Below are 69,591 nucleotides of genomic sequence, written 5' to 3' on the forward strand. Positions count from 1 at the left end.
CTCCCCCTCGATCTGTAAATAAACATTTCACCTGTTTATCATGCACATTTTTCAACCAAGCACAGAATTCCTTGAACCTAGGAAATGCTTCTGATTTCTGCTTGAGATTGAACACATGAATATATCTGGGATATGAATCAATGAGAACCATAAGGTACCTGGCTCCACCCAAAGAGTGTGTTAGTGGACCAACGAGATCAGCATGCACTACCTGGTATGGTTCTGTAGCTTGTCTACTAGACACTTTACCTTTTGCAGCCATTTTGACCTTGTTTGCTGCGCATGCCTTGCACTTCATGTGGTACCTGCAGGGTTTAATTGTCATACCTTCAACTAAGGCAGGCATTTTGGAACTGCCTTGAAGTTTAAATGACCAAATTTCCTGTGATAATCATGGATACATCCTGCATGCAACACCTTGTTAGTATCTGCAATACAAGTTTCATCCTGCACAACATCAACAGAATCATCATAATGCAATACAAACAAATGATCAATATAATCAGCATGCAATACAAAGTCATCTTTCTTGGTGATGGTGCACTTCCTCTTCTTGAAGGAAACGTCTATGTCCTGTTCAGTCAGCTGCGAGACGCTCAATAGGTTGTGTACAGTATCTGGAACAAAAAGAATGTTGCGTATTGATGCATCCAAGCTGTGAAGAATAACCGTTCCATAGCCTTGAGTGGAGATCGTGTGGTCATCCGCTTGGTGAATTGCACCTTCCTGTGGAGTAAAGGACACGAACAGGTGTTTGTCTTTGCAGATGTGCCTCCCGAGTCGATGATGAAGAAAGATCTAGACGTCTTCTGGACCTTTGGAGTGAAGCGTGAGACCATTGCCTTGTGTTGCGTCGTCCTGGACTTCTGACCTTTGCCTTTGCCTTTTCCATGTGTTGAGCTTTCGCTGCGCTGCTCTGTTGCCTTGGCCTTGGGATGTTTGCAATCCCTCTTCATGTGGCCTAGACGTCCACACAAGTAGCATTTCACTGCCTTCAAAGCTTTGGTGCCATCTAGTGTCCTTCGGAATCGCCCTCTAACAAATAATTAATGACCTGAGCCTTTGATAAGGCTCCAAGGCACGTTCCCCCATTCAGCAGAGTTTCCAAAGCAGCAGAAGTGATGAGATTTATGGCTACATCACTATGCTTTATTTCTTACTACACAGACAGCAAAGAAATATACATCCTCTCTCTATGAAAGCAGAGAGCAACTGGAACAAAGGAAACAGGAAACCAGTAAACATCACATCCGTCTCCCTTCTCCCGTGAGACTTCCAATAGCCTGGACTGTCTCTGGAATGTAAACAGAGCCTTGTGACTCTAAGCAGCTGCTCAGTGGCAAACAGAAACTAACAGTCACTCCCTGCTGGGATATTCATGGTAACTACTCAATAGTCGTTATATTGACCCTACTCAATAAATATGACTAACTAGGGTATAGGGACGCGGGTAGTGCTGTGGTCTAAACCACTGAGCCTCTTGGGCTTGCCAATCAGAAGGTCGGCGGTTCGAATCCCCGTGATGGGGTGAGCTCCCGTTGCTCGGTCCCAGCTCCTGCCAACCTAGTACTTCAAAAGCACACCAAAAAGTGCAAGTAGGTATTGCTCCAGCGGGAAGGTAAACAGTGTTTCCGTGCACTGCTCTGGTTTCGGTGTTCCATTGCGCCAGAAGCGGCTTAGTCATGCTGGCCACATGACCCAGAAAAACTGTCTGCAGACAGTTTTTTTTGCTCCCTCAGCCTGTAAAGCGAGATGAGCGCCACAACCCCAGAGTTGTCTGCGACTGAACTGTCAGGGGTCCTTTACCTTTACCTTTTTAACTAGGGTATATGAATTTCAGTGTGTCTGCTGTCAAGAAAACTTAGTTGAATGAAAGCTAATGTTTTTAATTGTTTTTAGAAGTCTTAAAAAAGTCTTGAAAATTATTAATGACCTGGTTGCCACCTGGGGCTCCTTCAGAAGGAGCAGGATATAAATTGAATAAATAATAATAAATACATAATGTGTGCTTGGGACCTGAGATCTTTGTACCCATTTTTCATACCTGGCTGCAGTGCCTGATAAATCACTGAAATTGATATACCCTAGTTAAAAAGGTAAAGGTAAAAGACCCCTGACAGTTAGGTCCAGTCAAGGGCAACTATGGGGTTGCGGCGCTCATCTCGCTTTCAGGCCGAGGGAGCCGGTGCTTGTCCACAGACAGCTTTCCGGGTCATGTGGCCAGCAAGGCTAAACTGCTTCTGGCGCACGGAAACACCATTTACCTCCTGCCACAGCAGTACCTATTTATCTACTTTCACTGGCGTGCTTTCGAACTGCTAGGTTGGCAGGAGTTGGGACAGAGCAACGGGAGCTCACTCTGTTGCAGGGATTTGAACCGCCGACCTTCTGATTGGCAAGCCCAAGAGGCTCAGTGGTTTAGACCACAGCGCCACCCGCGTCCCTTTTCCCTCCAAGGTAGGCAGTGACTGATAAAGTACTTCTAGCCTTTCAGAAAAGTTGTTGTTTATTAAATTTGTATACCACCCTTCATCCATAGATCTCAAGGCTGTTCAAAACATAAAAATACAATATAAGAACATAAAATACTTAATAAAAACAATACAAACTAATACTCCCTCCCTCAAACACACGCTTACTCAGCCAAAAAGGCCTGGTTGAAGAGGAACATTTTTGCCTGGGAATTTAGAATATGAGATGCAGCTGACCAGAGAGACTTTGAGTGCATAGAGACATGCCTCACGGCTGTGCAGGGTTGGGCGATGTCAACTTTTCAACATTGTGGTGTTGAAAAATGGAGGGAAGAACAAGCTGTGTTGGGACCAGCCCTGCAAGGTGCTGGAGTGAAACTGCTGAGGCCCTTCATCCAGGTAGCATAATTACATCTTACTTGAACATATATAATGTGGTTAGTTTGGGGGATTCAGTGGTTAAAGTAGCCAGGCCAGCTTTTGGGTGAGTCAGTGGGCCTGGGCATGGTATAACAAAGGAAGTGGCTTTGTACCAGAGGACAAATGGGTGGGCCCTGGGCCCCCTCCCTCACCTGGCTGCTAGTGAGAAGGGCAATAGCCAGCGTTGTGTGAGAGAGCTGGGCTAGAAGCAGGCGGCTGGCAGAAGCCAGGGCGTCAGAGCTGTACCCGATTCCTGCTTGGAATCCAAGGCTGTGGTCGTGGGAGAAGCAAGACCCTTTCGGGGTGCTGATGCTGTGAGCACCTCCATTGTAGACTCAGGTTGTATATATGTGTAGATAAACCATCTCTCCTAAAGACATAACAATTGCTGCTGTCCATCATTCCAAGGAAACCGAACATGGGTAAGTGCCTGAAACCCCTGGAGTCCCACACCCTTCGGAGACTGGGGTAGTGAAGCACAAAAGAGGGTGTGTCTACTTGAATTTGCTTCAATTCATGCAAATTAGTATCAAATAAATTGTTGTAATAATTTTAAGGTGCACACGCTTAGTGGGCCACACTCCACAGAAAACCAGTAATAATAATAAGTTATTATTTATACCCCACACATCTCGCCGGGCCTCCCCAGCCCCTCTGGGTGGCTTCCAACAGGGTATTAAAAACACAATAAAACGTGAAACATTCCCTAAACAGGGCTGCCTTCAGGCGTCTTCTAAAAGTCAGAGAGCTGTTTACAGTATTCCCTTGACATCTGATGGGAGGGTGTTCCACAGGGCGGGTGCCATTACCAAGAAAGCCCTCTGCCTGTTTCCCTGTAACCTCACTTTTCGCAGGGAGGAAACCGCCAAAAAGCCCTCGGCACTGGGCCTCAGTGTCCAGGCTGAATGACGGGGGTGGAGACACTCCTTCAGGTCTACTGGACTGAGGCAGTTTAGGTGTGCTGGTCCAGGGGGGAGGTTACTGTTATTGGTTTCAGAACTCACAGGGTTAAGGAGTTCTGGTGACGTCTCTTTCCTGAGGCGTGGTTAGAAACACATACGGGAGTGGTTTGACGCTACGTGTTTCAGTCTGGTTTCGCTTTTGCGGAGGGAGGACGCAAGATGTGTGCGTTGTCACCGGGACAGATTTAAGATCTGGTTTACTTCATGATTAAAGGCTAACAAGATAAGGAACGCTTTGTGTCAGTTCTGAATTATTCACCCACATGCTGCAATTGCTTCACCGCTGTGTTTATCTCTGCTACCGGCAAGAGGGAGAGGCAGGAAGGATCTTTGGATCAGCACGGACAGACAACAGAGCTGCGCAAAGGGAAGCGTGCTGGACTCCATGTTTGTTTTTCTTGGAACTCATGGCAACACTGACCTCTCCGTTGCCATAGGTTATGGGTGCTTGCCAACGCTTTGAAGCATTGCAGGAACGTCTCACATGTGGGGGAAGCCAGCAGGAAAGTTGCTGGGGCCAGCCGGAGCTGTCTTTGAGGCTGGAAGGAGCTCGCTGGGAGGAGAAGCCGATCTGCCAGAGGCCGGAGGAAGCTGATGCTGTCGTGAGTACGCTTACCCCGGGGGAGAAGGAGATGGCTCAGTCCCAGGAACATGGCTTTGAGCTTAAGCTGCCATGTGCGAAGTTAACAACCCAAACGTGGTTGGAGTGGAGTTATTTAGCAGAGTTGTCCTTAGTTGGAGCCAAGCTCTGGGAATTGGTGAAGCCGATGTCTTCGTCAGCTGGGGCAGTTGGAAGCCAACGTGAAGCTGAGCAGCGTGTTCTGGTTTTCTGGCTGAGAATGTAAGTGCTGATTTAAGGCCTATAGTTCTGGATGCAAGGAAGCCGACGGTCGCTTGGCTAGCTCTCCAGGAAGTGTGCAACGCTGGGGGCGGAAGCAAGGGCCGGGAGATGGCTGCATCAGAACAGGAGAGGCAAGATGGAGCTTACCACCTTTGTGGAAGCCAGTGCACAGCTGGGAAAGGCTGTGGGACCCCTGAGGGGGGCAAAGGGACTATTACCACTACTGCTGCTGTTGCTGCCAGTTTTGCAGAGTCTAAAAGCTGCGTGGGTGATGCAACGTGTCTGCGTGAGGAGCTTGGAGAGAGGCAAGCTGCTGGGGGCCCTTTACCTACCACTGGGGGTGCAGGAAAGCGTCCTGGGAGCCCTGGGAGCAGTGGGGGGGCAGTGAGCAGTAAAAGAACAGAAAAGCCTCTTTTTCCAAAGGCTGCCAAGAGTTGTTTGCGTCGTGAGTCGAAGCCTGGGAAACAGGACAGAGCTAAATGCTTCAAGGTCAGACATCTGCTGCAGAGGGAGATAAGGCCTGCAGAGTTGTCTGGGAACTCTGAGATAAGTCCAGTCTTCAGAGCAACGCAGGATGTTGCGGTTTCGGACGCTGCCAAGGACAGAGGCGGCAGCGGGACGTTTGTTGCTGCTATGGCAACTTTGAAAAACAATGCCAGCAGGAACACAGATGTGAAGTGGGTGTTGGATTCGGGTGCCAGTCATCACCTCATTGGGACGCCATCTGCTGGGGAGCTGCGGAATTGCAGGGCTGTTTTAACTGGAACTGCTGTCACATTAGCTGACGGGACAAAACGAAAAGTTTCTAATGCTGCAAATGTATATGTTTCTGTTTTGCAGGCGGAGCTGGAGTGTTTCATTGTACCAGGGATGAAGTGTTGCCTGTTATCGATACCTGCTTTGGCGAAGCAGGGGTACAAAATTTGTTTTGAAAATAACACCTGTTCTATTTCCAGAGGGGGGAAGCTGCTTGTCAACGTGGAAGGCAAGGGCAATCTCTTTGTTCTGGAGACACCTCTGGAGGGTGGGGGGAATGCAGGAAAAGCACAGGCGCAGTGTGCTAGTGTTCCCAGTCATGATTCATGTGTTCATGTATGGCACAAGAGAATGTCTCATGCTTGTCTGGAAGATGTTAAGAGGCTGCCAGGCTGCACCAAAGGTTGTAAAATCACACCATGTGAGGGATCCCTAGTGTGCAGGGCATGCAGCAAGGTTCAAAGGTGCGGGTTTCCCGGGGTAAAGAGGGTAACCACAAAACCTTTTGAGTTGGTTCACACAGACCTTACAGGACCCATGAAGTGTGAGAGTCTGGGTGGGGCCAGGTTTCTGCTAACGATGGCAGATGATTTTTCTCAGAATTTATGGTGTTTCTCTCTCAGGTCACAGAGGGAGGCAGCGCAACTGATCCAGGATTGGGTTGCGGAGGTGGAACTAAGGTTCTCCACCAAGGTGCAAGAGTTCAGGAGCGACCGTGGGTCACAATTCACTGGGTCTGCTCTGAAGGAATTCTTCAAGGAAAAGGGAATTCGTCACCAGGTGACGGGTGCAAAGTCTCCTCAAGAGAGAGGCATGGCAGAGCACAGGAGTGAAGCACTGGCTGAAGCTGTCAGGGTTTTACTGTGTGACTCTGGGTTGCCTCAGAGCTTTTGGAGTGAAGCTTGGAAATTTGCCAGCTTTGTTTTTAACAGGTCCTACAATCATGATGTAGGTGACACACCGTATTTTCTGTTGCACAAGAGGAAGTCACAGGTGCATTTCTTCCGTTCGTTTGGGTCTAGGGCTTCAGTGCCGATACCAACAGCGCAACGGAAGGAGGGTGGTCCTAGGTGCCAGGACATGATCTTCTGTGGGTATGATCCTGCAACAAATGGGTGGAAGTTTGCATACCCAGAGGGTGATCAGACCAAGCTGCTGGTCAGCAAGCATGCTGAGTTCTTTGAGCAGGGTGGTTGGTCACAGCCTAGGTATGGTTCTGATTTTCTCTCAGAATGTCTGTCCGATTCTGAGGGGGAGAAAAGGGAGGAAGAAAGGGAGGAAGGAGAGTCAGAGGCGGAGCCTGTTGCTGATGACCAGGTTGCTGATGATGGTCAAGCACAGGGGTGGGTTTCTCCACAGGTTAAGATGGAACCCAAAAGTGAGCCTTCATCTCCTGTTAGCCAAGTGCAGGAGGCCCGAAGACGCAGCAAGTCAGAGGGGGAGTCCTCTGTGCTGGGAGACACACTTGCTGACCCCAGTGGGTCAGGAGGAGCGCCCGAGGTTGTACTCCGGCGGTCAACTCGGACCAAAAAGGGGATTCCACCGGAAAGGTTTCAGGTCACCAATGCGTGGGTTGGTTTCGCACAGTGTGATTCTGGGAGTGTGGAAGGGATTCAACAATTGCCTGGGATAGATGCCAGTGGGAGGCAAAAGGCAATGGGAGGTGAGTTGAACTCAAAGAGGTCTGTAAATAGGGGTTCACAGTTTCCCTCAGGGTTCGAGACGAGAGGGGGTGTTATTGGTTTCAGAACTCACAGGGTTAAGGAGTTCTGGTGACGTCTCTTTCCTGAGGCGTGGTTAGAAACACATACGGGAGTGGTTTGACGCTACGTGTTTCAGTCTGGTTTCGCTTTTGCGGAGAGAGGACGCAAGATGTGTGCGTTGTCACCGGGACAGATTTAAGATCTGGTTTACTTCATGATTAAAGGCTAACAAGATAAGGAACGCTTTGTGTCAGTTCTGAATTATTCACCCACATGCTGCAATTGCTTCACCGCTGTGTTTATCTCTGCTACCGGCAAGAGGGAGAGGCAGGAAGGATTTTTGGATCAGCATGGACAGACAGCAGAGCTGCGCAAAGGGAAGCGTGCTGGACTCCATGTTTGTTTTTCTTGGAACTCATGGCAACTCTGACCTCTCCGTTGCCATAGTTACCGTGGGGCGAGGTCCAGGACCTGAGTCGAGGGTCGGCAGACAGTTCTCCACGAGCGAAGCGGGGTCCACAGCGAGGAGCCGGGCAAGGACAGGAACAGGACTGGGTGCTGGCCGAAACAGCTCTTCAATGACGTTGCTCCCGCAACCTGGGACCGGGCTGACTGGCCTTTATCTTCTCTGAGGCCGGGGGCAGTCCCGGCCCCCAGGTGACCCGCCTCTCCTGGCCTTAAGGCGAGCACTCCTCCTGGGAGAAACCAGTTCCCTCCGCCTCTCTGTCCTGAGCCTCTGCAGCTCAGGAGAGGCCGGTGGGTTACTGGACCCAGGGGGAGACTCATTTTCCCCTGACAGGGCTGGGAGAGGCGCACCTGTAGGCAATGTGTCCTCAATCACCTCCGGAGCCAGAGTGGATTCACCTGGTGCCTGCTCCTGAGGTGCAGGCGCTTCAGAATCAAGGCCCTGCCCCAGCTCAGCCAGCCCTGGAGGCGGGGACTCCTGTGCAGGCTGGGATTCCTCCGGTTCAGCCTCTGAATCGGATTCCCAGGCCATCACATTAGGGCTTTAAAGGTCAGCACCAACACTTTGAATTGTGCTCGGAAACGTACTGGGAGCCAATGCAGATCTCTCAGGACCAGTGTTATATGGTCCTGGCGGCCACTCCCAGTCACCAGCCTAGCTGCCACATTCTGGATTAGTTGTAGTTTCTGGGTCACCTTCAAAGGTAGCCCCACGTAGAGTGCACTGTAGTAGTCCAAGCGGGAGATAACCAGGGCATGCACCACTCTGGCACGACAGTCCGTGGGCAGGTAGGGTCTCAGCCTGCGTACCAAATGAGTCTGGTAGACAGTTGCCCTGGACAGAGATTTGACCTGTGCCTCCATGGACAGCTGTGAGTCCAAAATGAGTCCCAGGCTGCGCACCTGGTCCTTCAGGGGCACGGTTACCCCATTCAGGACCAGGGAGTCCTCCACACCAGCCCGCCCTCTGTCCCCCCAAAACAGTACTTCTGTCTTTTCAGGATTCAACCTCAATCTGTTAGCTGCCATCCACCAACCGCCTCCAGACACACAGGACCTTCACCGCCTTCACTGATTCTGATTTGAAAGAGAGGTGGAGCTGGGTATCATCCGCATACTGATGAACACCAAGCCCAAACCCCCTGATGATCTCTCCCAGCGGCTTCATGTAGATGTTAAAAAGCATGGGGGAAGAGGACAAAACCCTGAGGCACCCCACAAGTGAGGGCCCAGGGGTCTGAACACTCATCCCCCAACACCACTTTCTGGGCACGGCCCTGGAGGAAGGAGCGGAACCACTGCAAAACACTGCCCCCAGCTCCCAACCCCTCCAGATGCTCCAGAAGGATGTCATGGTCGATGGTATCAAAAGCTGCTGAGAGATCCAGCGGAACAAGGAAACAGCTTTTACCCTTGTCCCTAGCCCGCCGGAGATCATCAACCAGTGTGACCAAGGCAGTCTTATGTGGATTAAGCTTCAGTTTGTTGGCTCTCATCCAGTCCATTACCATTTAATTTTTAAGATGGCAAAAATGGCAAATTTAGGATGATCTTGGCATTCATGTGGGAGGAGGCAGTTCTCTGGGGAAACTGATCTCCCAGCTGTTGTCAGACTACAACTCCCAGAATCTTTAGCAATGCTGACTGGGGCTGATGGGAGTTGGAGTTGAGGCTGATTTTCTACCCCTGGTGTTCATCATTTTGACAGAAAAGGAAGCTGTACTATGAATATTTAAAGTCATTTTCAGGCTTATTTAAAGGACAGAATGAATAGCTAGCTGAGCTTTCCTTCTGGTCCACCTGGGGGCAATTATTCAACACCACCTTCTTCATGAAGTTTGTTCACCATGATTTCTGAATCCCACTACAAATCTCAGCATCAGGCAAGCCATTCCCCCTCATGTTCTTGGCCCCAGGTATAATAATAGTGCTGACCTACCTTACAGGGCTGTTTCTAAGAATTAATGTGGAAAAGCCTGTGAAGAACCTTTGAGGACTTTGGTAGGCAGTTGTGCCTACCATAGTGTATAATAGCATGTAGCTACCTCCCAATGATAATCCTTACAAAAGCCCTGTAAGGTAACGTTTATTAAATGTTCAGCCTGTTAACTGATTGCCATGTAAAGCGTCTCCAAGCAACTTACAAAACTTTTAAAAAGCATAAAGCACAGCATAAAAGTATGTGGTTTTTTTCAGGTGGTTCACAATTTAGCGGAACCACCTGCAACATCGGGGCCCAATACGGGCCACATGTTCTCCTGCAATGATTTTGCAAAGTTTTTTGCAGATAAAATCGCTCAGATTCGGGAAGAGGTAGACTCCACCGTGGGAGCAGGGCGGGAGAGTGCTAGAGTTCTGTCTAGTCAAGTTGCGTGGGATCAATTCCAACCTGTTACCTCCGAGGATGTGGACAGGCTGCTTCGACGAGTGGAGCCAACCACCTGTCTCCTGGATCCTTGCCCATCCTGGCTTATAAAAGCTAGCCGGGAAGGACTGGGCGATGGGCTTCGTGGGGTGGTGAATGCTTCCCTCTGTGAGGGAGCCTTCCCAGACCTGCTGAAAGAGGCGGTTATTAAACCGCTTCTTAAAAACCATCTTTAGATGCGGCCACGATGGCCAATTATCGCCCAGTCTCAAATCTTCCATTCTTGGGCAAGGTGATTGAGCGAGTGGTTGCTGAACAACTCCAGGCACGCCTGGAAGAAGCGGACCATTTGGATCCCTTCCAGTCGGGATTCAGGCCTCACCATGGGACTGAAACTGCCTTGGTCGCACTGGTTGATGATCTCCGGCGGACTAGGGACAAAGGTGAGAGCTGTTTAATAGTTCTGCTGGATCTCTCAGCGGCATTTGATACCATCGACCATAACATCCTACTGGACCGTCTTGAGGGGCTGGGAGCTGGGGGCACTGTTTATATATACAGTGGTTCCGCTCCTTCCTCCTGGGCCGTGTTCAGAAAGTGGTGTTGGGGGATGAGTGTTCAGACCCCTGGGCCCTCACTTGTGGGGTGCCTCAGGGTTCTGTCCTCTCCCCCATGCTTTTCAACATTTACATGCAGCCACTGGGAGCGATCATCAGGAGGTTTGGGCTGGGTGTTCATCGGTATGCGGATGATACCCAGCTCTACCTCTCTTTCAAATCAGAACCAGTGAAGGCGGTGAAGGTCCTGTGTGAGTGTCTGGAGGCGGTTGGAGGATGGATGGCGGCTAAAAGATTGAGGTTGAATCCTGACAAGACAGAAGTACTGTTTTGGGGGGACAGGAGGCGGGCAGGTGTGGAGGATTCCCTGGTCCTGAATGGGGTAACTGTGCCCCTGAAGGACCAGGTGCGCAGCCTGGGAGTCATTTTGGACTCACAGCTGTCCATGGAGGCACAGGTCAAATCTGTATCCAGGGCAGCTGTTTACCAGCTCCATCTGGTACGTAGGCTGAGACCCTATCTGCCTGCGGACTGTCTCGCCAGAGTGGTGCATGCTCTGGTTATCTCCCGCTTGGACTACTGCAATGCGCTCTGCGTGGGGCTACCTTTGAAGGTGACCTGGAAACTACAACTAATCCAGAATGCGGCAGCTAGACTGGTGACTGGGAGCGGCCGCCAAGACCATATAACACCAGTCTTGAAAGACCTACATTGGCTCCCAGTACGTTTCCAAGCACAATTCAAAGTGTTGGTGCTGACCTTTAAAGCCCTAAATGGCCTTGGTCCAGTATATCTGAAGGAGCGTCTCCACCCCCATCGTTCTGCCCGGACACTGAGGTCCAGCTCCGAGGGCCTTCTGGCGGTTCCCTCACTGCGAGAGGCCAAGTTACAGGGAACCAGGCAGAGGGTCTTCTCGGTGGTGGCGCCCGCCCTGTGGAACGCCCTCCCATCAGATGTCAAAGCGATAAACAACTACCTGACATTCAGAAGACATCAGGGAAGTTTTTAATATGTGACATTTTAGTGTATTCTTCATCTTTGTTGGAAGCCGCCCAGAGTGGCTGGGGAAACCCAGCCAGATGGGCGGGGTACAAATAATAAATTATTATTATTATTATTATTATTATTATTATTATTATTATTATTATTAGGGGGGGATCCATATATTACAATAAAAAGCATACAAAATCTGCAAATCATGCTCTGTAAAACTGAAGAAAAACTTGGGTAGCAAAACAGCTTGGACCCGTTTACTCATGAGATTTCCTTACCCCACCTGTGCCCACTCGCTTTGTACAGTGGAATTGGTGCTGCTACAGCTGCCAAACAACACCCGTCTTTCAATTGCTTAGTGTGGCAATGCCAACACTGTGGAACTCCTGGCCTATTGAATTCAAGCAGGAGCCTTCACTGTACTCTCTTTCGTGCTTGCCAAGCCTACCCGGATGCTTACAAAGTAGAAGTAATTTTAATCTGTTTTAGTATTTTAACTTCTGTATACTTTTTAAGGATTGGTTGTGGTTTTTTCTTGATTTTACTTTTTTTGTAAATGGCTTTGGGGTTAAAGAAAATGAAAATAAGCCTTGCCCTCTTGTTTAAGCTTCTTCTTCCAACAACAACAACAACTGTAGTTGTTATTATTATATTTGTACCCCACTCATCTGAATGAGTTGCCTTAGCCCCTCTGGGTTGTTCCCGAGAAATAAGAAAAAGCATAATCAAACATCAAACATTAAAAAGCTTCCCTATACAGGACTGCCTTCAAATGTTTTGGCATATGACAGGAGGGCGTTCCCAGGGAGGGTGCCGTTACCGAGAAGGCCCTCTGCCTGGTTCCCTGTAACCTCACTTCTTGCAGAGAAGGTTCTCAGAGCCGGATCCTGTGTCCAGGCTAAACGACGGGGGTGGAGATGCTCCTTCAAGTGTACTGGGTTGAGGCCATTTAGGGCTTTACAGGTCAACACCCACACTTTGAATTGTGCTCAGAAACGTACTGGGAGCCAGTGCAGATCCTCCGGAACCCGTGTTATATGGTCGCAGCGGCTGCTCCCAGTCACCAGTGTAGCTGCCACATTCTGGATTAGTTGTGGTTTCCAAGTCACCTTCAAAGTTAGCTCCATGAACATCATGTGGCAGTAGTGCAAGTGGGAGATAACCAGAACATGTACCACTCTGGCAAGACAGTGCATAGGAAGGTAGGGTTGCAGCTGGTGTACCAAATGGAACTAGTAGACAACTGCTCTGGATACAAAATTGACCTGCATCTCCATGGACAGCTGTGCATCTAAAATGACCCTCAGATTGTGACCTGGTCCTTCAGAGGCACAGTTACTCCATTCAGGACCAGGGAATTTCCCACACCGGCCCTCCTCCGTCCCCCAATACTTCTGTCTTGTCGGGATTCCACCTCAATATATTGACTGCCATCCATCGCCCAATTGTCTCCAGACACCCACACAGGACGTTCACCGCCTTCACTGGTTCTGATTTATATGAGAGGTAGAGCTGGGTATCCTCATACTGATGAACACCCAGCTCCAACCCCCAGATTATCTCTGTCCACGGCTTCATATAAATTATTCTGGGCAACCTTCTGAGCTCCACATGCCAGTGGTAGGTGGGGTGAGGCAAAAATGAGTAGGGCAGCTAATGTAAATGTTACCTCTGTGCAGCAGGCCAGTTTCCATATCCACACACGCCCTTCCATATCCTTCATCTAGGCAAGCAAGAAGTATTATCAGAGTGAAAGAACGCATTCCTGCCAGGCAAAAACTCTCAGGGAGGATGTGAAACATGGTTTGTGGAGGGTTGTGGCCAGGGGAGAGTCCTGAGGGCCAGGCAGGGAAGCCTGGAGGGCCACATCTGGCTTAGGGGGCCTGTGGTTTCACCATTCCTGGGCTAATGATCCTTAAGGTCCCTACCAACTTTATGATTCTATGAATGCAGGAGTGATAATAGGAAAGCTGAGCACTGATGGGTGGGGCAGGGGAGGCACCCCATCACCAGAGGCTGTTTGGCTCAAGAAATGTGTCAAAAACGCAACCCACACAGGCGTCACCATTTTCAAGCAGCCACTCTGCTTTAATGTTAGGGTGTCGTTTTTCAAGAAAAGTCTCTGTCCGAGTGAGAAGAAGCTGTGACCCCACTCCAAAATAACAACCAGAACAACCCACCCTACCATCTCTGTTAGCACCCTGGGTATTCCTAAAGGTTGGTAGTGCTGGATCAATGCAAGCCAATTCCACAGGGAAGGGAGAGGAGAGTACACAACTAAAGCAAAATGCAATAGGAAAGGCATTCTCAAACTCAGCTTGGCCTGACCAGAGGGTGTGTGCATGTGTTAGGAGGAGGCAGTATCCCAGAAGTGCATCAAACCATGCCCTGATCTGCAGCGGAGGCCCAGGGAGTCACAGCAGGCTGCCTTCCTTGGCTGCGGGAGCTGGGCAGGGCCAATCCGGCAGAAATGCTCCTTCCGCCTACTCTGCCATCCAAAGCTTGAAAGTCCTGTCATAAGAGCATGTGGCGATCAGCTGCCCGTCCAGGGAGATGTCCAAGCCCATGACTTTGCCCTCGTGTCCTGCCAAGGTTTTCAGCGGGGATGAGCCTGGGTGCGTCCAGACCTTGGCTGTGTTGTCGTAAGATCCAGTAAGCAGGAAGTTGCCATGATTTGCTGGGTGGCGGAAAGAGAAAAATAACAGGAAGTGGGGAGGAGGACTAAGGAGGTAATATAGAGATTTACCACTTACAGCAGGGGTGAGGAACTACAACTCCCATCGTCCATGACCATTAGCTATGCTGGCTGGGGCTGATGGGAGTCCAACAACTTCCAGAGTGCTACCAGTTTCCCCAAAACCTTACCCAAAAGCCAACCATAAGCAGGGAACGGGGGATGCAGGAAGAGGGAGGGTGAGTGACAGAGCATACAGGCTATTCTCAAGAGCCAGTGTATTTGGGGAGGGTGGGGAGCGGTATATATCCAAGTCTTGGGAATCTATGTTGCACATGGAAACCACAGACAAGGTACTTTTCAACCCATTATATATCCTCAGTTTCTGGGAAAAGGCATTAGCAGCTACAGAGACTTACGTTCAAACTTCACTCTGGTCACCAGGTTCTGATGGGCAGGGATGGTGTAGATGCACTTTCTCTGGCGGAGATCCCACACTTTACAGGTGTTGTCGCCGCTTTCAGTGGCAATGTGGTACCTATGAGAAGTACGGAAGAGGAGGAATTCGGGTTTGCGTGCAAGGGGGTTGTTCCCAGTTTCAGCCCTATTCATAATCCTACATGATTATGAAAAAGCTTTAATAAAATATATTGGAGGAGGGGGGAAGGCTATGTACCCATCATACATTTAAAGCACACGGCTTCTGCCAAAGAATCCTGGGAACTGTAGTTTACTAAGGGCATAGGGAATTATAAGCTCTGTGAGGGGGAAACTAAAATTCCCAGGGTGATTTGGGGTGGGAAATGTGCTTTGAATGTATAGTGTGCATGCAGACCAAATTAGTTCCATTAATTTCAATTAATCTACTCCAAGCAGAAGTTAGTTGTCTGTGTGTCAATATTAAGACCTGCACCCCAAGAGGGGAAGGCAAATTGGTTCTTACCCGTTAGGGGAAAAGTTGATCCCATAGATCTCCTTGAGATGACCCTCCAAAAACATGATACAACGCCCTGTGCGCAGATCCCACACGCGGCCAAATGCATCAAGGCCACTGAAAGGAAGAGAAAAACGTCAAACAATCTCTTTCTCACACAACCCCCTTCCCATGCTTCCACTCTGAATAAGAGGCATCACTTAAAGCCATCTTTGGATCTTCTTTCCTCTTTAGTTGTCACCTAGGCTGGATGCCTCTTAACATCACTAAACAGGAGCCAAAGGAGCTTCTGCGAACCACAGTTGTTAAATTGGAGCAAAGCCTTTCTGCAATGCAGCTCGGATTGCCTCCCATGTTACTACCACCTCCTGTCTGCAGTTCCAAGGTTTTGCAAGCAGGACCCAGATCTGACCTACCTGGCAAATCACATGTAGGAAAGTCTAATTAGCACACTTTGTTTGCATAGATTTAGAATATTTATTATGCACTTAAATCAAAAAGTTATCTAAGAGGAGTACAAAAACTGAACGTGAAACATAGCTAAAATCTACAGAACAATTAAAAAGCAAATATACCTAAAAGCCATTGGCATTATAAACACGCATAAAAATAAGTAGAACTTTAAAAACAAAGTAACTAAATTATGCACTTGGGTAGGCTTTTCAAGCCAAAAAAAAAAAAAAAAGGATTCAGCAGGTGCCTACAACTATATAGCTTGCTTAATGTCAATAGGCAGGGAGTTCCAAAGCATAGTTACATGACAATGAAGGATCGACTCAATTACAAACAAGCTAAAGCAAGAGCTGCCCAGATCAGAATTTGCAAATTAAGAACAATGATGGGGCAAATCTTAATATTGCCCTAAAAAGTTGAAACTTTTATTTTAATGAGCAGTATAAACTCAGGAATACAGTCAAGCTATTAGGAACAAAGGAAGTTTCCTAGAAATGAGTCAGAACATTGGTCCATCTAATTCAGTAGTGTCTACACTGACTGGCAGCTGCTCTCCAGGATTATAGATAGGAAGATAACCATTGGGGATTGAAGCTGTGACTTTCTCCACGCAGAGCAGACGCTCTTATCGAAGCTATGGCCCCTCCCTCATTAGAATTTCCACCCTGTGACTTTTTAGCTCCAGGAGTGAAGACTTGAGTGGGATCTTCTGAAGGTAGAATCCCAACCAGTTCTCTCTCTTTTCTGGCATTTTAGAACTAGCAAGAATGAGCATCATTACTGACTGGCTGATACTTGCTCAGTGACACCCCCAGGGAGGGTTAGGACTTGCACATGCATGTAGATTTACCCAGTGGCAGAAAGGGAGCCGTCAACATGGAAGGTGATGTCGTAAACTCCTTTGCTGTGCCCCTCCTGGTGCAAGATTTCCTCCTGAGCCTCCAGGTCCCACAGGCGCCAAGAGTGGTCATAGCTGCAGGGGGGGAGGTGGAGAAGAGACAAAGACTCAAGTGAATATCTCACAAGGCCCCAACAGGTCCCCCCCCCCCCGAAGTTCAAGCAGGTGGCTGGATTGTCTATCCTGATCTCCACTACAAGCTAAGACCATGGAATTAATCTAATCTGCCCCTGGCCCCCACAAACTTAGACGATCAGCCAACTGATACAGGGATATGTGTAGCATTTAGGACACATAATTCAATTCTCTGCTCAGTATTGGGATCTTCAACTGCAGCTTCCTCCCATTCTGACCTCTCACTTTCCAGTCTTGTGTAATGAGTGCTGGGCTGAGTGGAAAGAAGTAACATATCACAAGGGGATGACAACAACTGTTTTTCTATCGAGGGCAGAATTATTTCGAAGGTAACCCATGGTGGTGGCATTGCCAGTGGTGGTGAGACTACTAACAATGGAAGGAACTCTCTTTTCTTCCTTTTCTTTCTGCTGCTCTCTGCTCTTCCTCTTTCTCCATCACATCATTTCCCTATTTATTCACCTCCTTGCTACCCACAAGAAATTAGACCAGGTGCCATGTGTGGCCCTTTGGGCAGCACCCCCTCCTCTGACTTACCAGGTGGTGCCCAGAAACCTGCCAGAGGGATGCCATGCCACCCGGGCTACTCTCGCTGTGTGTCCCTCGATGTCAGCCACTGGTTCATCACTGAAAGAAACACAACATCTCACGGCAAATTCTTGATGATGCTGACTGTCCCATAAGAGAGACTAAAATAAAGAGGGAGCAATACAGAATAGGAGAAAGGGAAAGGTGCGATGGGTGGATCCAGCTGGCTGGCTGGAGGACAGAGGGGGGGGGGGTGTGTACAGAAACTAATCTGCTGTGTGAAGGTAAAATTTACAGTAGTTACTCCACCCACCACTGGTAAGTGACCCCCCTGAAGGGTGCCCAGAAGAGAAAAATGTTTCAGTTGTTATTGAAAGATTCACAGACTAGCTTGGCTTTATCCAATGACTTTATTAACAGCTTAGTCATAGTATACTACTGTATAAGATTTGTACACTGCTTGCTGCCTTTCAAGCCTAAAATATGTTGTGACGGGGCTTTGCAAAACTAGTTCACAAGTAAACAAACAATGCTGTCTCTGACTGGCTGCAAAAATACACAGGCAGCTTGGGATGCTTCATGTAGGCTACTCCCCATTGTTCCCAGGGCTGCAAAGTACAAATATTAAAGTAATCAAAGGGCATTCGAAACAGAAGGGAAAACCCTGCCTGCCCAAGCAGAGCAGTTGTGGCTCAGTGGTAGACACACTCTGCAGGCAAAAGAATCCCAGATTCAATCCCTGGTGTCTCCAAGTACGGCTGGGAAATCCTCCCACCTGAAACTGTGGAGAGCCACTGCCTGTTAGAGCAGACAACAGTGGCCTTGAGAGGCAATTAGTCTGGCTTGCTATAAAGCAGCTTCCTATGGGGTTGTATTCAATTCAGTTCATTTCAGAGTAGACCCAGTGAAATTAATGCATGTCCATGCATTTCAATGGGTCTACAACCCTGTGTTCCAAAAGAAAGCAACTGGATAGTGAACCAGTAACCTCATTGGCAGGAGGAAGTCCTAATACTTCCTCAAGTATAAGAGCTACTAGACCAGCTCCACTTACTGTAGCTGCTCTCTTCAGTTTGATTGAGCCCCCTTGTTGCTGGAATGATCCAGTCCTGTACACGCAACCCTGACTTTCTTAAACAAAAGGTGAAGGAACTCAGGGAACTCCAGAAGGAAGCCTAGCCCAGTGGGGTTTGAATTTGACATCAATATAACAAGCCACAGAATGGCCCCAGAACAACATGTTTTAAAGCTCTTCTACTTGTTCCTTTTGCGGCCGTGTCTTTACCTGCCCCATGTTATACAAGATGTCAGGGGTGGGGCAGGTGTGGCTTGGCAAAAATGGCCCCATGGGCCATATCAGGTTCCCTGCCAGGCCCAGTCAGGCCCATGGGCCACAGGTCCCTTACTGTTGCATAAGAGGGTCTCGAGTTCAACAGGTGGGAAAAAATCTATCACTAAATATGAGTTTGAGCAAAAGATTCCTGCATTGCAGGGGGTTGGATTCAATGACCCTTGTGGTCCCTTCCAACTTGACAATTCTATGATTCTATGATTCTATGACCTCACAGGCACCCAAGACTGAGAGAAGGAGTGCGAATTTACCACCACTGATGCTTCGGCCCACAGCAACAGTATCTGACAGAAATAAACCTCTTCCCTGAGGCCCAATTAAAGAATCTGCTCTCTCTCTGTTTCCTTGGATAACGCACTGACAGAATCAACTGCCTTCCCCAAGAGTCACAGTGCCTTGACTGTTGGAACAAATGCAGCCTATCTGGGGACATAGCAAGACAAGAGGTGTAAAAAGTAAGACAAGTATGACATGGGGGAGAAGTGGGAACCCCCCACCTCACAGTTTGGGCCAGGGGGCACAACCAATAAGCCAAGCAAACTCGTGTCTCTATAAAGGTTTAGAAACAGTAACACAGAAAAGAAGCCTCATTATAAGGAGAGAGGAGCACTGCTGGATCAGGCCCCCAAAAGCACCCACAGCAAAATAACTCTGGGAACTATAGTTCACCCTCACAGGACTATAATTCCCAGCACTTGTAACAAACTACAGCTCCCAGGATTCTTTGGGGGGAGCCATGTGCTTTAAAAGTATGGTGTGGTCATGCCCCTGCCTCAATCACTTGTGTTAGTGTTTTGTTTGTTGCAGAAGGAGGTTAAGCAGGAAGCCATTCTTTAATATTTTTCTCTACCACCCGCAGCAGCCAATAAAATAAGGAAGGGAAGGCAACTGATTTTCCTGGGCCCAGGCGTACCTTTCAAGACTCCAGAGTTTGACAGAGCCATCTGCTGCGCATGAAGCCAGGTTGACGTCCTTCTTGTCCAGGAAGATGGTTGCCTTTGGGTGAAAGACAATGGCTCCAACGTTGGTGTTGTGCCCTTGGGAACAGACGAGACAGACAGACAGTTTGAGAGCCAGCCAATTTTAAGCTTGCTTCCTCTGTCTGAGTCTGGGCCTCTTCCTATTGCTCCGAAGAGACTCTTTGACTGGGAATCACTCCAAATTTAGTTTTTGTGCTAAAGCCGGGGTGGGGAACCTTGGCCCTGTAAGCCAAATGTGGCTCTCAAGGCCTTCCACTTTGGTCCTTGGCACTCTCCCCACACTAATTCACTCTTTCCCCTCAGGCCACACACTTCACTCTCCCTGCTTCACGCCCTTCTTGAGTGTCTTCTGCTGCATGCCAATAGTGGGAGGGGCCAAAAGCAAAAGAAGGTGGAGCAACAAATGCAGCTTTTCCCTTTGTATAGTAGGCTACCTGCCTTCACACTCCCATTTCTAGTCTCCTTCCAGGCCTGATCAGAATTCAAGGCCACATTCCACCCAAGTAAAAACACTAAAGGAGGGTGCCAAGCAGGGTTGGTGCAGTTTGAAGAGAGCCCCAAGGGCCAGAGAGGCTGTGAGGGCCACATGTGGCCCACGGGTCTGACGTTCCCATGCTCTGAATTAGTCAGCAGCTAAGCAGTGGACCTATAGGATATGACTCCCAACACTGATTATTAGAGTCAAGGCTGTCTTCCAGAAAGGAATGCCATCTCACCCAAGCCCAAGGGGGACAAACAAATAAAGGAAGAAGTTTGCACAGCACCACTCTCAAAATTCATAGCCTCCCACCCATGTAGCCTTATGCTCCTAATCAGCCATATACTGTAATTGCTCCAGTCATTTGAGGGAAGATAAGAGAAAAGCAGGCTGCTTTGGCAATGGGTGCGGTGGGAGTCAGATACTATACCTCGCAAAGTGCAGATGAGATTACAATCCGGCACTGACCACAGTTTACAGAGGCCACTCCTGGGAGAGAAAAGGCAGAAGGAAAACTGACTGGCATTTTATTTTATCTTAAAATGTTTTCTATCCCTTGTCTTTCTGTTTTACAAACAAAACCAATCAAACAAAAGCAATCAAGGAAGCTAAGAGAGTAAAAAAAAAACCAAACACATATAAAAACCAAGCAAAATTCAGTTGCAAGATAACAAGTCTAAAAACAAAACAGAAGATAGCAAGTCTAAAAACAACCTTCAACAAAATGATAAAATGCACCCACAGAACTATCACATTCTAAAAACTACTCCCACAATAGCCTTCCAGAACTTGCTAATTACAGGGCGTTGGACAAGATGACTTTCGGGATCCTTTCCAGCTCTACAATTTTATGATTTTATGACTGCTCCCAACAGCTCAGGCAGCCTCTCCTGTGCACTATAGGAGAACTTAGCAGGATTGGGAGGGACATAATGAAAAGCAGAACAAAGTTTACCAGCAAGCTGTAGCCAGGAGCTTGGAGTTGGGGCTGAAGTTGCAATAGGAGATAGGGCGGTCGTCTCCAATTTGGCTGCAGAAATTATTCAAAGACTGAAAGAAAAACAACAAAAAAAGATAATATTTTGCCACCAGAGGAAATGAAGGGCTCAATAAAATGAGATGGCGCTGAGATGGTAAAGAAAAGAGATGACGTTTCCTGCCCAGGCTGCTCCCCCACCTCACCCCCAGTAGTGTTTCCTACTGAGCTGAATTGTGGGACCCATTTAGTGCAATGTTATGTGCTCTGAACTGGCAGCTGAATTCCAAGCAACCAGCAGAGATCTTTCCTTGTCCAGGAGATGGAGATGCCAGGGAGTCAACCTGGGATCATCCACATGCAAAGCATTTGATCTACCATTGAATTATGCTGAGGAGGAGCAGAGGCACAGAAGCCTTCTGCAAGCTCATTTGAACCTCAGCATCTCGGGGGCCTTCTGGGCTGCAGCAGCCCAGTGCCCAGAACTTTTAAGTCATAGCAGAGATGGGTCCCACTTACCCTTAGAGATTTGTGCAGCTCCTGTTTCTGGGAAGTCCGTGTGGCCTCAGGGACCTCCTTGAGCAGCCGGGCTTCCTCCAATCGATTCATTGCCCTGTGAAGGGAACAAAAATTAATGCAACCAGGTCTTGCCCATATTCAACCCTTGCAGAGGCCTACAAGTTGTAATGGTGACAATTCTTCTGCCACGTGCCATCTGTCTTTTGAGGTGGGTTTGAAATCCCCCATTTCTCAACCATCACCACCACTCTAGTTAGGGACAATAGATATACAAGGCCTCATCAATGTTTGCGTTAGCATTTCTCAATCCCAGCCCCTTACCGAGGGAGGGAGTAGTTGGCGATCCACAGTCTGGCCGTCTTCAAGGTATTTGGTCCTTCGTGGTACCAGGTTTGCTGATACTAAGAGAAATGAAACATTAAAGGGGTGGGTATCTCTTGTGAGACTTGGGTACTATAGTGGGCACACATTTATAGCTAAGGGGAAAGGTCGGAGCTCAGTGGGAAAGTGTGAGCTCCCAGGGTTTGTGAAGACTCCCATTTGAAACCCCAGAGCTGCTGTCACTCATAACACACTTTAAAATTTATTACCTCCTCTTTTGATTTCTTGGACTTCTCATCTTCTTTTTGGGTCTTCTTCAATGCGTCTGTGCCAACCACAGACAGAATGTTACGTAGCCTGTTGAGAAATAAAGTGAAGATTAACTTGCCTTTGTTTATATGAGTCACATCAATGAACTGGAAAAGGAAGTGAGAGCAAGTCAATTTCATCCTCTCTCACCTCTCCCTCCTTTCTGCAGGGCCCTCTCCAAAAAGTGTGATGGGCTTCCCGAGGGCTCGTAAGCAGGCCTTGACCTCAGAGTCATCTGTGGAAACATTGATTTGCCTGGCACGCTTCCGGCGCTCAAACTCTGCCAGGACCTCTGCCTGGCGCTCGCTGATGTGCTCTTCCAAGTCAAAAACTTCACCTGATCATAGTAGAAAGCCAAAGGTTATAGGAAATACAACCCCAACAGGACCCTACAAAGCCTCAACACTTGACCCTCACTTCAAAAGTTTGCTTCATTCCAATGAAGCCACATTCAAAGAGCAACAATATGTGGTATATGCTGTGTCACCTCTCTCTGCTCCTTGAGTGTCCAGGTCAAAGCTTATGTTATCAGTGAGGCCTGTGGCTTAAGACTTTGACGGCTGCTGTTGCTGCTTGTGTGAGTGCTGGGAAGACCGCTCCCTCTCCTGCCAACTCCATCTGGCCTAGGGGGCGGGGCCTGCACTACCATTACAGTTTAGAGGACTGAGCAGCTACCGGCAGCAATGGACAAAATAGTTTTAAATGTTTTAATTGCTTTTAATTTGCAGCACCTTAAATGGGGGTTGTTGTTTTTTATAATATTATATTATTTCATTATCTGCAGCAAATGTTAAAGATGTTTATATATATTTTAAGTTGTTTTAAAGGTGTTTTTATTGTTTACTTTGTTGTACCACCGTGAATGGTGGTTTTTATCTATGTATTTTTGTTTGTTCCGTCTTGTTTTGGTTTTGGGGTTGGACATTTGAGTGGGGTGGGGACTGGTTTTGTTTGGGCATAATTGTTTTGGTTGTTTTGTTTTCTATTTTGTAAATGGAGGTTAGTATGAGGCTTGGGATTGCTACCGTGGAGGGGCGAGGGAGGTATGGCGGTGGGGGCAGATGTTATAGGCGAAGGGGATCGAGATACGGATATGCTCGTACCCCTTCCAATCTGCGCCCCATCCCGAGAGACAAGGGTAGGGTGAGCAAGGATTACTCACCTCCTTCACTGGTGTTGTGCAATGCCAGGTCTATAGGCAACAAAACCACTACCCTGCGAGATTTCTTTACCTCGCAGGGAGTCGACCTGGCTTGTGTGACGGAGACCTGGGTGCGCGAAGGGGTAACTGTTACCTTACGAGAGATTGCACCCCCGGGTTTCTCCGTCCTCCACCAGTCACGGACTGTGGGCCGCGGGGGAGGGGTGGCAGTATTAATCCGGGAAGATTGTTCTTTCAGGGCTCTACCACCGCCATCGATCCCCGGCATTGAATGTGTTGGTCTAGTGTGGGGCTCCGAGGAGAGCTTGGCTGTCTGGCTGGTGTACCGGCTACCTAACGCACCAGCAGCCACCCTGTCAGGCCTGCTGGAGGCGGTGGCCGGCTGGGCCTTGGAGTTCCCTAACCTATTGGTATTGGGAGACTTCAACTTCCATGCTGATGCCACTCCCTCCTCACTGGCTCTGGACCTGGTGTCTTCCATGGCGACAGTAGGGCTCTCCCAGTTTGTTTCGGGCCCCACACATCAAGCAGGCCACACGCTGGATTTGATCTTTGGCGCCGGTATAGATGTGATCATGTCTCCTTCGATGAAGGTGCCATGGTCTGATCACTATGCTCTGAAAGCCAGGATTGACTTTCCACCCCCACCCTGCTTAGGTGGCGAGCCGATTTGGGCTCGCCCGCAGAGGCTGATGGACCCGGATAGATTCCGTCAAGCCTTGCGGGACCTTGCTCCCCCGGCGACTCATTGACTGAGCTTGTTGAGGGCTGGAATACCCAGCTCCTGGCAGCCATCAATGAGATCACACCTAAGCGCCCTCTGCGACCCCGCAGAAACCGGGCTCCCTGGTTTACCGAGGAGCTTCGGAAAATGAAGCGGGACCTCAGACGGCTAGAGCGAGTATGGCGGGGTGCCCGTGACGGAGCCTCAAGAACATCTTATAGGGCTTTTATGAAAACCTATGAGATGGCAGTGAAGGCCGCTAAGAAGTCTTACTTCTCGGCCTCCATTGCATCCGCTAGCTCTCGCCCGGCGCAATTATTTAGTATAATTCGGTCTCTTAACGTCCCTTGAAGGACAGCCAAATTTAAATAACAATCTGACACACAGCTGTGAGGCATTTGCGAGCTTTTTTGCGGAGAAGGTCCTGTTGCTCCGCCATGACCTCCCTGCCAATTTGGATACAATAAAGGAACTGGAGGCCCCTCGACTGTGCTCGGGTCCAGTATTGGACCACTTTGACCGGATATCTCCAGCCGATGTGGACAGATTCCTCCAAGCTGGAAAGCCCACCACCTGTCCTCTTGACCCGTGCCCGTCATGGCTGATTAGAGCGTGTCCAGACGAGGTGCGGGGCCCCCTGGGGGATATCATCAATTTGTCCCAGGGGAACAAATTATTCCCAGGGGAACTGAAGGAGGCGGTGGTGCGTCCGCTCTTAAAGAAAACATCATTAGATCCCTCAGATCTATCCAATTACCGCCCAGTCTCGAATCTTCCATTCCTGGGTAAGGTGATTGAGAGAGCGGTTGCTGAACAGCTTGGTAGGTTTCTGGATGAAACATCTGCTCTGGATCCATTCCAGTCCGGCTTCCGGGCTGGTCATGGGACCGAGACGGCTCTGGTCGTCCTAACAGATGATCTCCACAGGCAGCTGGATCGAGGCAGGTCGGGGCTGCTGATTCTTCTAGATCTGTCAGCAGCCTTTGACATGGTCGATCACGAACTCCTGGACCACCGCCTTGCCGACGTGGGGATCCAGGGCACAGTCCTTCAATGGCTGCGCTCGTTTCTCTCTGGTCGGGGACAGAGGGTGGCGCTTGGGGGGGAATTGTCATCACGCCACTCCTTGGTGTGTGGAGTGCCTCAGGGTGCAATTCTCTCCCCGATGCTTTTTAACATCTTTATGCGCCCCCTCGCCCAGCTTGTCCGGAGTTTTGGGCTGGGTTGCCATCAGTATGCTGATGACACCCAACTCTATCTGTTGATGGATGGCCATCCTGACTCGGCCCCAGACACACTGACCAGATGTCTGGAAGCTGTGGCTGGATGGTTACGTGGGAGCCGGTTGAAGTTAAATCCTTCGAAGACAGAGGTCCTCTGGCTGGGGCGGGACGATATGGGATCGAGGGGGCAACTCCCATCTCTTGCGGGGGTGCAATTAGTGCCAGCACCGTCCGTTAAGAGTTTGGGTGTAATCTTCGATACCTCCCTCTCTATGGAGGCGCAGATTACAGCTATAACAAAGGCGGCATTTTTTCATCTCCGCCAAGCTAAGCAGTTGGCACCTTATCTCTCTCGTCCTGACCTAGCCACTGTGATCCATGCGACGGTCACCTCCAGACTGGATTATTGTAACTCGCTCTACGTGGGGCTGCCCTTGAGACTGACCCAGAAACTCCAGCGGGTGCAGAATGCCGCGGCGAGACTCCTTATGGGGTCTTCGCTGCGAGAGCACATTCATCCGGTACTATACCAGCTGCACTGGCTCCCGGTGGAGTACAGGATCAGGTTTAAGGTGCTGGTTTTAACCTTTAAAGCCCTATACGGCCTAGGACCCTCGTACCTACGGGACCGCCTCTCCTGGTATGCCCCACAGAGAAACCTACGGTCTGCAAATAATAACATCCTCAAGGTCCCAGGCCTCAGAGAGGTTAGGCTGGCCTCAACTAGAGCCAGGGCCTTCTCGGCTGCGGCTCCAAACTGGTGGAACGCTCTGTCCCAAGAGACTAGGGCCCTGCGGGACCTGACATCTTTCCGCAGGGCCTGCAAGACAGAGTTGTTCCGCCAGGCCTTTGGTCAGGGCACAGCCTGACTCCCTCCTCTGGCAACCTGCACAGAATTTTGCTTAATTGGTTGCCATCAATTCGATTTAATTAATTTTCATAATGAAATATTTTTAGATTGTGTGACTATTTGACTGATTATTTGATTGTTGTTAGCCGCCCTGAGACCGGCTTCGGCTGGGGAGGGTGGGATATAAATAAAATTTATTATTATTATTATCCCTCTTTTCAGCCAAAACTGGCTCCCCAAATGGCTTAAAATCAACATTCATACAAAGGCAAAATGTAATTAATGTTTTGCTGGGGGGGGGGGGTAAGAGAGCACAATCTCTTATGGCCACTGGAAGTACACATTTTTATATCCAGAGGGAACAAATAGGATCTGCAGATGCGCAGGAGCTAGCCAACAAGCATTTGTTCCCCTGAAACGAAACCTACCCACATTGATCTGCTGCCACCTGTGACACTCCTTCTCATCTAGTGTTTTGCTTTTTGCTACCCCTATCTAGATTTAAATTATAAAGACCTCAGGGCAGGGATTTGTCTCTTGCTTGCTTTCTCCTGTAAAGAACTACAGTGGTACCTCATGTTGCGAACCGTCCCCCTTACAAATTCTTCGGGTTACGCGCTCCACTAACCCGAAAGTAGATGCCCCTCATTGTGAACTTTGTCCCGGGATGCGAGCAGAAACCACGCTCCGGTGGTGCGGCAGCAGCGGGAGGTGCCATTAGCGGAAGCGCACTTCATGTTACGAGCGGTTTCCGGTTACGAACGGACCTCTGGAACGGGTTAGGTTTGTAACTGGAGGTACCACTGTATGTATAACTGATAGCATCCCTGGGATAAAGATAGCCTGGTCACATTTATCCATGGGCTGATTACTATAACGCACTGTACTTGGGGCTGCCTTTGAAGATTGCTTGGAAACTACAGTTAAAGCAAATAAATGGGACTGGTCATATGGAACCTATTTTGCCTGTCCTAAAGAGATACACTGGATTAAAGTTCATTGCCAAGCTCAAGCCAAAGTGCAGATTTTGACCTACAAAGCCCCAAATGGGTTGGGGCCAGGCTAGTTGAAAGATTACCTGTTCCCACATGAACCCACCCAAACATTAAGATATATTCTAGGTCCTACCACCCTTGGAAGTATGGTGGACAATGACACAGGCTTCTTAGTTGTGGCATTCTGTCAGCACCAAGTGAATGTCTTCTTTGTTTGCATGTGGTTTTATGTCAGCATCTCGTTTAATCTCATTATGCTGTGTAATGCTTTAGTGTGATTTGTTTTAAAGGACTTCCTGATTTAATTGTAATTTTAGTATTGAACTGAGAACTTCTCTGAGAGCATTTGCTGAAAATGGCCTGCTTGCAAGCATTCTAAACAAATTATCAGCCCCACTAAGCAGTTCTTCCCTCCATCCTTTTCCTTCCATCTCCCAGTCAGCTCACTACCATCTCTTACCACTGGTGATATTGATGTTGCCAGCCTCAATAGCTGCTTTGACTGCATCCTTGCCCATCAACCCAGACTCCCCTTTGAGGAGACGCTCTTGCTCTTTCTCCTCTAAGCTCCCATAGAAAATTGGGGCTTTCTTGGCTGGAGGAGCATCCCCTTGATCTGAAGCCTTTGTTTTTGAACCCTGCAAGAAGGAAACTCAGCAGTAGCCTACATGGAGAAGGAAGAGAGCAAATTTGGATTTTCCCCCACCTGCTGTCATGGGCTGGCTTGATGCAGAGAACTGGGGAAGAAGGCTCAGAGCCAGGGGGGCAGCGATGCATGGTCAGAGGGAGAAGAGGCAACAGGCTTTAGTGAGCAGGAAGAGACATGGGGCAGAGAGCAGTCCAGACTGAGGCAGAAGAGGAGGCTGGAGAGGAATGGAGCCAAAAGGCAGTAACCAGCTCCCCTCCCCCTATACTCCTGACTCATGACATCTGCGCACATCTGACAGCCCCCACCCCATCAAACAGTACATGAGACAATTTTGTTTTGAATCCCAGCATACTGTTAATCATTAAGGCTAAAACCCTAAGCCCACCTCTGTGGGAGTCAGCACTACTGAACTCAATAGGACTTTCTTGTGAGTTGACATTGTTAAGGATTATACTGTTTGGTAATATATTTATTACAGTGACTAACATAAAATATTCCACAGGAACAGTCCTGTTAGTCCATGAGTATCATGGTACAGTGGTACCTCAGGTTACAGACGCTTCAGGTTACAGACGCTTCAGGTTACAGACTCCGCTAACCCAGACCTAGTACCTCGGGTTAAGAACTTTGCTTCAGGGTGAGAACAGAAATCACACGGCGGGAGCAGGAGGCCCTATTAGCTAAAGTGGTACCTCAGGTTAAGAACAGTTTCAGGTTAAGAACGGACCTCCAGAACGAATTAAGTTCTTAACCCAAGGTACCACTGTACTTTAAAAGCAAAGGAAATCCATGTCTTGCTCTGAGTAGGCCCAATAAAACTAATGGGCTTGAATTGGTTATGTTTATTCATTTCAGTGGGTCTGCTCCGTGTAGAGATAGCACTGGATACAATCCTAACATATATATATATATATTTATTCTGGCATAAACTTTCATGGACTACAAGTCCACTCTAATAGGTGGTTTTGAAACAACAACGTTTGTTAGTCTTTAAGGTGGCAAAGAATGCCTTGTTGTTTTAATGCAGCAGAAATATTAGAACTCTTAAAGCATAACATTTTGCCTTTTGTGGCAGAAGCTGAAGCGTTGAGTTGCACCCAACTCAGCTCAACTGAAAGAGGAGAGCCACTGAAATTAACAGCCGCAAGCGAGTCATATTCATTAATTCAAATGAGTCCAACCTTGAATTGAGCTTTAGTTGGATACAATCCGTTACGCTCTAAAAACTTTTACTACCGACGTGAGGTTACGTTAGTCACTGCAGTAAATAAGTAGACACTGGTGTCTTTCAAACAGATTTTTCATTTTATCATTTCTATGAAAAGATACACGTTTTTTAAACAAAGAAACCACATTCTATCCCAGTTTCAAACCCCCTGCCTTATTCACCGCGGCGATCCGCGACGCAGCCATGGCGCTTTCCCGACCCCTGCTCTCAGACCGGGGCTCTGTAGTGGGGGAATCACACGCAACGGGCTCCCCACAAACACTTCCGGCACAGCGGCTTCCCCCGCCCTTGCAGAGCGCCACAGCCAATGATGCCTTTCCATTCCATCCCGGAGAGTGGGCCGCTCTAGCTTCCCTGGAGCTCCATGGTTATGCGGAGCGAGAGCTTCCGGGTTGCTGGCTGGCGACGTGGGGCGTGGTGGGATCGAGCCTCTGGCGTCGGCGTCTGAACTAGAGGTGCAGGTGAAGAAAAGAGCGGGGAGCTACTGCGCACGTGCGAGAGAGCCGCAGTGTGGGGAAAGGTCTGCTTGCAAGATGCTGCGGCGGAAACCGACGCGGCTTGAGTTGAAGCTGGACGACATCGAGGAGTTCGACGGCGCCCGCAAGGAACTCGAGGTGGGTGAGTCAGCGGCGTAGCGTGAGTTGTCAGCACCCGGGGCAAGGCACGTAATTTGCGCCCCCCTAACCCCTAACCTGCGAGTTGCTGCTGGCGCTGCTGCCCAAACGACGCCGCTTGCCCGGAGGAGGAGGGGGGCAGAGAGGCGAGGAAAATGCAACGGTCCAGCAGCGGCAGCAGCACCGGCGGAGGCGGGGCTGTGAGGAGGGGCTGCCTGGCGCGTCCTCCGCGGCGAGCACTGAGAGCCGCTGCCTGCCGGGCGCCTTCAGCCCGGGCGCGCGCACAGCTCGTCGGTTCCGCGAGACATGCGGCTCCGCTACAGCCTGCGCCCGAGGCTCTTCGGCGACTCCGGAGGCAGCGAGCGCGCCCCCCCCAGATGTTGCGCCCGGTGCGGCCTGCCCCCCTTGCACCCCCCACGCTATGCCACTGGGGTGAGTGGTTGGTTGGTTGGTTGGTTGCGGGACGGCAAGGCGCTCCTTGCCCACCTTTCTTCGGTGTTGGTGTTGTTGTTTGCGCACTCTGCACATGCTTAGAGATTCTCTTGGCCTTGCTTTCTCTTTTCTTTTTTAAAAACCTGTTTCTCCTCACAAGGGGAGTAGCCATCCTGTTTGTTATTGAGCTGCAAGGCCCGGTCTTCTCTCTCCCACTCAGGAGGGTACCGAGTATAGTAAACAGGCGGTGAGGTAGAGCCACCCGCTGGAGTTGGGCGCAGTCCCCCCCCCCACTGTTCTTACTTGGGTGGAACATGCACAAACAAGCTTATAAAATTATGCACAGTACGGAGAAAGAACACTGGCTCCTCAGGGCTGCCATTTGCTTGTTTTAATAAAAGGTTGTTGGCTGGGGAAAAGGTCGCAGCTCAGTGTCAAAGGGTTTTCTTTGCATTGAGAAGGTCCCAGGTTCAATTGTGAGTATCCCCAAGTAAGTTTGGAAGAGGCTTCCTGCCTGAAACCGTGGAGAAGTGCTGCCAAACAGGGTGGACAATACTGAGCTAAGTGGATCCAATGGTCTGACTCTGTAAAAGGCAGCTTCCTGTGTTTTGTTCCATGACCATAAGCTCAGCTGTAAAGCATTTCCTTTGCATGCAGAAGCTCCCAAGTTCAGTCTCCCAGGTAGGGCTGGGAGACTCCCTGCCTGAAATCCTGCAATATTGTTGTTAGTTAGAGTAGACAATACTGAACAAGATGAAACAATGGTCCAATTTGGTATAAAATGGCTACTTGTATTCCTGTGCAAGAAGGTGTGTTTGTGCGTACACAGTAGCAGATCTAAATGCCAAATTATGCTTGAGGTTGCCTCCATGTTAGCCCCCTGCACTCACGAGTAAAGGTGTTTGGCCCCTTTCTGTGGCAGAATTTTTTGACAGCTTGCAATGTCTTAAATCTGAAAGCAAAGAATCAGATTCATTACAGCTATATTTGAAAAAGAAAACATGTCATGGCATGGGCGGAGGAGGTACATATGTGATTGTCCTGGAGAAGTTTTCTTTAATTATGCTTTAATTATGTTTCCACAGAGTCGTAGGAAGCGCGAGGAGGTGGACATGGTGGGAGCCAGCGATGCTGAGTGTGCGCTGGGACTCAGCACTGATCATAAGAGCCGGGAGCAGATGATACATGACCGGATTGGCTACAAACCCCAGCCCAAACCAAACAATTGTTAATCTCAGTTTGGGAACTTTGAGTTCTAGAGCCCAAAGGGTGGACAGTGGGAGTGCCTGGTACCTGTGAGCTTTGGAAGAAAGCAGGAATTTGTTTCAAGAGCCCAACAAACTCTGTTTAGAAATAGCAGAAGAGACTGAGCTGCTCTCCTCTAGGTTTTAAATGGAGTTCCTCCTCCAAGCAGAGCAAGTCTTGCTTTCCCTACAAAGATGGGATCTTCCTTACTTGATGGTTTCTTTTGTGCAACCTTGCTAGGCTGCTGTGCTTAATAAAATATTTGTTTTTAACTTTGCATGCTTCATTGTATAAACATAGATGGACATTTTTACTTGTGAAAGAGACCTTGAGCCTTGCTGATGGGTGCAGCAACAGAAGTGAAATTGAGCATTTTTTACTTTTTACTTTGAGGTGGTTGTAGAGTGGGTTTATTTACAACTGAGAGGCCCTAGATTATTAGTGGAAGAGCAGAGACTGGATATGCAGAAGGTCCCAGGCTGAACTGCTGACATCACCAGTTAAAAATGCTTCTGAGTTGCCAGCCTGGGAAATGACCATTTGCTGCCTGTATCCCTGGAGTAGACAAGGAGTGCGGAAGCTGTGGCCCTCCAGACAGTGCTGAATCATAGCTCTCATCCTCCCTGACCACTGAAATAGGGTGGCTGAGGTTGATAGGAATTAGGAGTTCACCATTGTCTGGTGGACAGTGGCAGAATTTCGCCTACTTTAGAGTGGACTGTACTGAGTTAAGTGGACGAAAAGTCTGACTTCGAAGCAAAATGGATTTGGGGGGCAACCACACTATATTCCTCATCTTTCTCACACGAAGATGAGTTGACCACGGTTATGATCAATATGGTTTTATTTTCGGGGTGAAACAAGGTACCAAGATCTACTTGTTACAGAGATGCTCCAAAGGTGCAGGAGATGTTACTTAGTGTTTGAGGATTCCCCCTCCCCTTTTGTCTTGGGAAGAAGGCATTCTGTCTAAAGCTGCTGCATACTGACAAATTAATCTTCCTGCAAAACAGTATGCCACAAGAGGCTGCCTTACAAGTCCATGGGTTGCAATAAAACATCTGCTCCTGCCTTTTGTGCTTGAATTCTGTGTGATCCATTCATAAGCAATGGGCTGTAGCCAATGCTAGTCCTACTCAGAGTAGATACACTGAAATTAATGAACGAGACTAACTTGGGTCCATTACTTTATTTGGGTTTACTGATTAGAACAAGCGTTAGCTGGTAATGGTTTTCTGCAAAGAATTCTGGGAGCTGCCGTTTGTTAAGGGTGCTGAGAGGAGTCGTTTTAGTTAACACAGCTGATTTTTGGTTCTTGCCAATAAACTGAGTAGCATAAAAATTATAGCGGGGATCAAATACTGGAGAGAACTCACAAAAATACAGTGGTGCCTCGCAAGACGAAATTAATTCGTTCCGCGAGTTTTTTCGTCTAGCGAATTTTTCGTCTTGCGAAGCACGAACTCCCATAGGAATGCATTGAAATTCAATTAATGCGTTCCTATGGTCAAAAAAAGTCCAAACAAAGCCAAATTTGGTACAACAAGAGTTTATTAAGTGCTCTTTAAAGTCACACATACTGTAAAGAGCATTTCAAAAATTGAAGGAACAAGTAAGTTTCTAAACATGACAGAAAAACATTTAAAAATCAACAAAGTGTACAGTACATTTTCTAAGACTCTGGGGGACCACTCGAAGAAGGTTCCTCTTCCACTCTTTGCTTCTTGCTGAAGAACCTGCCCATGGTCTGCTGCTTCATCCGCCTTTTCAGCACCTCCCTGAAAGGCGACATGACCCTCGTATCAAAAGTGTTCGCGAGGTCATGTGCCACGTGCTTGTCAGGGTGGTGCCGCTGTGCAAAAGCCTGCACATCCTTCCACTTCAGGCAAATGTCCCTCAGTTCTTTGGAGGACGGCCATTCCTCAGTTGCTTCCTCCTCTTCCAGCGAGGCCTGCTCCTGCGCAGCCTCTGCCTGCAGTTCGACCAGCTCCTGGGTGGTCAGCTCGTGGTCGTGCTCCTCCACCAGCTCGCTGATGTCCTCCTCTGTGACCTCCAGGGCCCATGGTCCTCCCCAAGGCAACAATGTCCTGCACCACTGTTGACTCTGGTGCATCAGAGTCACTTGGTGCCACGCAGTCCGGCCACAGGCTGCGCCAAGCGCAATTCAAATTTCTCTGGCTGATCCCATTCCAGGCCGTGGTGATCATCTTCAAGCAGGTGACGATGTCAAAGTGGTCCTTCCAGAATTCCCGCAGGGTGATGGTGGTGCAATCAGTCACCTCGAAGCATCGCCTGAAAAGCTCCTTGGTGTAGAGTTTTTTGAAATTGGCGATGACCTGCTGATCCATCAGCTGGAGCAGTGGCGTGGTGTTAGGCGGCAGGAACATGATGCTGATGAAGCTGAACTCCTCCAACAAGTCCTCCTCAAGGCCTTTAGGATGAGCAGGAGCATTGTCCATCAGAAGCAAAGCCTTCAGCAGCAGGTCGTTGTCCAGCAGGTACTGTTTGACAGCAGGGCCAAAAGCAAGATTGACCCAGTCCACAAACAGCACACGTGTGACCCAAGCCTTACTGTTGGATCGCCACATGACACTCAGCTGCTCCTTGTCGACCTTGTGTTTCTTGAAGGCCCGTGGGTTCTCCGAGTGGTACACCAGCAGGGGCTTGATCTTCAGGTCGCTGCTTGCGTTGGCACAGAAGAGCAGGGTCAGACGGTCCTTCATGGGCTTGTGGCCAGGCAACGTGGCCTCCTCCTGTGTGATGAAAGTCCTTTTGGGCATCCTCTTCCAAAACAGCCCGGTCTCGTCACAGTTGAAGACCTGCTGTGGAACGTAGCCCTCCGTCGTCACAACCTCCAGGAACTCCGCTGCAAAGTCTTCAGCCGCAGAAACATCAGAACTTGCAGCCTCTCCATGCCTGACCACGCTGTGGATTCCAGATCTTGTCTTGAACCGGTCAAACCAGCCTCTGCTTGCCTTGAAGACTTCTGGCTCGCCTGAGGTTCCTGGCTGTTCCCGGACGAGGTCTGCGTGCAAGGCCTTGGCCTTCTCACAAATGATGGCCTCAGTCACTGTGTCCCCTGCACGCTGCTTCTCTTCTAACCAGATGAGCAGCAACTTCTCCACCTCCTCCAGAACAGCTGGGCGGTTCTTCACGATCCTGGTGACTCCCTTGGCTGCATCAGTCGCAAGGATCTTCTCCCTCACCTTCAGGATGGTCCCGATGGTCGATGGATTCCTCCCGTACTCCCTGGCGAGGTCTGTCACACGCATTCCACCGCCGTGCTTCCGGATGATCTCCTTCTTCATTTCCAGCGTAACCTTCGCCTTCTTCCCCTCGCCGGCCTCTGCAGCAGCAGTCTTCTTGGGTCCCATGGCAGCACAGCTCCTACCTTCGCAAACCCCCAAAAATAAATAAATCAGTGCTTCAATTCCAAAAAATTCAAAAGCACCCAGCCACCCACCACACAGAAATTCAAACCCAGAACCAGGTCCTTGAATTCCAAACACCCCAACCCAAAATCCAACCCCCCCCCCCCAAGTTTTAAAACTTTAACTTACCGATTGGCTGCAAAAGAAGTTTTGGAAAAGCTTCAAAAATCACCAAAGTCTTCAAAAACCTCAACTGTTCCCCCAGCCCCTCCCCAACTGTTGCAACCCCCTCCCCAACTGTTGCAACCCCCTCCCCAACTGTTCCCCCAGGCCCTCCCCAACTGTTGCAAACCCCTCCCCAACTGTTCCTCCAGCCACCCACCACACAGAAATTCAAACCCAGAATTTTTTTAAAAAAAAACACAGCAGAGTGGCCCAATGGTCACAGAAAATCATAAAAATGCAGAAAAAACCACACAAGCTTCCAAATTATTGCAAACCCCTCCTCAACTGTTCCCCCAGCCACCCACCACACAGAAATTCAAACCCAGTTTTTTAAAAAAAAAAAACCAGCAGAGTGGCCCAATGGTCACAAAAAATGCAGGAAAAAAACACACAAGCTTCCAGATTCTTACAAACCCCTCCCCAACACCAAGTCCTTGATTTCCAAACACCCCAACCCAAAATCCAAAACCCCCCAAAAAAGTTTTAAAAGTTTAACTTACCAAATGGCTGCAAAAGAAGTTTTGGGAAAGCTTCAAAAAGCAGCAAAGTCTTCAAAAACTTCAAAAAATACTACCACACCACGTGCTATGAGTTGCTCCTCGAAGTCAAGTCGCAACTGCACCTCTTCAAGCAATGCACCCTGGGTATTAACGGTTTTAAGAAAAAGGAAACAAACTTGCAATACGTTTTCGTCTTGTGAAGCAAGCCCATAGAGAAATTCGTCTTGCGAAGCAGCTCAAAAACCGCAAAACCCTTTCGTCTAGCGAGTTTTTCGTCTTGCGAGGCATTCGTCTTGCGGGGCACCACTGTAATAATCCTAATAACATCTTTTGTCTTCAGAATTGACGGGTAAATCTCAGTCTAACTGGAGCTCAAACAAAGGTAGTAGGGGAACTTCCATTATTGTTAGCAGGCAGGTCTGGTTCTGGAGTTGGGTGGCCTAACAGTGAGGGGGGGGTGTGCTATTAAAGCCACGTAAAAAACAACGACCTACTTGATGTTTAGAACATTTGATGTTTCTCAATCCTCTCCCTGGAGGAAAAAAGATTCAGTTACATTAAAAGGCAGCCGTGGCTTCCCCCCACCCTGCCCCAGTGTTGGGAGCAATAGCCCTCAGCAGCTTGTGTAGATGTTGGAAGGTTTATAAGAAGTAGGTGCTGAGAGAGATGGGGAGAAACAATCTCTATTCAACTACAAAAGCCCTCACAGCATCCACCAGGCTTTGGCCAACAATCACAAGAAAGCATCACACCATTCCTTCAGGCAGCCATAACAGTCTCTGGATTGCTTGGCGTTGGCACCGCATGTGTCCTTCAGCCACTCGCGGAAGAGGTCCTTCAGCACTAAGAACTGTCCCAGAACCACGTACGCCTTGTCAAAGCCTTTGTCTTCCAGCTTCCTGCCAAGTACATCTCCAATGCCAGCTAAAGTACCAAGAGACTTGTCCCCCATGGGCTCAGCCATGAAGTCCTGATGCTTCTGACTGGTGGTCATGTTGCCTGCAGCTCTGCCTGCTCTCTCGCCTCAACCACTGCTCCCATCAAAGGGTGCTGAGAGTTGTTAGAAGACCCACTAGTCTCTTCACAGAGCTACAATTCCCAGAGTTCCCTGTGAAGAGGGATTGATAAACTGCTCTGGGAGCAGAAAAGGGGTTCTCAGCTGTAATGGGTATGGGGTTGCTCATGCGTAAGTTGCTGCCTCTCCTGGTTATGTTGCCTTGTTAAACTTTTCTGTCTGCATAGCCCTTCAATTCGTGGCTGCCTCAGTCGCTAGCAGAATCCGTCAGTGGGCGTTTCTTAAATCTTTTCCAACATAAAAGTTGTTTGACACCCAGTCTCCTCCTACTCTCTCTGCGCGGAAGTCTTCTGTGCAGGGTGGGCGTGGGTAGCGGAGGACCCGTGCTCTCCCCGCTGGTGTCCGGTGAAGAGTCCTGGAGCCCTCTCGCCGATTCCCCCATCAGCCCCTCTATATCCCTGGTGTTGCGCTGATTTGCTTCCCCATCTGCGGAGCTGCATCTCTCCCTGCTGGGCCCTTCTCCAGCATCATTTAAGAGCCTTCCCTCCGCCTCTAGCTCCGATGTCAGTTCCCTGACATCAGCCCTCTTAGCAAATCAGTTCCCAGGATTCTTTGAGGGAAGCCATGACTATTTAAAACAATAGTGTTTTAAGTGTGTTTTGTGAATGTGGCCAGTATACAGGTGAAACTCGGAAAATTAGAATATTGTGGAGAAGTTCATTTATTTCAGGAATTCAGCTTAAAAGGTGAGAGCTGGACCATAAAGAAGGCTGATCGCTGAAGAATGGATGCTTTTGAATTCTGGTGCTGGAGGAGACTCTTGAGAGTCCCATGGACTGCAAGAGGATCCAACCTCTCCATTCTGAAGGAAATCAGCCCTGAGTGCTCACTGGAAGGACAGATCCTGAAGCTGAGGCTCCAATACTTTGGCCACCTCATGAGAAGAGAGGACTCCCTGGAAAAGACCCTGATGTTGGGAAAGATGGAGAGCACAAGGAGAAGGGGACGACAGAGAACGAGATGGTTGGACAGTGTTCTCGAAGCTACCAGCATGAGTTTGACCAAACTGCGGGAGGCAGTGGAGGACAGAAGTGCCTGGCGTGCTCTGGTCCAGGGGGTCACGAAGAGTCGGACACGACTAAACGACTAAACAACAACAATATATGAGATAGACTCATGACATGCAAAGCAAGATATGTCAAGCCTTTATTAGTTATCATTGTGATGATTAGAATATTAAATGAAATCAGCAAAATAAGGACTGCAAATAGAGCAAATCTCTTTTCTGATAAGAACAGCTTTTGCATCTCATTTGGAAACCAAGGACCCAGAGTCTGGAGGAAGAACGGGGAGGGACACAATGCCAGATGCTTGAAGTCCAGTGTGAAGTTTCCACAGTCTGTGTTGATTTGGGGAGCCATGTCATCAGCTGGTGTTGGTCCACTGTGCTTCATTAAGTCCAGGGTCAATGCAGCCGTCTACCAGGAGATTTTGGAGCACTTCATTCTTCATGGGGATGCTGACTTCATTTTCCAGCAGGAATTGGCACCTGCCCACACTGCCAAAAATACCAAAACCTGGTTCAATGCCCATGGGATTACTGTGCTTGATTGGCCAGCTAATTCGCCTGACCTGAACCCCATAGAGAATCTATGGGGCACTGCCAAGAGACAGATGAGAGACATAAGACCGAGCAATGCAGAAGAGCTGAAGGCTGCTATTGAAGCATCCTGGTCTTTCATAACACCTCAGCAGTGCCACAGGCTGATAGGCAGTAATTGATGCAAAAGGGGCCCAAACCAAGTACTAAGTACATATGCATGCTTCTACTTCTCAGAGGTCCAATATGGCTCTATTTGCAGTCCTTGTTTTTCTGATTTTATTTAATATTCTAATTTCCTGAGATTGTTAATTTGGGGTTTTCATCAGCTGTACGCCATGATCATCACAATTATAACAAATAAAGGCTTGACATATCTCGCTTTGCATGTCATGAGTCTATCTCATATATTAGTTTCACCTTTTAAGTTGAATTACTGAAATAAATGAACTTTCCCACGATATTCTAATTTCCGAGTTTCACCTGTATATAAGGAGGCAGCATCAAAATCTGTCTCCTGCATGTGGTTCTGAAAAATGTTTTGACACCGAAATGCATGAAAGATGCTGGCCTAAAAAAAAAAAAGAAGACACTAGCTTCATGGTACTGTTAGGTGCCATGCAGGGTGCTTTGAAACATTTCACACACATCCACAATTTCTATAAAATACATTCTGCTTTATTAGTTACATACACAGACTGTTCATCTGTACTTATATAATGTTATCAGATGCGCAATCTCAAACTGGATTTAATGAACATCTGCCATAGAATACTTTGCTAGAAGAGAGAGACAAGTCTGAAAATATATTGAAAGGCACCATTGTTTATTGGGCACAGTGGGGTATACAGCACCAGCAACACAATTCTTTAGCAAGTAAAATGAGGCCCCAACTGCACCATGTGTTTAAAGCAATATCACATTGCTTTAAGCAGTCATGATTTCCCCAAAGAATTTTGGGAACTTCAATTTGTTATGGGTGCCGCAGTTGTTAGGAAACCCCTAGTCCTCTGATAGCTACAATTCCCTGAGTGGTTTAACAGTCAATCCTTTTACCATGGGAACTTTGGGAATTGTAACTCTGTGAGGGGAAAAGGGAGTTTCCTAGCAATTCTCAGTACTCTTAACTGAGGTTCACAGGATTCTTTGAGAAGCCATGACTGTTCAAAGGGGGCAACTGGCAAGTTGAAGGCTCAGAGGTGGGAGGAAGCTGGAGGCCTCAAGTACACCCAGACCTTTATTGCAACTTCTCATGAGAACATTGTGGATCTTCACTCTCAAGAGGTACCACACTTCCACCAAAGGCACCCCACTCACAGAACATGCCAAGCAGTACTTGCCTGGGCAAACATGGGTTTGTGGGCTGATGGGAGGGAAGCAAGCAGAGAAACAGAAGCAGGCAGAAGAAAAAGGCTGGAATGTGGCTGCCGCCAAGCATGTATTGCTGAAAACACATGTTAAATGCACATAAGATGCAAATTGCCTGTTTTGCTTTGCTTCCGGTTATACATAAGATAATAATAATAATAATAATAATAAATTTTATTTATATCCTGCCCTCCCCAGCCGAAGCCGGGCTCAGGGCGGCTAACAACACTAAAATAGTGCAACATTATCAAAAACATCATAAGAATTAATTAAAATCAAAAATGATGGCAACCATAAACTAAAGTATTGTAAAGATTGCCAAAGGAGGGAGTCAGGCTGTGCCCTAACCAAAGGCCTGGTGGAACAGCTCTGTCTTGCAGGCCCTGCGGAAAGATGTCAAGTCCTGCAGGGCCCTTGTCTCTTGTGACAGAGCGTTCCACCAGGTTGGAGCCGCAGCCGAAAAAGCCCTGGCTCTAGTTGAGGCCAGCCTAACCTCTCTGTGGCCTGGGACCTTCAAGATGTTTTTATTTGAGGACCGTAAGTTCCTCTGTGGGGCATACCAGGAGAGGCGGTCCCGTAGATACGAGGGTCCTAGGCCGTGTAGGGCTTTGAAGGTTAAAACCAGCACCTTAAACCTGATCCTGTACTCCACCGGGAGCCAGTGCAGCTGGTATAGCACCGGATGAATGTGATCCCGCAGCGAAGACCCCGTAAGGAGTCTCGCTGCGGCATTCTGCACCCGCTGGAGTTTCTGGGTCAGTCTCAGGGGCAGCCCCACGTAGAGCGAGTTACAATAATCCAGTCTGGAGGTGACCGTCGCGTGGATCACAGTGGCTAGGTCAGGGCGAGAGAGGTAAGGAGCCAACTGCTTAGCTTGGCGGAGATGAAAAAATGCCGCCTTTGTTATAGCTGCAATCTGAGCCTCCATGGAGAGGGAGGTATCGAAGATTACACCCAAACTCTTAACGGACGGTGCTGGCACTAATTGCACCCCCGCAAGAGATGGGAGTTGCCCCCTCAATCCCATATCGTCCCGTCCCAGCCAGAGGACCTCTGTCTTCGAAGGATTTAACTTCAACCGGCTCCCACGTAACCATCCAGCCACAGCTTCCAAGCATCTGATCAGTGTGTCTGGGGCCGAGTCAGGATGGCCATCCATCAACAGATAGAGTTGGGTGTCGTCAGCATACTGACGGCAGCCCAGCCCAAAACTCCGGACAAGCTGGGCGAGGGGGCGCATAAAGATGTTAAAAAGCATCGGGGAGAGAATTGCACCCTGAGGCACTCCACACACCAAGGAGTGGCGGGATGACAGTTCCCCCCCAAGCGCCACCCTCTGTCCCCGACCAGAGAGAAACGAGCGCAGCCATTGAAGGACTGTGCCCTGGATCCCCACATCGGCGAGGCGGTGGTCCAGAAGTTCGTGATCGACCATGTCGAAAGCTGCTGACAGATCTAGAAGAATCAGCAGCCCCGACCCGCCTCGATCCAGCTGTCTACGAAGATCATCTGTTAGGGCGACCAGAGCCGTCTCGGTCCCATGACCAGCGCGGAAGCCGGACTGGAATGGATCCAGAGCCGATGTTTCATCCAGAAACCTACCAAGCTGTTCAGCAACCGCTCTCTCAATCACCTTACCCAGGAATGGAAGATTCGAAACTGGGCGGTAATTGGATAGATCTAAGGGATCTAATGATGTTTTCTTTAAGAGCGGACGCACCACTGCCTCCTTCAGTTCCCCTGGGAATGTCCCGGTGCCAAGGGACAAATTGATGATATCCCCCAGGGGGGCCCGCACCTCGTCTGGACACGCTCTAATCAGCCAAGACGGCCACGGGTCGAGAGGACAAGTGGTGGGCTTTCCAGCTCGGAGGAGTCTGTCCACATCGGCTGGGGATATCCGGTCAAAGTGGTCCAATACTGGACCCGAGGACAGTCGAGGGGCCTCCAGTTCCTTTATTGTATCCAAATTGGCAGGGAGGTCATGGCGGAGCGACAGGACCTTCTCCGCAAAAAAGCTCGCAAATGCCTCACAGCTGTGTGTCGAATTGTTATTTAAATTTGGCTGTCCTTTGAGGGACGTTAAAGACCGAATTATACTAAATAATTGTGCCGGGCGAGAGCTAGCGGATGCAATGGAGGCCGAGAAGTAAGACTTCTTAGCGGCCTTCACTGCCATCTCGTAGGTTTTCATAAAAATCCTATAAGATGTTCTTGAGGCTCCGTCACGGGCACCCCGCCATACTCTAGCCGTCTGAGGTCCCGCTTCATTTTCTGGAGCTCCTCAGTAAACCAGGGAGCCCGGTTTCTGCGGGGTCGCAGAGGGCGCTTAGGTGCGATCTCATTGATGGCTGCCAGGAGCTGGGTATTCCAGCCCTCAACAAGCTCAGTCAATGAGTCGCCAGGGGGAGAAAGGTCCCGCAAGGCTTGATGGAATCTATCCGGGTCCATCAGCCTCCACGGGCGAGCCCAAATCGGCGCACCACCTAAGCAGGGTGGGGGTGGAACGTCAATCCTGGCTTTCAGAGCGTAGTGATCAGACCATGGCACCTTCATCGAAGGAAACATGATCACATCTATACCGACGCCAAAGATCAGATCCAGCGTGTGGCCTGCTTGATGTGTGGGGCCCGAAACAAACTGGGAGAGCCCTAGTGTCGCCATGGAAGACACCAGGTCCAGAGCCTGTGAGGAGGGAGTGGCATCGGCATGGATGTTGAAGTCCCCCAATACCAATAGGTTGGGGAACTCCAAGGTCCAGCCGGCCACCGCCTCCAGCAGGCCTGACAGGGTGGCTGCTGGTGCGCTAGGTGGCCGGTACACCAGCCAGACAGCCAAGCTCACCTTGGAGCCCCACACTAGGCCAACACATTCAATGCCGGGGATCGATGGCGGTGGTAGAGCCCTGAAAGAACAATCTTCCCGGATTAATAGTGCCACCCCTCCCCCGCGGCCCACAGTCCGTGACTGGTGGAGGACGGAGAAACCCGGGGGCGCCATCTCTCGTAAGGTAACAGTATCCCCTTCGCGCACCCAGGTCTCCGTCACACAAGCCAGGTCGACCCCCTGCGAGATGATGAAATCTCGCGGTTTTGTTGCCTATAGACCTGGCATTGCACAACACCAGTGACGGAGGTGAGTAATCCTTGCTCACCCTACCCTCGTCTCTCGGGATGGGGCGCAGATTGGAAGGGGTACGAGCATATCCGTATCTCGATCCCCTTCGCCTATGACATCTGCCCCCACCGCCATACCTCCCTCGCCCCTCCACGGTAGCAATCCCAGGCCTCATACTCTAAGCCAAGATCTAAGCCAAGATTAGCCACATTAGAAGAGACTGGTTTCCTCCCATCTATATAAAATGAAAGTTTAAGTCTCCTAAAGCTGAGAGCACACCGATACTAGTTAGGGCAGAGGTGGGGAAATCTGTGGCCTTGCAGATGTTGGGACTCCAGCTCCCATCAGTCCTAAGCACCACGGCCCCTGGTCAGAAATGATGGGAACTTTTGTGCAGCAGTACCTGGTGGGCCCAAAGGTTCCCCATCCCTGTACTCTAGTATGAGCATCTTGCCTGTAAAGGGATGATTCAGAGGTTGGAAGCTGCTTGCACCTAGCTCAGTTACCTGCCATCTACTATAGACTTTCACCTTTTCAAGTGACTTAGTGTATAGTGAAATGTTAAAAACACATAAAACACAACAACATAGACCTGGGGAAGCCATTTGACTGTGACATTTAAACTATGACACAGTTTGTTTGCTTCATGCTAAAGACAGACTGCATGCGGAAATTCTGTAATAACCTTGCATCTCACTTTATAAAGTTACTAACTTTACTTGCACAGTATTATTCATTTGGGGCATGTAGTGATCTTGGATGAAAAGAATCACCCACACTCAAAGCAATTTACAAAAAAAAGACAACTTGAAGGAAATGGCTATCTAAATTCTACTCTTTTGTTGCCTCCAAAGTCAATTTTTGCAGAAGTCTAAAGCAGAAAAGTGGGTATGATTTTTATATGCAGGGACTGAAAGCCAAGCCTGCTCAAGAAGGGTTGCACATGCCTTTTAAAGAAATTATGCCAAAGAAGTCAATCCAGAATATTTCCATTACTGGTAATGGAGGTATAGACCTTCAGTCTTAAGTGTTTTATTTCAATTAGGACTCAATGAATGCGGTTGCAGGGAAGAGCTTAGGCAAATTATTTTTAAAAAGCCTCTCTTACTATATGCTAAGCAACATAACAACATATTAAATGACCAACAGTTAAATGATACACTGCTTTCATTTTTAGCTTCCAATAAACTTGCCCAAAGGGCTACTGTAGATGGGGGTAGCCAATTGGAGACCCTCTCCGGATGTTGTGAACTCCCAACTCCCATCAGCCCTAGCCAAAATTCACATGAGGCTTGAACAGCAAAACTCTGGGAGGAGTGCCAATAATAATAATTCTCCTGTCCACCCCTTGGCCCAGGTCGTTTGATTCACAAAAGAACTTTTTACACAGTGTTCATAAGAACCAATCAGATTTCCTCTGAGCATTTCAAAACCCCAACGTGGGACAAAGTCAGATCAGAAGAAATTCTTTTAACGACAAAGAAACTATTTCCTACTTGAGCATGCATATGTAGTTCAGAGTAAATAAAATAGGAATAAAAGGAGGAATGCATTCAGCAAAACCCTAGAGGTCGTAAACAGGAGAGGCAGGATGGCAGTATTTACTATCTTCTCGTGAACTCTCTTCCTGGCCCTTAAGATCTATCTAAAAATTAAACTACATCAAAGCTACCTTCTATCTTTATGACCCAGGATGCCTGATGAACAACTGGCCTGTGTATTTAGAATGTTTATACGTGCCTGTCAGGCGTAGAGAAAGCAAATGGCAGAGGTGGAGAGGCTTGTGTGGTGTAGTGGTAAAGAGCGGTAGTCACGTAATCTGGGTAACCGGGTTCACGTCTCCGCTCCTCCACCTGCAGCTGCTGGGTGACCTTGGGCCAGTCACACTTCTCTGAAGTCTCTCAGCCCCACTCACCTCACAGAGTGTTTGTTGTGGGGGAGGAAGGGAAAGGAGAATGTTAGCCGCTTTGAGACTCCTGAAGGGGAGTGAAAGGCGGGATATCAAATCCAAACTCTTCTTCTTCTTCTTCTTCTTTGTGGGATTCGATCAGAAATTATTGTCAATGAATCAACCCCCGTCAACGCGATGCTTTCATCGCAGACACAAATGGCTTGCTCCATATTTCATAATTCCTCATAGCAATCCCACCTGACCCCCACACTCTGGATATTTGCACCCCTACATCTCACCGCTTTTTATTTTTAAATTTTTTTATTTGTTTTTGTTTTTTGTAAGAAGAGCTTAAGATAGTAGAGGTTAAGGTAATAGATGTACTGTGTTCTCTTCATGTTCATGTATGTGTTCTTGTATCACATAACGATGTCTAGCAGACATTCCTAAAGGAGTGCTCGACAACCTCTGCCTATTCTTTTCTAAAATTGAGTGACTAGGCAAGACCAAAGTCAGTCTGCTGCGGCAGCACTGAGCATCAGATAAATTGGCGGGAATGTAGTTATAACTTCTTTGATTACACGTGAAAAACCAATCATCTGGCAAGCTAACATGAGCATAATTAAAAATAATCTGCTGAACATGTGAGCAATTCCAAGTTGGCCATCCTGCGTCCAGACAGCAAGTTGCTTTCTTACTGCAATTCCCAATCTGAACACAAGAGGTGTCTGGTGGTGCTGCAACTCTAGGTGTGTATAATGCTATCGCATCCAGAGGTAACTTTTGTGTCACCTTTTCCCAGTCATGGAGATTGGTATAACCAATGATACCTTCAGGAATCCATTTAGAAAACCACTTTCCCATGTGTGTGGCATGTGCCATATGAAAGGGTTGTGTACAAACAGGGAGTATACAATTTCCTAAGGTAGTGTGCATATCATATGCTTCACTCAGACAAAAATGAGAGACGTTAGCCACTTTAGCGAAACGCATCCACAAATTATAGTTATGACTAGAAGAAGTGCCAGGGGGAAGATAGATACACTGAGTACTTGGTATCAAGAAAACAAATAATACACATGTTAAAATCAGCATAGAGTTCATATTTAGCTGAGTAATCAAGGCTACTAAAAAAGTCCCTGATGCTTCTGGAACATCATGATGCTGAAGTTGTGAAAAGATAAAGTGCGAGACTGGCTTCATTACTATCAGATAATGGAGGCATATAATTTGGATAAGAAAATTGGCTTCCAGGTGGAAAAATCAAAATTAGAAACAGAACTGTTAAAACCCAAAACTAAGATTTTGTCAAAGATGTATAACTTGCTGTTGAAATGGAATACTCAGGATGAAACGGTGAAATCTGCTATGATTAAATGGGCACAAGATGTTGGACATAACATTATGTTTCCTGACTGGGAACAGTTATGGACCACAGGTATGAAGTTTACGGCATGTAATGCTTTAAGAGAGAATATTACGAAAATGATATACAGGTGGTACATGACACCAGTCAAGCTTGCAAAAATCTATCATTTGCCTGACAATAAATGTTGGAAATGTAAAGAAACTGAGGGTACATTCTTTCACCTTTGGTGGACGTGCCCAAGGATTAAGGCTTTCTGGGAGATGATCTATAACGAAATGAAAAAGGTATTTAAATATACCTTCCTGAAGAAACCAGAGGCCTTTCTCCTGGGCATCGTCAGCCAATTGGTGCCAAAGAAGGATAGAACTTTTTTTATGTATGCCACAACAGCAGCAAGAATACTCATTGCAAAGTATTGGAAGACACAAGATCTACCCACCCTGGAAGAATGGCAAATGAAGGTGATGGACTATATGGAACTGGCGGAAATGACTGGCAGAATCCGAGACCAGGGAAAAGAGTCGGTGGAAGAAGATTGGAAGAAATTTAAAGACTATTTACAGAAATATTGTAAAATTAATGAATGTTAGAATGATGTTGGATAGAAATTAAGGGGTTTTCAGCTGTAATATTATAAAGGAATATGAAAAATGGATTATTAATAGGTAAAAATTTAATGTTACAATAGCTTAAGATTAAAGACTAGGATAAACAAAGAGGGTAAGGATTTGCTGAACCAACAAACTGAACTGGAATACAAAAAAGGGAGGTGTGAGAGGTCCGGGAAATAAGCTAATGAAAAATAAGTAATGGAAAGAATGAGTTGTTTTTAACTATTTTTATTTTGTATTTTCTTACTTTTTATTTTTATTTTGTAATACTTTGAAAATCTTAATAAATATCTGTCAGGGGTTCAGAAGCAGAGACGCAGAGAAGGGAGGAGACAGAGAGCGAGGGGGAGGAATACGAAGGAAAGATGAGTGGGGATGACGAACCGAGATCACCGAGCTTATCCAGTGAGTCCGAGGATTCCCAGAAGGGAGCGCCAGCGGTCAGAGCAAGGGGGGAAAGCAGGGGGACACCCCAGGAAGAAGGGTCCAGAGAGGAATCAGAGAGCAGCAGTTGGAGATCGGGACCCACGTACCCAGCCGGGAGCAGCGGGGAGAAAGGGGACCAGATATCGGGTTCCGGAGGCTTTCAGAAGGAGGGAGGGCATGAGTCAGGAGTAGTCACGCCCACCTCGGGGAGCGACGAAACGATCAAGAGGAAGGTTGAGAGTTGGGCGCGCGCGCCAAGTTCAAATGTAGCGGAAGCTGGCGCAGTAAGCAGCCCAGAGAGTGAACCAGGTCCCAAAGCCCGCCGCAAGGAGGCGGAAGGGTCAGGGGGGTCCGCGTCAGAAGAGAGTAGGAAAGAAGAGACCCCGGGGGGCAGAAGGACCCAGAGACGGAAGGAAAGGCGCAGGAGGTGGAGCAAGGCTAGGGTATTAAGCTGGTGTGCTAGAGGCGGAGACTCAGACGGGTCTTCGCCGGTCTGACCTAGAAGAAGTAGGGCTGCACATTGCAGTTTGGAAATGGAACCTGTAATCCAAGAAAGACTCTTTTAACCGGAACGCTGGCTAACGTGGTCCTATGTGAGCTGGGACTGAGTGGCAGCCCTGACAGATAGAGTTGGGTGTCATCAGCATACTGATGGCAGCCCAGCCCAAAACTCCGGACAAGCTGGGCGAGGGGGCGCATAAAGATGTTAAAAAGCATCGGGGAGAGAATCGCACCCTGAGGCACTCCACACACCAAGGAGTGACGCGATGACAATTCCCCCCCAAGCGCCACCCTCTGTCCCCGATCAGAGAGAAACGAGATGTATTCAAGTCTCCAGGGTCAGATGAACTGCATCCAAGAGTATTAAAAGAACTGGCAGATGTGATCTCAGAACCACTGGCAGTCATCTTTGAGAATTCCTGGAGAACAGGCGAAGTCCCGGCAGACTGGAGGAGGGCAAATGTTGTCCCTATTTTCAAAAAGGGGAAAAGAGAGGACCCAAATAATTATCGCCCAGTCAGTCTGACATCAATACCAGGGAAGATTCTGGAGCAGATCATTAAGCAAACAGTCTGTGCGCACCTAGAAAGGAATGCTGTGATCACCAATAGTCAGCATGGATTTCTGAAAAATAAGTCATGTTAGACTAACCTGATCTCGTTTTTTGACAGAATTACAAGCCTGGTAGATGAAGGGAATGCAGTGGATGTAGCCTACCTTGATTTCAGCAAGGCATTTGACAAGGTGCCCCATGATCTTGTAAAGAAGCTGGTAAAATGCGGTCTTGACTATGCTACCACTCAGTGGATTTGTAACTGGCTGACTGACCGAACCCAAAGGGTGCTCATCAATGGTTCCTCTTCATCCTGGAGAAGAGTGACTAGTGGGGTGCCACAGGGTTCTGTCTTGGGCCCGGTCTTATTCAACATCTTTATCGACGACTTGGATGATGGACTCAAGGGCATCCTGATCAAATTTGCAGATGACCCCAAACTGGGAGGGGTGGCTAACACCCCAGAGGACAGGATCACACTTCAAAACGACCTTGACAGATTAGAGAACTGGGCAAAAACAAACAAGATGAATTTTAACAGGGAGAAATGTAAAGTATTGCACTTGGGCAAAAAAAATGAGAGGCACAAATACAAGATGGGGGACACCTGGCTTGAGAGCAGTACATGTGAAAAGGATCTAGGAGTCTTGGTGGACCACAAACTTGACATGAGCCAACAGTGTGACGCGGCAGCTAAAAAAGCCAATGCAATTCTGGGCCGCATCAATAGGAGTATAGCATCTAGATCAAGGGAAGTAATAGTGCCACTGTATTCTGCTCTGGTCAGACCTCACCTGGAGTACTGTGTCCAGTTCTGGGCACCACAATTCAAGAAGGACACTGACAAACTGGAACGTGTCCAGAGGAGGGCAACCAAAATGGTCAAAGGCCTGGAAACGATGCCTTATGAGGAACGGCTAAGGGAGCTGGGCATGTTTAGCCTGGAGAAGAGGAGGTTAAGGGGTGATATGATAGCCATGTTCAAATATATAAAAGGATGTCACATAGAGGAGGGAGAAAGGTTGTTTTCTGCTGCTCCAGAGAAGCGGACACGGAGCAATGGATCCAAACTACAAGAAAGAAGATTCCACCTAAACATTAGGAAGAACTTCCTGACAGTAAGAGCTGTTCGCCAGTGGAATTTGCTGGCAAGGAGTGTGGTGGAGTCTCCTTCTTTGGAGGTCTTTAAGCAGAGGCTTGACAACCATATGTCAGGAGTGCTCTGATGGTGTTTCCTGCTTGGCAGGGGGTTGGACTCGATGGCCCTTGTGGTCTCTTCCAACTCTTCTATGATTCTATGCCCTCCCAAGAGGATGGTACGGGGTCTGTTTTCCAGCCTACTTAATACCCCCCCATGTGGATTCCTGACCAGATTGCCTCTGCACTCCCTAGAAGGAGGCGTTTCGACTGACCTGGCAACAATTGCAGGTGGGAGTTCCCAGAATTGGGGCAAAAATCAGTGGCCTCCAGAAAGGATACTGGCCCATTATTCTCCAGCCTCATGGAATCGGGGAGAGAAAATCTCTGGGGCAAGGGGGCTGATATAGAACTTGAACCGCGTAATCAGACTCCAGGCAGTGGTAGAGATTGTTGCTAACACAACAGCCACGGCCCTTAGGTTAATTGCCACGCAATTGGATGAGACACGCGTTTCTCTCAGTCCGCTTAGCGTTGGACTTTCTCCTGGCGCAATATGGCGGCTTTTGTGCAGCATTAAATCTCACGGGTGGGGCCTGTTGCTTTAACATCTCTGATCATGGTGAAGCCATTCGCAATTTGGCAGCAGGACTTGAAACAGTGGCCCATATTCCTACCGAAACCTGGGAGGGATGGGACATGTCATGGCTTGACTGGTTGCCAAACCTAGGATGGGTAAAAGGCCTGTTTTTGCTGCTGCTTGGCCCACTGTTCATCTTGCTAATTTTTTGCTTTTCTGTACCTTGCCTGCTGCAATGCTTGCATACAATGACACGCAATATGATTTCACGCATGCTTCGCCCCCAGATTATAGCTCTGACCCGAGTATATCAGCCTGTGCCTTCCTGGGACGAGCCTTGGAGGCTGCCCAAAATTGAGAGGTGTGGAATGAAGGGGTAGTTAGGGTTACCCCAGAAAGCCCTAAAAACTGTTTGTGAATTCCCCCCCCCCCCAGCCAGGCCTCGGCGTACGCATTTTAAAACTGCATTTTCCTCTAAGACAAAAAGCATGAGCTAAGCAGTCCTCTCTGTAACAAAAACGCTGTAACAAACCTACAGCTGAGAACAGTAAAGCCTTTCGCTTCCCAGATCCAAGATAACCTTGTCCTGGTACATTGACTTGCAACATACTTCCGGGAACAGAGTCAGAGAACGAAAAGCAACATTTCTATGTAAGAATCTGTGAAGGGGGAGAGGGAAGGAGGGGCTTTGGAGAACAGGATAAAAACCTGATGTAAAATACTTTTTGCTGCGGCCTGTCTTTTGTGAACTGAATCACACAGGTGCCTCTGCCCCCCCCCCCCATGGCAGAATAAAACACTCTTTCTCTGGATTAACCCCTTGGTGTCGTTTGGCTCCTTTTGTCTCTGCTCGGGTGCAACAATTTTTCCTACCCATGGATTAAAAAGGCTACATACCAAGGAGAGCCTAATCCCATCCCCAAACTTGCCAAGGGGCCAGACATGCAAAGGAAGTTCTGTTTTACTTTGGGTGGTGGGACTTCAGAAGTGTTTGCCTATGCTAATCTAACACCTGGGTCTTGCCCTGACATGTCTGCTTATGCTGATGTTGTACCAAGGACTTGTCTGGACATGTTTGCCAAGGTTAACCCCTCCCCTTTGAACTGTATTCTGGGATATGGTGGGAAAGTTTTAAAAAGTCGCCACCCCATCCTCGGGGTTCCAAATTCCTCTTTGACCCTGTTGCGCAATAAACTTTGGTCTACAGCTATTTGCTCCGGTTGGTGGCTGGACTCCTCCTTTATTCTGGCTCTGCCCGACCGGTTGGGGGACTGAGCAGCCTCCCACCTAGATTCTTCCGTAACAGTATGTTGTTTGTTACTATGGTGTGTATTTTTGCTTGGATGAACCCCCCAACTCACAAACAAGCCCTGACACAACCAGCATGTTTTTCTCCTCTGAAACACAGCTAAACTTTTATCTCTTCGTACATAAGAACATAATAGCCTGTTCAGGAGTCTCTGGCGAGGTGCTGTGGCAGCTTTTTGCAGGAAGGAGTTCAACAGGAGTAGCCCATCTTTCCTGGCGGGCCATTTCTGCATGTTTTGGCCTTGCTAGCAAAGCCACATCATGCAAGAGTTGGTTGCTGAGAGCCCTTGAAGCCTCCTCAGACCACAAGGGTCTTACGGTTACCTACAAGGCTTTCCTGCCTCAGCCACAGTTAAAGTCCTCCCGTTGCCACAGGATCCTTTCCAGAAGGGCCAAACTCAAGCTCAAGCCACCTATTTCCCTTACCCCTGAAGAAGAAGAAGAAGAAGAAGAAGAAGAAGAGGGGGAGGAAGAGGAGGAGTTTGGATTTGATATCCTGCTTTATCACTACCAGAAGGAGTCTCAAAGTGGCTAACAATCTCCTTTCCCTTCCTCCCCCACCAGAAACCCTCTGTGAGGTGAGTGGGGCTGAGAGACTTCAGAGAAGGGTGACTGGCCCAAGGTCACCCAGCAGCTGCATGTGGAGGAGCGGAGACACGAACCCGGTTCCCCAGATTACGAGTCCACTGCTCTTAACCACTACACCACACAGGCCACTGCACTGCTGCCAACGAAAGGGCAGGGAGGCTTGAGAGGGAGGAGACGCCCTGAAGTGGAGCCTGGGCACGCAGCTCACCGGAGGAAGACAGCAGAAAAAGCCAAATTCAGCAGTGGAAGAAGAAAATTTCAGAATATAAATGCAGAAATATAAACATTTATTACAAAAAAAGTATCATGACTTTAGAAGACAAAAGAGTAAGAATGGGAGTCGCTATCCGAGACGCAGAAAGACCAGCCGCCTCCGCCGCCCTCACTTCCTCTTTGTCGCTGTGCCAATGACACAGTCATTCACCTGCAAGGCAAGACCGGGCAGATTTGGGGGGCCAGAAACTGGTCCCCACAGCTGCTGCTGCCGCCACCTCCTCCATCCAGCTGCGGTCAGGATGCCCCTTCCGCAGAGGAGATTCTGCAAGCAGCCCAGAGAAAGGGACACCCCCGCCCCCCCCCCCAGCCGGATGCTGCAGCCACTTACCTTTCTGGCAAAGCGAAGGGAATTGAGGGACTCGGCAAAGTTCTCCTCCGAGGGCGAGATGTTAACAAACATCAGCCTGGGGGGAAAGGCCAGAGGAGAGGGTGAGGAGAAACAGAGGCTGCCTCAAGGGGGGTGCATGGCCCCCCTGTCAGAGACCTCTGGGTTGAAAGGGGTCATCTAGCCCAACCCCCTGCGTTCCTGGCAGGACAGCGCAGACCAGGCCTCAAAGGGGAGGGGGAGCCATCAACTCCCTCCTTGCCGACTCACATCTTGGAATTGCCGCCTAAGGAGTTCTGGAGGAGGTAGGTCAGCTTGCTGTTCCGGTAGGGCACATGGGCCTCCTGCAAGGGGGCAAAGGAAGCGGACAAGGATGGGTGCAGGAGGGGGAAATGTGTGGGGCCCCTCCTCCCCACTTAGGGCAGGCCGGTTCCGCCAGCATCATGAGGCTGTCCCATTCCCGATTGAATTGTAGAGTTGGAAGGAATCACAGCTCTAGAGCCCCCGATAGGTGGGCACCCCACACGTGAGACAGTGCTGGACGCCACATCCTCACCCTCGCAGAAGACCAGCGCACTGCGGGAGGCGGGCTGTGGGGCTGCAAAGGGCTGCCCCATGGCTGGCCAGGACTCCCCCCCCCCCCCGGAGGCACACGCGACCCCCCTCTCCCGCCTACCTTGTTGCTGAGGGCGGTGATGACCAGGCCCAGGTTGGAGAGGCTGCTGTTGATGGCCTGGGTCTCCTTGAGGCGGTCGCCGGTGGAGAGGGACCTGTCCAGGCGCTCGCTGCCAGCCAGGTCCACCAAGCTCAGCACGGCTGCGGGGGGGGGGGACGACAAAGGAGGGGTGAGGGTGGAGGGAGAAGGGGGGGGTGCTGGGGACCAGGGACCCACAGAGGGCCTGGCCTAGAAGAGGAGGGAGAGCAAGGGAGCGCCTCTGGGCCAGGGCAGGGACAGAGGCCTCCGGCGAAGGGGGTCGTGGGGCCGGCCACACTCACAGGAGGTGTGCAGCTCCCGGTTGGGGTTGTGGCCCTCGATGCGCAACTGGAAGAGGCTGTGGCTGCGGGACGAGCGCTCGTTGAGATTGGTCTTGGCCACCGAGCGGTTGGCTTTGGCTCTCTGGAGCAGCTTCAGGACCTGAAGGGGCAAGCGGGGGGCAGGAGGCGGAGAATGGCGGTCGGAAGGGACCCCAGAGATCCTCTGGCCCTAGCCAGCCCCAGGCAAACAGCGTGAAGAGGCTAGCCGGGCACATTCCCCCCCCCCCGGCTATTGGCTACTTGCGACCAGACTGAGATGCCCGGGCGCCCGATGGCGTTGGACATCACCGCCTGGAGGGGAAGCCTGGGAATCCTCGGAGCAAGACTCTTTCCACACACGAGGACCTCGTCCTATAGAATTCTATCCGTTACACAATCAGAATGAGTATCAGGAACCAAAACGGTTTCTCTCAGCAGCCTGAGCAGGAGCAGTGAACAATGGCAGCTCCTTGTTCTCACCTGACTTCACTCCCCCGCTGCCCCCACTGCCCCACGCTCAGCTGCAAAGAATATTCTTATATTCTGAATGTACAGTTAAGAAAGAGAAGTTGGAATAGGCCAAGATATGTGGACTGCCCCAATCCCAGCTCAAGGTGGTCATCTGAACTGGCCAGATGTTTAACTGAGAATCAGTCAGTCAGTCAGGCCATCATTTGAAAAATAAGACTTTAGAACGCCTGGCCCCAAAATGGCAACGAGACATCCCATTTGGGTGAGTTTAAGCTTGGTTTAAGGAGCCGCTTGGTGCCTAGCCTCTACACTGGAGTTTCTACCATTGCCTGCAAATAGAAAGGGAAGCATGGGGGGGGGGAGTTCTTCCTCTGGGAACTCTAGGGCAGGCAGAAGCCCCATAAGGAGCCGAGGGGCCAAGACCCAGGTGATCTGAGCTCTCCAGACAGGCAGGATGGCTCAGGCCTTCATGCAGAAGCCTCTCAGAGAACGGCACAGTCGGAGGGGAGCCCCCAGGGTCATCTAGCCCAACCCCAGATTCCTCCCTCTGCTCCTCCCCTCAGAGGCTTTGGATGCAGACACACTCTGGCTGCCTTGTCCCCAGACCAAGGCCCTAAAACGGGTCACAATGGGGCTGGTTCTCTGGCTTCTGCCTCTCCTCCACCCCTTGCAAGCAGGCTGGTGGCCGGACACAGTGCAGAGAGCGGGAGAAGAGTAGTGTTGGAAGGGGACCCCCAAGGGTCATCTACCCGACCCCCTGCACCGCTGGAACCCCCCAGGAAAATCCCAGACAGACAGCTGCCCCCCCCCACCGCGGTACCTCTTGCTCCGAAGCAACGGGGACGTAGCAGAGGTTGGGAACGTGCAGCTCCTCCGTGCATTGGCTCACTCGCCGGATCTCCAGCTCAGAGCCCTGCTCAGGGCGCAACACCAGCAGGTCCCGCAGAGACTCATTGTAGATCTCCAGGAAGTTGGCAGTGAAATGGTACTGGGAGGAGACAGGCAGAGGGGCAGGATCAGACCAGGGAAGGCGGCTGGGGTGGCGCGTGCCCAGCCAGCACATCGCTCCCAGCTCAGACTCGGGGACCAACTGGCATGGCTATTCCAAGAGGAGGCTTCCAAAGGTGAGGCCCAGGAGTTCAGACAGGCCAGCCCTCGGGTGTTCAGGGGATCTTGTGAGGCTGAACGGAAGGCCCTGCAGAAAAACACTGGCGGTCTCACCATCCTGTGGGGTGGGTGAGGGTGAAGGAGGCAGCCCTCTCTCACCAGCGCCCTCTCTGGGAGCTCCCAAGCCCAGTGCGAAACCCCCCTGGCAATTGCAGCATGGCGAGTGAATGCAGCGGGGGTCTCCACCCCCTTTGGACACCTGCATCCGCTTTCCCTCTCTGCCCCCACCTTCCAGCCTTTGGCCTCCATCTCCCGGGCTTTCCTGAAGATCTGCTGCACTGCGCGGGGGATCATGCCGGCCGTGGAAGGGTCCTGGCAGTCGGGGCCCTCCATGGTGTACGTCTTGCCGCTCCCCGTCTGCCCGTAGGCAAAGATGCAGACGTGGTAGCCGTCCAAGGCCGACTGCGGGGAGGAAGGGAAGCCGTCAGGCTGGCGTCCACCAGACCCCACCTGCCCCCGGAGGGGGAGAGCCGCCCTATGTGGAATTTCCAGACCATCCTTCAGCCACGACTCACAGGACAAACCAGCCAAATCAGCCAGGGAATCATCCTCACGATCATCATCATCATACAGTGGCACCTTGGTTGTCGAACCGAGTCCGTTCAAAAACTAAGGCTGCCAAAGAATGTTGGGGAGTTGGAACACTTACTTCCAGGTTTTCAGCGTTCAGGGGCCAAAGTGTACGAGTACCAAGGTGTTTGAGGGCCAAGATACGACTGTACCATGCTCAACATAATAACAAACTAGAAGAACTGGGCCGCTTCCCCCCTTAATGTATTTATTCTATATATTTATTTGATTGATTTATGTGCTCTTCAGGGTGGTTGACAGAATAATATGCTTTTCCTTACCTGCACAAGCAGAGAGATCTCCTCAAAGACCTCCTCCTGGGAGCTGGACGGAGGGAAGACCTGGTCAAAGTTGAACTCATAGACAATGTCCTCTTTTCGCTCCCGACCAACGTGGGACTGGCAGAGAATCAAAGAATTGCAGAGTTGGAAGACCCACGAGGCTCATCTAGTCCACCCCCAAGCAAGACTTGAACCCACAACTCTGAGATTATGAGCCTCTACCGACTAAGTGGTGACAGGGGCCGCGTTCCCCCTTGGCCAGCTCTCCCGGGGCCACAATGCTCTCTCTCGCGCACACACACACATATCCTCCAGCTGGCATTGGGTCTGTTGGCCTTGGGCCGGCCATCAACATTTGGGTTTCTCCTGCTCCTGCAAAGGTCATTGCAGGAACAACACTGGCTTATTTGAAGAAGAAGAAGAGTTTGGATTTGATATCCCGCTTTATCATTACCCAAAGGAGTCTCAAAGTGGCTAACGTTCTCCTTTCCCTTCCTCCCCCACAACAAACACTCTATGAGGTGAGTGGGGCTGAGAGACTTCAAGAAGTGCGACTGGCCCAAGGTCACCCAGCAGCTGCATGTGGAGGAGCGGAGATGCGAACCCGGTTCCCCAGATTACGAGGCCACCGCTCTTAAGCACTACCCCACACTGGCTCTCGGCAGGCTTTGCGGCAGGTGGAGACTTCCTGACGTCCCCTGGCAACTGTGACAGCCCAAGATGCCACCAAGACTTCGACAACCGCCTTGTCCCCCCACCCCCAGACTGACCTCCTCCGCCTTGGATAAGACCAGGCTCTTGCTGTTGTCTGGCGGGAAGCGGAGGTGGCTCACCCCCTGTTTCTGGGCCTCCTTCTCGCTGCTCAGCAGGGGGCGCACGCGGCAGAAGACACGGATGTTGCCCTGGAGGGAGCGGGGAGTCGTCAGCACCCAGCCCCACAAAGGGTCCCCCAGTGCCAGCCCCCCACCACCACCGGCCCACCTTCAGCTCCTGGACGGCGTTGTGCAGGGAGCGCCGCTCCATCTCCGACTCGTGCTGCTTCTGCTCCAGCTGGGCCTTGTGTGCTGCCAGCGCCTCATTCTCCTGCGCCCGCCGGGCCAGGCTCTCCTGCGCCAGGCGCAGTTCCGCCTGCGTCAGAGAAACCCCAGGGCCAGTGAGGGACGGGCCACCTCAAACCCAGAGCCGCCCACCCGCCCTCTCAGCCAGGCAACAATTCAGGGAGGAGGCGGCAAATGCAGGCTTCCTCAGCTGGGAAAGGAAAAGCACCAGCAGGAACAGACACAGCAGAGGTTAGCAATTCCCCCAGACAGATATCTAGGGCCCTCTTGCGATGGATAGAAAAGGGACTTGTGTGAGAAACAGGGTGTGAGGCTGAGGAGAAGGGAAGCGCTTCCCGCGAGAGCCGAGAGGGATACACTTCTCTGTATGGGGGGGATTGAAGATTAAGATATAATTATGATAGAGGGCTAGACACATAAAATTTTGTGTTTTATTGCAATTATTACTATTACTGTTGTGATTTTTATTTATTTTCTTTCTTTTTCTCCTTATCTTCCCACCTTTTATTGCTTTTTTCTGTATTTCTTATTATCTTTTATTAAAAAATTCTTGTTTTCCAAAAGTGTTTGCAACATCTTTCTCTCATCTTATTATCTTTTTTAAAACTAGTTTGGTTTGTATTATATGTTGAAAATATTTAATAATTTTTTTAAAAAAACATTTTTTAAGGTATCTAGCTCTCTTTTCTGGGGCTGAGGACCCTTAACTGTGATCTTGAGTCTGGCATTGTGGAATCAGAAGGGTACCTACGGGACATCTAGTCCAACCCGCTGGAATGCAGGCGTCACAAGCGGATGTTGGCTAGTCCCAAGGATTCCTCGCCTCACCTTGGGATTCCAAGCACCATTCAAGGGCGGGTGGAAGGGTCCCCAGCCCCCCCCCTCACCTCTCTGGCCTCCAGCTGGGCAGCCAAATCCTCCTTGGCCTCCCTGGCTTTGCGGCCAGCGGTTTCCAGCTCCTGGATCGTCTGGCTCTGGCTCTTGACGGTCTCCTCCAGCTGCTGCTCCTGCTTCACCAGCTGCTCCACCCTCTGCCGGCTCTCTGTGGCCTGCGCTTGGCAGGTCTGCAGCTCCAAGGCCAGGGCACTGCCAAGAGAGGGTAGGGCAGAGGTCAGGTCCTGCTGCAGGAGGAGCAGACGGAGCCCGCCATGCCCTTCTCAGGCTGCTGCTCGCTCACCTGTTCTGCCCCTCCAGCTGCTGGTTGCGGGCCGTCGCCTGCTTCAGCTCCCCCTCCAGCTGGCTCAGCTGATGCCTCAGGGCCTCATTCTCCCCGGCCAGCCCCTGGGCCTTCTCCTTGTAGGTCCCCCCTTTGGCCCGCAAGTCGCTCACTTGCCCCTTCAAGTCCCAGGGGGCCCGCTTCTTCTCACCCCCGCCAGCAGCGGCAGGAGCAGCGGCTGCCAAGGGGAGAGGGAGAGAGAGAGGACAGTGTGAGGGACCCGGTGGCGGCTCAAGGATGGCACGGGGGGGGGCACCTCCCTCCCTTCTCTAGGCCTTACCTGGCTTAGGGGCTGCCGCAGCCACCGTCCGACGGGATCCTGCTGGGAAACAAGGAACGAGACATGAAGCAGTGAAAGGATTCCCAAGGGGACCCTGTCTCCCCTCCGTTGCTTCATGAAATATCTCCAAACAATAGTAATACTTCAAAACATAAAATCAGCAAGGAACTCAAGACAGATTAAAGCAACATATGTGGGGGTTCCCTTCCACGGATTGCGCCTAAAGTCAAAATCACGTATAGCTGAAATATGCTGGATTTAATGGTGGGCAGGATTGCCAGAGCATTTTCCCCAGCCCCTCTCCAAACTTTTAATATTGTTTCCTACACTGAATGCACACAAGTTAAAGGGGCACCAGATGCAGGATTACGGGGAACCCACATTCTACACATCTGAATCAGCTTGGAAAAACTAAAATGGCTTCAGCAGGTGCCAAAAAGAGTCCAGCAAAGATAGCTGCCTGGTGTTGTAAGAACATAACTGGATCAGGCCCAAGGGGGCCTGTCTAGCCCAGCATCCTGTTCTCAGTGGCCAAACAGTTTCCTGTGGGAAACCAGAGAGCAGGATTCAAGTCCAAGAGCCCTCTCCCCCTTTGTGGCTTCCAGCAACAGGTATCCAGAAGAATTTCTGCCTCCAGCCATAGAAGCAGAGCACAGACATCACAGCTAGTAGCCACTGATTGCCCTCTCGGATGTGCATCTGTTTAATCCTCTTGTAAAGCCATCCAAGTTAGTAGCTATCACTACCTCCTGTGGGAGGAAGTTCCATAGGTTAGCTATGCAATGCCATTGTTTTTTATACAGAGGTGGCTTGGTTCTCAAACTTCATCCGTTCCTGGAGTCCAAGACTCCAGAAACCATTCGCAAACCAAGGGACGGCTTCCGACTGGCTGCAGGAGCATCCTGCACTCATTCGGAAGCTGTGTCGGATGTTCAGCTTCTAAAAAACGTTCGCAAACTGGAAAGCTTACTTCCAAGTTTCCAGCGTTCAGGAGCCAATTTGTTCAACAACTAAGCCGTTTGAGAAGCAAGGTACCACTGTAATGGAAATCAATACAACAATATTTATAATATTTTTGAAAAATAACACGATGGGTGCTGCTCCTCTAAATGATCAATTCCTTACAGGTACGATATGGCACCCTTAACAGGGACGCTTCTGCAGCCCGCTGCCTACCTGTGGTGGACGGCCCTGCCACACCCGCAGTCGCCTGGGTCCGAGTGCTCGAGCGGCGGCGCCCCCCTGCCAAGAAAGCGGTGTTACAGCAAAGTCCAGAAGGGCTCCCCAGGTTCTGCCCCGCCCCCCCCCCCGACCTGAGCTTACCGGCCTGGCGGTGGCCTCGGAGCGCAGGGGCCGCTGGCGGAGGCTTCGGAACGGAGGGGGCTGCTGTCACAGGTCCTCCCTGCTTGGTAGGCTCCAGGGGAGCCCGAGCCCGTTTCTGGGAGGAAGGAAAGGGCAGCCGCTTGTTATTCTCCAGGGCCAGGCTGGATGCCCCCTCACCGGTCCTATTCCACGTCCCTCTCTGCTGGAAATGGCAACGCCCCATTCGCACCCCCCCCCCATGCTGCAGAAGGGAGGGGCTTGGGAACTCACCCTGGGGGGCTCATTCTCATCGCTGGCCGGGCGCTTGAGGTGCAGCGCAGACACAGGGAGCCGGGAGGGGCCTTTCGGCAGCAGAAAACTTTTCCCCTCAGAGTTCATCGTGGGGAGAGAAAGAGAAGGCCGCTGAGTTCATTTAATGAAGCATCTCAGAAGCAGGGTGGAGGGGGGGGGGGAGTCGAAGGCCGAGGCAGGCAAGAGAGAGGCGCCCCCCCCGGCCCCCGAAAGGGACTCACGGGAGGTGGACCATCCATCAGCTCCAGGCAAGGCCTTCGGGGAGAAGCCAGTGGGAGGCCAGTAAGGAAATGAAGCCCAGCCTGCAAGGTCAAAGGAGGCCCGGCTAGTCCAAATGGCCCCCAGCACCGAGATAGGCTGCCTCTGGGCCGGGAGGCAGCAACCCTTTCCCGCAGGGGGCCGGTCCGCTGTCCCGCAGGCCCTGGGGGGGCCGGACTACACGGGGAGGGGGGGGAAGAGAGCGAATTCCTCGGCCCCGCAAAGAAGCCAGAGATGCCTTTTCAAGGAAAGGACACCTTCTGCGCATGTCCAAGGGCGCCGATTGCCGGGCCCTCCGCGGGCCGGAGGGAGAAGGCGACGGGGGCCGGATCCGCCCGCGGGCCTCAGGCCGCCTCCCCCCGATCTGCTGGGGCTTGGCTGGTCCCCCCTCCCTCCCGCCCGAGGAAGGGGCCCCTCTGCCCTCTGCCCGCGCCCCGAGGCCTCACCGGCGCCCCTCCGGCTCCTCCGCCTCGCCCTCCGTCTCCCTCTCCGACCCAAACGCCGTCGATTTAAACGGACAGCTCCCGTCCTCCTCCGCGGCGCCGCCCGGCAGCCAATGGCCAGGCGGCGAGAGGAGGAGACCAATCCGCGCCGCCCGTCGCGCGGGCCGGACCCGCCCTCTTCGTCTTACGCCCACGGCTCCGCCCCTAAGTCCCTCCTCGGCGCACGCACTGCGCACGCGCGCCGCCCAAGAAGGCGCCCGAGCCCGCCTCCGCCGGAAGGAGCGTCGGCGGGAGGGCGAGCGTGAGTGCGCGCGCGCGCGTGCCGCAGGCGGCCCCGCCCCTCCCTGGCAACGGCCGCGGCGCGCAGGGAGCGGGCGGGGGGGCGGGCGGGGGCGGGGCCTGCGCCGGAGGGGCGGGGCCAGGGAGATCTAGGGGGAGAGAGATCAATGTCTAGGGAGATCAATAAACAAACGGGAGGGGCCCCCCGGGGGAGGCCGGCGGAGCGCGCCTTGGCCACCGGGGCAGCAGCTTCCCCCGTTGAACACCCGCCTGCCCCTCTGCGCAGGTGGGGCGGGGCCTGGAGGGGGGGGACCCCGAGTGACCCTGGCCCCTTTCCCCTCCCCCCCATGAAGGGGGATCGGGGGAGGGGCCTGAGGCAGGGGGGGCACACAGGGACGCTGCAGCGGGGCGATCCCCTTGGAGGGGGGCGGGGGGTCCTGGCATTGGGGGGACCCCCGGGCGCTGCCACGGTCTTTCCCCCGCTGCCCCCCCCCAGCCCGGCGGGGGCGTGGCGGGCCCGGGTGGGGGCGCTGGGGGGGGGCTGGGCCGCCCGGCCCTTGGCATCCCCCCTGGCGGCCCCCCGCTCCGGCTGCTGCGTCACTGGCGCTCGGCGGGAGGCTGGAGCCGCCGAGGGTCCCGCTCCGCCGCCCCTGAGACCCCCCCCCGCCCCCCCCCGCGGCGAGAGGGACCCCCAGAGCGGAGCCGGCAAGGGGGCGCCCCCCGCCCCTCCCCCGCCTCGGCCCGCCTGACCCGGACCAGCGCCCGCCTGACCTCTGACCCTTCCGCCTCCTTGCGGCGGGCTTTGGGACCTGGCTCACTCTCTGGGCTGCTTACTGCGCCAGCTTCCGCTACATTTGAACTTGGCGCGCGCGCCCAACTCTCTACCTTCCTCTTGATCGTTTCGTCGCTCCCCGAGGTGGGCGTGACTACTCCTGACTCATGCCCTCCCTCCTTCTGAAAGCCTCCGGAACCCGATATCTGGTCCCCTTTCTCCCCGCTGCTCCCGGCTGGGTACGTGGGTCCCGATCTCCAACTGCTGCTCTCTGATCCCTCTCTGGACCCTTCTTCCTGGGGTGTCCCCCTGCTTTCCCCCCTTGCTCTGACCGCTGGCGCTCCCTTCTGGGAATCCTCGGACTCACTGGACAGGCTCGGTGATCTCGGGTCGTCATCCCCACTCATCTTTCCTTCGTATTCCTCCCCCTCGCTCTCTGTCTCCTCCCTTCTCTGCGTCTCTGCTCCTGAACCCCTGACATCCATCCCCCCCTCGAAGCCCCCCCTTCCCCCCTCCCCGCTTTCAAGGGTGGTTGCTGGGTGCTCCATCATCACAGGAGTGAATGCCGGATACAGTTCGCTCCTCGTCGCTGGCCGCCAACTGAAGACCTCCGAGTCTTCCTCCTCGCGTTCGTCAACGGTGAGCTGCTCCGCCTCCATTTCAGTGCCGCCGTGCTCGAAACCGAGATCCTCCCCGCACACGTCCATGTCAGTCTCTGCGTCGGTCGCTTGACCTGGCATCTCCAGCCACCTCCGGCGCCACTGCTCCTCTGGCCGATCGTCCCACCAATACGAGGTGTCGGACGCCGAACCCTCCGGTGACCCCTCTGGGGAACGTGTGCCCTGTGCGGGCTCCCCGTCCGAGTCGAAGCCATGGAACGTGCTGGAGGAAAGTGTGGGCGTGAACAACCAGTCGTCGAAGAAGCCTGCCGGCATGGGTCTGTGTGGGAAAAGGGCATGAAACTCGTCCTTGAGCAGGGGTTCCTCCAAAGCGTAGTCTGGCACCCAGCTATTAGCACTGGCCCGGGTGCCCTCTCTGGCTAGGAGGTATTCTACTCCGTCTTCCCCCCATCTGGAGTCCAAAATCTCCGTGACTTCGTTGATGGGGTCCTGCTGTGGCAATCTCCCCGCCTCCGTCCGCTCCTGAGACGGACTCGGTGCCGTTCCTGGTTCCTGGAACCTGTGAGGTGCCCTGTAGGGAGTGAGCACCGACCTGTGGAACACCGGATGCATCCTGGAACCCTCCGGTAGCACCAGCCTGAAAGCTACTGGGTTGATCTGCGCTTCGACTTGGTATGGACCGAGTTGCTTGTGCCCCAACTTCTTCTTGGCTAACGATCTGGTCGGCACTGCGTGGGCTGCCAACCAGACCCAGTCTCCCACTCGTATCTCTTCGCCAACCCGCCTGTGCTTGTCAGCTTGCACCTTGTATGCGTGCTTCGCTAGCTCCAGCTGCCGTCGGAGTTGATCGTGGACCTCCTGCAACTCAGACGCGAAAGCGTCCGCCGTCTGCGGTTCCCCTTCCCCCACTCTGTCCAGTCCCGGGAAGGTTCTGGGATTCCTCCCATTGTTGGCGAAGAACGGCGTCACCCCTGTGGACACGTGCTTCGTGTTGTTGTAGGCGAACTCGGCGAGCGGCAGGTAATCCACCCACGTCGCAGGCTGTTGATTGGCATAGCATCTCAGGTACTGCTGCATGATGGCATTGACCCTCTCCGCTTGCCCGTTGGTCTGCGGGTGTCTCGCTGATGTCAGGTTGATCTTGACGTTCAGGAAGCCCATCAGCTTCTGCCAGAAATTCGAGATGAACTGGCGGCCGCGGTCGGACAGTATAGACCGCGGCAGCCCGTGCACTTTGAACACGTGATCTATGAACAGTTTGGCTGTTTGTTCTGCCGTGGCCACCTTCGCACACGGTATGAAATGTGCCATCTTGGTGAACAAGTCCACCACCACTAGTACAGCTGTCTTGCCTCTCGAGCTGGGTAGATCCGTGACAAAGTCCAGGGCCACCCTCTCCCACGGTTCAAACGGCGTTTGCAGCGGTTCCAGCAGTCCCGCCGGTGGTTTGTGCACCGGTTTGGCCCTCTGGCAGGTGTCGCACCTCGCGACGTAGTCCGCGACTTCCCCTCTCAGTCTGGGCCACCAAAAGTCCCTTGCGACTAATTCCACCGTTTTTTCTGTGCCAAAGTGCCCGGCCGTGGGTGCGTCGTGCAACTGCTGCAGTACCTTGGCGCGAAGTTCGTCTCCCGGCACGTAGATGGCCCCTTTACGTAAGAGCAAGCCGTCTCGTATCTGGAACTCGTCGCTCTTCGCCGTGCCCTTGTGCACCTCGGCCATCTTCGCCTGCGCGAATGAGTCGTCCTGCAACGCCCGCCGCACCGCATCCAGGTCTACTGTGGCTGAAGCGCACGCCCACGCTGTTGGCGCGAAGATGTGCATGGCTGCCGCTGGCGTCGCCTCTTCGAGGTATTGCGGTTTTCGGGACAGTGCATCCGCCATGATGTTGGTGTCGCCTGGGACGTACTCTATTCGGAAATCGAAGTCAGCAAAGAACTCCGCCCAACGTATCTGCCTCTGGTTCAGGAACTTCGCCGTGCGCCAGTGCTCCAGATTCTTGTGGTCCGTGCAGACCTGCACCGTGTGCTTGGCGCCGATCAGGAAGTGTCTCCACGCCTTGAAAGCTGCATGAATGGCAAGCAACTCCCTGTCCCAGATGGTGTAGTTCTGCTCCGACTTGCTGAGCTTTCTGGAGTAGAACGCTCCCGGCCTCCAGACCCCCTGTGGGTCCCTCTGCAGCAGGACAGCTCCCACTGCTCTATCGGACGCGTCTGTCTCTACCCGCATCGGTCTGCTGGGGTCGATATGCAGCAGTTGCTCTTCCGACGCGAAGAGACGCTTGAGTGCCTGAAAGGACTGCTCCGCCTGCTCCGTCCAGATGAATTTCTTTTTCTTGGAGCTTAGCGTGTCCGTAATAGCCGCCGTCTGCATCGCGAACCCCTTGATAAACTTGCGATAGAAGTTGGCGAAGCCGACAAACCGCTGGACCTCCTTCCGGTTGCGCGGGCTCTTCCAATCCAACACCGCGCGAACCTTGGCGCTGTCCATGGCTAGCCCCTTGTCCGACAACTTGTAACCCAAGAAATCCACCTCCTTCGTGTCGAACTGGCACTTCTCCAGTTTGGCGTACAGTCTATGCTGCTGCAACCTCTCCAGCACCTCCCGAACGTCTTGGTCATGCGCTTGCTGCGATTCGGAGAATATCAGGATGTCATCCAGAAAGCAGACGCACTTCTTGTAGAGGAGTCCCGCCAACACATGATGCATGAAAGCTTGAAAACAGTGAGAACCGTTTTGCAATCCAAACGGCATCACTCTGTATTCGTAGGTGCCCAGAGGCGTGAACATGGCTGTCTTCCACTCATCGCCCTCCCTCATGCGGATGAGATTGTACGCCCCTCGCAGGTCCAACTTGGTGAACACGCGTCCCTTGTGCACCGTCGCCAGTAGGTCGTCAATCCTGGGCATGGGGAAATCAGAGGGCTTGGTCATCTTGTTCAAGAGGCGAAAATCCACCACCAGTCTTTTTTGGGGCGTGTCCTTCTTCTTCACGAAGAAAACAGGACTGCCCCCTACTGCCCTGGACTCCCGGATGAAACCGCGCTCCAAATTGTGATCTATGAACTGTTTGAGTTCCTGTAGTTCGTCCTCAGACATGGAATACAGCTTCCCTTTCGGTAGCGTCGCCCCTGGTAGGAGGTCAATCTTGCAGTCATATTGCCTGTGCGGTGGTAGCTTGTCTGCCTCCTTCTCGCAGAAGACCTCCAGAAAGTCTGCGTATTTGTGGGGGACTGCTTGCAACGTTCCCAACTGCAGTTGTGATTCCTCCTCCTCTCCCTCCTGTCTGGGCAGGATGCAGTGTTCTGCGCAGTAAGAGGAGCCGAAGATCAGCTGTCGCTGGTACCAAGCCAGTGTCGGACTGTGCCTGTCCAGCCAACTCATGCCCAACACAATGGGTGTGTCCGACAGTCGGGTGACATTAAAACTGATGACTTCCCTGTGGTTACCAAGGCGCATCACCATTGGCGGCGTCTGCTTCACCACCTGCCCCCCCAGCAGCTCTCTGCCATCCACTGTGACGACTTGCAGGGGCAGAGTGGCAGGTAATAGCTGTATAGCGTGCTGCTCCACAAAATCCTGCGCTATAAAGTCTGCGTTGCTTCCAGAATCCACAGAAAGCAGCACTTCGATAGTGACGCCATCGGGTAGCTGGAGAGATGCTGTGAGCTGCACTACTGGTTTGGGTGGGAGGGGGTCCGTGGGTTGCAAGATCGCTGGGGACTGCTTCAGTGATGCGTCTGGCTGGGCCCCAGTGCCTCTGTCTCCAGCCAGACATCATCGTTTCCCTGCTGGGGTTCGCTGTGTTGCGTGGCCGCTTTCACCGTTGCGGAGGCTGCAGTGTGCTTGGAGCTCCTCTGGGGACACTCTTTCGCCAAGTGTTGAGAGCTGTCGCATATGTAACACTTCCGGGTCCCTCTAGGAGGTTTAGTCTTGACTGCCGCCGGTGCAGGGGCTCTGGTAGCTGACTGAGCCCTGGCGCCTCCCACCTCCATAGGTTCCACTCCCCCTCCTGGCGGAGGTGTGGATTGCGCACGCGCAGCTTCCCTGGGAACGAAAGAGAAACTTCTCGCTGCTTCGTGCCCTCCACGTCCTTCGTCTCTGCACCATGGACGTTCTTCCAGCCTCACCCCCACAGTCAGCGCCCTTTGGACCACCTCCTGCGTGCTCCGGGGCCTCTCCCCCCTCGCAATTTCGTCTTTAACAGCACTGCTCAGACCCTCCCAGAATAGGTCTCTGACTGGGGGCGAATCCCGGTCCCATTCCAAGGCACTGACCAGCGCAAAAAAGCGGGCGTGGTACTGCCGTACGCTCGCCCTCCCTTGTTCCAGTCCATGAATCTCCCGTCGGGCAAGATCCACGTCAATGGTAGATAAAAAGCACGCATCCATCGCTTTGATAAAGGCATCTGCACTCTGAAGCGCCGGATCTTTATCCCTCCACAAATTGCGTAGCCACGCTTTAGCATCCCCATGCAAATGGGATAGTATAAACCCCACTTTCTCTTCCTCATCTCTAAAGTCTTTTGCCAGCAGTTGCAGTGCGCACATTACGTCTGCTCGAAAATTGGGGTACTGTTGTAAATTCCCATCGAAGTGAGCCACAAGCCCTCCTGCTCTCCGTGCCAACCCAACCCCCTCCGGTCTGGGTCCTGGCTGCCCATGCTTAACCAATGCTTCAAACCTGGCGTGGAGATCTCTGTAGGCGGCTGCCGCATCCTCCTCCCTTTTCTTGGATGCCTGTACCTCCGCGTTCAATTGGGTCACTGCCTGTTGCAGCGCTGAAATTTTCTCTGCTTCCGTCATCTCTGCCAACCGTTGTGAGCTTGCTCCCAAACACCAATTTCCTCCTCTCGCTGCTTCTGCCTCCGCTGCGAGGTATCAGGTGTCCGAAGCTAATGGAGACGGGTCTTACTGTCAGGGCTGCCACTCAGTCCCAGCTCACATAGGACCACGTTAGCCAGCGTTCCGGTTAAAAGAGTCTTTATTGGATTACAGGTTCCATTTCCAAACTGCAATGTGCAGCCCTACTTCTTCTAGGTCAGACCGGCGAAGACCCGTCTGAGTCTCCGCCTCTAGCACACCAGCTTAATACCCTAGCCTTGCTCCACCTCCTGCGCCTTTCCTTCCGTCTCTGGGTCCTTCTGCCCCCCGGGGTCTCTTCTTTCCTACTCTCTTCTGACGCGGATCCCCCTGACCCTTCCGCCTCCTTGCGGCGGGCTTTGGGACCTGGCTCACTCTCTGGGCTGCTTACTGCGCCAGCTTCCGCTACATTTGAACTTGGCGCGCGCGCCCAACTCTCTACCTTCCTCTTGATCGTTTCGTCGCTCCCCGAGGTGGGCGTGACTACTCCTGACTCATGCCCTCCCTCCTTCTGAAAGCCTCCGGAACCCGATATCTGGTCCCCTTTCTCCCCGCTGCTCCCGGCTGGGTACGTGGGTCCCGATCTCCAACTGCTGCTCTCTGATCCCTCTCTGGACCCTTCTTCCTGGGGTGTCCCCCTGCTTTCCCCCCTTGCTCTGACCGCTGGCGCTCCCTTCTGGGAATCCTCGGACTCACTGGACAGGCTCGGTGATCTCGGGTCGTCATCCCCACTCATCTTTCCTTCGTATTCCTCCCCCTCGCTCTCTGTCTCCTCCCTTCTCTGCGTCTCTGCTCCTGAACCCCTGACACTATCTGTTGATGGATGGCCATCCTGACTCGGCCCCAGACACACTGACCAGATGTCTGGAAGCTGTGGCTGGATGGCTACGTGGGAGCCGGTTGAAGTTAAATCCTTCGAAGACAGAGGTCCTCTGGCTGGGGCGGGACGATATGGGATCGAGGGGGCAACTCCCATCTCTTGCGAGGGTGCAATTAGTGCCAGCACCGTCCGTTAAGAGTTTGGGTGTAATCTTCGATACCTCCCTCTCTATGGAGGCGCAGATTACAGCTATAACAAAGGCGGCATTTTTCCATCTCCGCCAAGCTAAGCAGTTGGCCCCTTATCTCTCTCGCCCTGACCTAGCCACTGTGATCCATGCGACGGTCACCTCCAGACTGGATTATTGTAACTCGCTCTACGTGGGGCTGCCCTTGAGACTGACCCAGAAACTCCAGCGGGTGCAGAATGCCGCGGCGAGACTCCTTATGGGGTCTTCGCTGCGAGATCACATTCATCTGGTACTATACCAGCTGCACTGGCTCCCGGTGGAGTACAGGATCAGGTTTAAGGTGCTGGTTTTAACCTTCAAAGCCCTACACGGCCTAGGACCCTCGTACCTACGGGACCGCCTCTCCCGGTATGCCCCACAGAGGAACCTACGGTCTGCAAATAATAACATCCTCAAGGTCCCAGGCCTCAGAGAGGTTAGGCTGGCTCAACTAGAGCCAGGGCCTTCTCGGCTGTGGCTCCAATCTGGTGGAATGCTCTGCCTCATGAGACCAGGGCCCTGCGGGACCTGACATCTTTCCGCAGGGCCTGCAAGACAGAGTTGTTCCGCCAGGCCTTTGGTCAGGGTGCAGCCTGACTCCCTCCTCTGGCAACCTGCACAGAATTTTGTTTAATCGGTTGCCATCAATTTGATTTTAACTAATTTTTATAATGAAATATTTTTAGAATGTGTTATTATTTGATTGTTTATTTGATTGTTGTTAGCCGCCCTGAGCCCGGCTTGGCTGGGGAGGGCAGGATATAAATAAAATTTATTATTATTATTATTATTATTATTATTATCTAAACTAGCCAAGTATTCTTGTACTATCTCCTTAGTTATTCTGGGCTGTGTTTCCTTTGCTGAATCATTTGCTCCAAATTCTTCAGGTTGGGCATTCTTTTCTTTATCGGAGAAGACTGAGGCAAAGAAGGCATTGAGGAGTTCAGCCCTTTCTGTGTCCCCTGTTTGCATTTCACCATCTTCTCCTCTGAGTGACCCCACTGTTTCTTTGTTCTTCCTTTTGCTACGAACATACCCTACAAACATACCCATAGTCCTAGTATGCTTGGCTGCTCCTTTCCGCTGTATAGTAAACTTCAGAAGAGCATGATCACTCGCGCCTAATGATCCTTCCACTTCTACCCCACTAACCAGGTCATCAACATTGGTTAGGACCAGATCTAAAATGGCTGTTCCTCTTGTTGTTCCTCCCACTTTCTGGACAATGAAGTTGTCTGCAAGGCCAGTGAGGAATCTGTTTGACCTTATGCTCTTGGCTGAGTTTGACATCCAACAAATATCCGGGTAATTGAAGTCCCCCATTACTACTATCTCCCTTCCTTTTGCATGCTTGGCCATCTGTCCCAGGAAGGCATCATCTATGTCCTCCGTTTGGCTTGGGGATCTATAGTAAACTCCCACAATGAGGTCTCTGTTATTCTTCTCTCCCTTAATTTTGACCCAAATGCTCTCACTTTGGCTTTGAGGTTCTAAATCTTGGATCTCTTCACAGGTATACAGATCCCTGACATATAACGCCACTCCTCCTCCTTTCTTGTCTGGTCTGTTGCTCTGAAATAGATTGTATCCCCCCATTATTACATTCCAATCGTGGGACTTATCCCACCAGGTTTCAGTGATGCCTATTATGTCATATTTAGTTTG

General features: G+C 51.0%; 3 protein-coding genes and 1 pseudogene across 6 annotated transcripts; 1 reads left to right on the forward strand and 3 right to left on the reverse strand.

The window, feature by feature from the left end:
- Window positions 1-13,594: 13,594 nt before the first annotated feature.
- LOC308578267 (U4/U6 small nuclear ribonucleoprotein Prp4-like) lies at window positions 13,595-29,132 on the reverse strand. Of its 3 annotated transcripts, none has more exons than XM_081178515.1 (14): window positions 29,082-29,132; window positions 27,504-27,681; window positions 22,240-22,426; window positions 22,050-22,137; window positions 21,781-21,860; window positions 21,460-21,553; window positions 20,920-21,014; window positions 20,395-20,453; window positions 19,420-19,543; window positions 17,165-17,254; window positions 16,445-16,567; window positions 15,151-15,258; window positions 14,627-14,745; window positions 13,595-14,210 (listed from the first exon to the last, which is right to left on the reverse strand). In XM_081178515.1, the coding sequence occupies exons 1-14, from the start codon at window positions 29,103-29,105 to the stop codon at window positions 14,017-14,019; spliced, it is 1,563 nt and encodes a 520-aa protein (XP_081034641.1). In that variant the 5' UTR covers window positions 29,106-29,132; the 3' UTR covers window positions 13,595-14,016. The 3 variants fall into 3 exon arrangements, with proteins under 3 accessions (XP_081034641.1, XP_081034640.1, XP_081034642.1); XM_081178514.1 differs by having other exon boundaries at window positions 29,073-29,129; XM_081178516.1 differs by lacking the exon at window positions 29,082-29,132 and adding an exon at window positions 28,874-29,054.
- A 182-nt stretch (window positions 29,133-29,314) lies between these two features.
- Window positions 29,315-31,483, forward strand: LOC308577990 (anaphase-promoting complex subunit CDC26-like). The gene is made up of 2 exons (XM_081178301.1): window positions 29,315-29,534; window positions 31,052-31,483. The coding sequence occupies exons 1-2, from the start codon at window positions 29,454-29,456 to the stop codon at window positions 31,196-31,198; spliced, it is 228 nt and encodes a 75-aa protein (XP_081034427.1). The 5' UTR covers window positions 29,315-29,453; the 3' UTR covers window positions 31,199-31,483.
- A 4,317-nt stretch (window positions 31,484-35,800) lies between these two features.
- LOC308578246 (barrier-to-autointegration factor pseudogene) lies at window positions 35,801-36,388 on the reverse strand (annotated as a pseudogene). Its single transcript has one exon. The product of its transcript is annotated as a barrier-to-autointegration factor pseudogene (transcript).
- A 15,365-nt stretch (window positions 36,389-51,753) lies between these two features.
- LOC308578208 (carboxy-terminal kinesin 2-like) lies at window positions 51,754-58,180 on the reverse strand (the record flags this gene model as incomplete). The annotated part of the gene is made up of 13 exons (XM_081178462.1): window positions 51,754-51,795; window positions 51,937-52,051; window positions 52,243-52,316; window positions 52,649-52,788; window positions 52,969-53,107; window positions 54,278-54,445; window positions 54,853-55,026; window positions 55,476-55,592; window positions 56,246-56,377; window positions 56,457-56,603; window positions 57,421-57,619; window positions 57,711-57,927; window positions 58,030-58,180. Coding segments are annotated over 13 exons (1,815 nt in total), but the record flags the coding sequence as incomplete, so codon positions are not given.
- Between the last annotated feature and the right edge of the window lie 11,411 nt (window positions 58,181-69,591).

This window comes from Podarcis bocagei (genome assembly GCF_964188305.1).
Source record: "Podarcis bocagei genome assembly, chromosome: W".
NCBI lineage: Eukaryota > Metazoa > Chordata > Lepidosauria > Squamata > Lacertidae > Podarcis > Podarcis bocagei.

Bases quoted from the DNA above. Each gene is read 5' to 3' on its own strand.
- LOC308578267 (XM_081178514.1), bottom strand. From the start codon at position 29,105: ATGGCTGCGTCGCGGATCGCCGCGGTGAATAAG. The intron at 22,138-22,239 runs GTGAGAGAGGAT...ATTTCTCAACAG, and splicing joins CCTGCAGAAAGGAGGGAGAG to GCTACGTAACATTCTGTCTG. The intron at 20,454-20,919 runs GTAAACTTTGTT...TTTCTCTCCCAG, and splicing joins CTCCTGGCTACAGCTTGCTG to GAGTGGCCTCTGTAAACTGT.
- LOC308577990 (XM_081178301.1), top strand. From the start codon at position 29,454: ATGCTGCGGCGGAAACCGACGCGGCTTGAGTTGAAGCTGGACGACATC. The intron at 29,535-31,051 runs GTGGGTGAGTCA...ATGTTTCCACAG, and splicing joins GCGCCCGCAAGGAACTCGAG to AGTCGTAGGAAGCGCGAGGA.